Raw genomic sequence first — 72089 nt, forward strand, 5'->3', positions numbered from 1 at the left:
CTCAGTTGGAGGCTCAGATGGAAGCATTGACTGAGAGAGTTAGTTAGTAGGCAACACGGCGCAAGACTCCGTCTCCAGCACCACAGAACTTCCATGAGAAAGATAGGGATGAGGATTTTGATGAGCAGATCCCTACGAGACGTAGGACACAAGCTCCTGCTCCATATCGACGGCTTATGCCAGCGCCTAAGATTCCACCTGCCGTCGACATACACAATAGGATTCCGGCTTCAAACCGGAGATTCCAAAGTTCACAGGTGGACTTGATCCAAATGACTACTTGATTGGGAGGCCATGGTTGATGAGACCCATGGTTGGAAGAAAGTCCCAGAGGATAAAATTGCTTCCCTTATTGCCACTAGATCGAGGAGCCGAGCATTGGCTTGGTGGCAGCCAAAGAAGTACCAGTGGGGTCAGTTAGAGAAGCCTCTCAACTCTAATTGGAAGGAGATGAAGCAGATGTGAAGAGAATTTCTGCCCTTCAACCTCTATCAGACTTTATAACAACATCTCCATAGGCTTGGTACGGGGGACCCAATCAGTTGCAGATTATACACAGGATTTCCATCGCTTAGTTGCACTAAATAATCTTCGAGACACGAGAGCAGTCATTGGCTCGATATACTAGTGGTTTGTGAAATTCGATTCAAGATGCCTTTCTTGGGCTTACTCCATGGGACGTATCTGACGCCTTTGCAAGGCCCGTGCTATTGATGAGGCCCAACAGAGGGGTTGAGCATGCATTTCTAGTACGGCGCCATTCAGAGGCAGGAACATGTTCCAGATGTCACGCCCCCCACAAACGCATGCTGTTACTACTCCTACTATAGTGGCACATCGACCTTTTACAAGGTCACAAACAGTTGGACAGACCACATAGGCAGCAATCGAACAAGGCATTCGTTAAGTGCTTTAAGTGTCAGAATATGGGACACTATTCCAATGAATGTCCAAAGGATCGGCAACAGCTACTCACTCAGGTTGATATAGAAAATCCCTGTCCTCAAAAGGATCCATCTGATAAGGAAAACATGGAATATATCGCGGCTCATAATGTTGTTGGTGAGTGTCTTCTTAACAAGAGGATATGTTTGACTCCCAGACCAAAAGGAGGATGACGTGAGGCATAGCATCTTCACCTTGTCTGTACTCTAGTCTTTGACTTTGATGTGGATCCGGTTCAACGAATCAAATGTCGTTCACTGACTCTTCTGATTATTATTCACGAGTAGTGGTCGTACGAGGCATACTAGACCAGGTTGCTAATGCGTATGTAGACTAGATCGATGGACGGATGGATGGGGGGAAGGTACTGATACAACTAGTGGTAGCGCCATCTTTCATCATAGTGCTTAGTGGTCCGGAATTGAACCTTTTCCATTTCGGGTGCAGGGTGCACCAACCAGCATGAACGGCGGGTCTCGTGGTTTTATCCAAGGCCCCCATAGAGGTCGAGGCAAGACTCTTTCCAAGTTACTTCCACTTTTAGTTTTCACTACCGAGAGACTACAATTCTGATCCATACAGTTCGACTGGAAGGGAAGCGCACCTTGACTCTGAAAACTCAAAGGGCAGCAGTAGTACTTGTTAAAGTATATAAGATTAAATAACGCCATCTCAGACAGCTTAAGCTTTTGGAGTAATCAGCTTTTTCACATGGTATCAGAGCAAAGGGCCTCGGTTCAAAACCTCTTGATATTAAAATCCACATGTAATGGACAACCCAAAAGAGGGGCCATGTGTGGCATGTGTAGGCCAACCCTAAAAAGAGGGTCCACACGTGAGGGGGAGTGTTAAAGTATAAAAGATTAAATAACGCCATCTCTGACAGCTTAAGCGTTCGGAGAAATTGGTTGTTTCACAGTACTAATTACATCTAAGATGAAGCTGTTAGAAAGCTTGCTTTGATACATGAGCCCGACCCTGAGCTGTATCGGCTGGCTTAACAGAATCAGAATGATGATATGTGGATGACAGAGCAATCCTTAGTGCCATTTGCCATGGGGAACAAGTGCAATGATTATGTGGAGTTAGGCATCATGCCAATGGACGTCTGTAATGTCCTATTAGGAAGGCCATGGCAGTTGACATAGATGCTCCTGATGATGGAAGGAATAACACATATACCTTCTATCTTGATCAGTGGAAGATAGTTTTGTTGCCTCTAAAGGGGGAAAGTAGTGCAGCCACTTCAGACTCAAAGGTCATAGGTCTTGGAAGAGCTAAGCTAGAGAAAGCTATATAAGTGCAAGAAGAGTCATTTTCCACCTATTCAATGCCTAGTAGTTCGATTACAGTATCTTCCAACTTGTGCAGGGGACCACAATCTCAGGTAATAAGTTAATCCACCAGCGAGTTGTCAAGGGATATTGTGCGGAAGATCAACATTGTCAAAACAAGCATTTTCATGAACATAAGGGTGAACCTTTGAAGAAGCCTTCACCAGACCTAGGTGAAACAAGTGGGGATCAAGCACCATAAGGTATTAAATGGCTGCAAAAGGTTCGGATGAGAGGGAACCAAGCAAGTTCAGTTCATCCATGGACCCCTGGACTCCTTTGCGGGAGCTTTAGTATTGATCCAAGCATCGCCGATCATATCTACCTGGCCACTCAACCGATGGAGTAAATTGTCAGTCACATTAGATACCAGACCGACATTGAGAATTGAGTACACAATTCGTCCCAAAAACATTATCCAACAGTGTACTAATATTGTCCTGACTAAGTGGATGCCTTGGTATGCCTACTAGAAGAATAGTCGCCAGATAGAAACATCTATCGCAGAGCTTTCCTATGCAACATAAGATTGTTTGGTCAAGAAACTTGTCGTAAACCTCATCCAAGAAGGATGACATAAATATCTCCCTTTTGTAAACTTATTCTCTATCAAATGCAGCAACCCTCCATGGTCATTAGATAAATCGGTTTATCTTCCAAGCTATCTCTATCATGTTAGGAATAATTGGGAACTATTCTATCTTATCCAAGTTTTCGAGCATAAGAGATATGCAGTGGGCCTACACGTATGGGTCATGTGGAAAGTCCATATTTAGGAGTTTTACTTTGTGGTTCCTATAGTTTAGTAGTTGCTACTCTTTAGGATTTTTATTTAAAAAGGATTCTTTTATTAGTTGGATTTTCCAAACCTTATATAAAGAGGAGAAGTAGACATAACAAGGGCGATTTTTTTTATTTTTTTATTTTTTTTTTTGAAATTTAATGCAAAACTAAGTTATTATTTTCTCCTCTTCTTGGGGTAAGGGGTTTTTACTACTCTCTTCTCTTCTTGGCATGACATTTTTCCAAAAATAGTGATATGGGCTGGCTGAAGGTATTTTGAGTTTTGGATTTTGCTATCTTTTCTTCCTCCGCTGCACTACATCTCCACCAATCTACACTGTCATCTATTATTTTTTTTTATTCTTCCACTACAATGCCTGTCCATTCACACTGTTTGAATCAAACCAACTACAAAAACCAATGAAACTCAAAATCTATGAGATGAAAATGTGTAGTAAATAGCAGGGCGTAGGGACATACAAGAAATATGTCATCTACCATTCATTTATAAGAAACTTCATGATTTAGATGAACTAATGGCAGCAGCAAATCATTAAAGAAGATTTTTAGAACAGAGGCTTATGCGAGCATTAGAAAGATTACCTAACAGTGAATGAGTGGCGAGAATTGGATTGGGGGGCTCCAAATCTGGTCTGATGGTGCTCTTCAGTGACCTGTTAAAATCCAGAGAGGGGTGAGCAACAAAAATCAAGAAAAAAAAAGAAAAAGAGAGAGATGTTTTCTCTAATTTCCTTAGGCCGTGTTTGGATTGCAGAAATTTTCAAGAAAAGTTTGGAAAGGAAAAATATTTCTAAACTTAGCTATTTTTTTAAACACCGAAAAGAAAACTTGAAGCAACCCTATTCAGTGTTTATTTAGAGGGAGCTTCAATTTATGATGATATCCCTCTAAATTAACCAAAATCATATCATTTCCCTATAAATTGTGAAAAAAAAATATCAAAGCGAAAAAATTCCACTAGAAATGTTTTTCTTCCAATTCAAACAAGCATCCAAGATCTCCAGCATACGAGTGCAGGAAAACTAAGAAAACACAAACAAAAGACAAAATTGATCTAGGTTTGAGACTAGAGATATGTAAGCGAACCAAGATCTGTAAATCCAAGAACGATTCCAAATCTCTGAAGAATTCAAGTTCGAATACTGAAATAGAATTGGATTTTCAGTTGAAATACTGTCGAAATTTCCGATCTCATATCTTAATAATCGTGCCTGATCGCTCATTAGGTTAAAAATGCTCTCGAAACCCTAAAAACAGAGTCGGGACTTCAGAGAGAGAGATACCTTGTGGGTTTAGGAGAGGGATTAGGGTTTCCTGGTGCTAACGCGGTGTTTTTGCAGGGTGTTACCGTTGTACACAAAAATAAAGAAAGAGCCAAGGAGACGGAACGGTTTCAAATTTTGAAATGCGAAATGATAACGATGTGGAGAGTGGGGACAAATAAATTCGCCCCTCTTCAAGGATATATTCGCTCTGCTTCACAACCGGTACCTCTCTCCTAAGTCCATTGAGCAAGGTAGGCCCCACCATTCTTACAATCTTACGGTTACTCTCTCTTCTCTCTTTGAACACGAACCTTTAGTGGGACCCAACAATGAATGGTTTAGATTTGAAGAAGTTGTGGACACCATAAAAAAAAAAGTGTATTTTATTATATTTATATATAGAGGAAAGTGTTTCTAGTCAGGCCGACTAGAGATCATTCTCTAGTCCGCCACGCAAAAACACATGGGTCCCACATATTTGGGTGATGCAAAGCATTCATTTGATGGGCCCTGACATAGAGACGGTGTCCACAAGAAATTAGCTTCATAGGATCATCCCAACCCTATGATTTGTGGAGCTTAAAATTGACGGCTATAAACCGCCACAAATCTGTCCATTTTTTAACTCCACAAATCGAAGGGTTAAGAAGATCCTATTAAGCTGAATTTTTGTGGACATCCTATCTATGATGAGGCCTATCAAATGAATGCTTTAGATCACCCAAATATGTGGGACCCATGTGTTTTTGGGTGGCGGACTAGAGAATGATCTCTAGTCGGCCGAACTAGAAACACTTTTCTCATATATATATATATATATATATATATATATATATATATGAGAAAACGGTTTCTACACATGTGTGTAGGAAGTTCTCTACACATTAGTAACATGTTTTCAAGCTTTTAACGACAACCTTTAGATTAATGTGATCTCAGCCCTACGTTCATATAAACCTCTCCATCGAGCAAAGCCCAAAAACAGACGGAAAAAAAAACCCAAAAATGGCGTGCGTCTCCTCCTCTCTTTCTTTGAAACTCTAGCTAGCCTCAACCCAAAAATCTCGTCTCCTCGCCCTCATCTCCTCGCCTCTCCATCTCGGGTTTCCACCTCCTTCCCCAGGTAAGGGTGAAACCTCTCCATCTCGGGTTTCCACCTCTCCAAGAACGAGACAGAGAGAAGAAGAGGCGATGTAAGCCCAATGGTTTCCATCTTGGCATTCCCATCTTATTTTGATGATTCCAATACACAAGTGATTTATGATCACTAATGTGTTTAATTGTCTAAGTTGTAGATCACATTGGTACTAAGACAACATTGCTTGGATTGAGGCCAAGAAGCACTCATTGGACCACATCATGAAGGCCAAAGACAACGAAGTCTAAGACAAATGAAGACTTGAAGAATCCATTGAAAATCAAGTTATATTAGATTGTATTAAGATCTAATCCTAGTTTAGGATTTTGAAATGCATTATTAAGTAATTAAACACACACCCTAAATATATAAGTGATTGTATTTGTGGAGTTCCAACACCTTGGAACCCTCATAGCAATCCCAACTTGGTGTTAAGTTGGAAGCCAAAAAACAGAAATGAAAATCTGCTCAACATAGGCTTCTCGGAACTCCGAGAGTTTTTCTCGAAACTCCGAGAATTATACTCGGAACTCTGAGAAATGGTCCAGTAGACTTTTTTTCATCTTCTGTTAGTATTCCCGGAACTCCGAGATTTTTTCTCGGAACTCTGAGAACACTATAACGGTCATATTTTGAGCCGTTGGGAATTTTGCTGGAATTACCACAATGCCATTGAATGGTCATATTTTGGTTTTCCTATATATATGGGCATTCTAAACTTCCAAATGATTAATCCTAACACTCTAAAAACCTACTTGAACATCCTTAGAGTGAATCAAACTTGTTTATGCCTCTCATCATCTAAGATTAGGATTCGGATCTATAGGCTATATTTGTACATCTTCTACAATTTGTAAACCCTTGTGAGGGATTTTTTGTTCTTTCTTTCTTAGTCAAGAACTTGTATCGGGCGAGTGTTCGGAGAAGCGTAGCCCACTCTCCGTGGTGAAGATTGCCACCAAGGTTAAAGGTAATCGGAATTTGTAATCGGCATCGATCTTCGCCGAAGTTAAGAAGATCACATAGTGAAGCCATCAACGGGTCTTTGTTGGTGGAGTGGAGTAGGCCTCGCGTTTTGAGGACCGAACCACTTTAAATCTCGGGTGCACTCTCTCTTGAACTCTAGCTCTTTATTTTGCATTGCACCTCTAGATTTAACTTGTGTGCTTAAATTTCATTTTGATCTCTTAATTTCTAATTTAGGTTTGAGTTTTCAAAAGATCAAAACTTGTTAGAAACCTAATTAATTCTCACTCCTCATAGTTGCCGTACTAGGGACCACCCTTGGAATTTCACTTGGTATCAGAGCAAAGGCTCTTAAAAGATTTTCTTTTCTATAAATCTTTGGAAAATTTTTCTTTAAAAATTTCAACAAGGGAAAGATCATAAGATCTTTGGCAACTTTCTAATTGTGAAATGGCGGATAGAAATGGAACCGGACTTCCGGAAGGCCATTCCACAACTAGACCTCCCTTCTTTAATGGGTCCAACTATGGACATTGGAAGACAAGGATGCGCATCTATCTTCTTTCGATAGATGTGGAACTTTGGCACATTGTTGAAAATGGATACATGTTGCCTTCCAAACCATTTGAAGAATGGAATGTCGTAGAAAAAAGGCATGCAAATTTAAATTACAAAGCCATAAATTCTTTGTTTTGCGCCCTATCTACGGAGGAGTTTAATCGAGTTGCTCTTTTTGATTCCGCCAAGGTTATTTGGGATACACTTGCCGTTACCCATGAGGGAACATCTCAAGTTAAGGATTCCAAAATAAACTTGTTAAAGAGCAAATATGAAATGTTTAGAATGGATCAAAACGAAAACATTTCCGAAATGTATACCCGTTTTTCTAAAATTTCTAATGAATTAGCAAATCTTGGTAAATCTTATCCTACTGATGAGCTTGTGAGTAAGTTGCTTAGGTCTCTTCCTCCATATTGGGATCCAAAGGTAACCGCCATACAAGAATCAGAGAATCTCAAGACGCTAACCATGGAGGAGCTTGTAGGATCTCTCATCACCCATGAGATGCTCCTCACTAGCCGACAAGAGGAGAAGAAGCCGAAAGAGAAAGAGAAAGAGAAAGAGAGTCGATTTCTAGCTCTAAAAGCCTTCAAAGCAAACTCATCATCCTCTAGCGAGGCGGATAGCGATGAAGAAGAAGCTTTAAGGAAATTTAAAAGCTTATGGAGAAAGAAACATAAAAAGGATAAAACGAAGAAGAAAGAAGAAAGTGAAGTAGAAGGAGGAATAAGGTGCTATAATTGCAAGAAGGCCGGACACAAAAGACCGGATTGTCCACTTCCTCAAAATACAAGGGGAAGAAGGAATGGAAGAAACATAAAGCTCTTGCCGCCGGATGGGATGCTACTAGCACCTCGGGAAAGAGTTCAAGCGAAGGGGAAGAAAAGAAAGACGATCTTTGCTTCATGGCACTCACCCATGAAGACGAGGTAAACTCTAACCCTTCATGTTATTCATTTAGTAGTGATAGTGAAAATATATAATATGATGAATTGTGCTCAACCTTGCACTCTCAAATTTCCAAAAATAAAGTTAAAAAGAAATCCATTTCAAAATTAGAAAATGAACTTAATTTTTTGAAAAATGAATTTTCTTCCAAATCTCAAATACAACTTGAAAATTTTAAACTTGAGATTAAAACCCTTAAGGATTGTTTGGATGAGAAATCTTGCCAAATTGCAAAACTCCAAGATGTGGCAAGCTCTTCCAAATCTTATGAAGATGAATTTAATGATTTTCTAAATCAAATAACCCATCTTCATAATGAAAATGAAAGGTTAAGATTATGTCTCCATGGATTCTTAAATGGTGACAAAATTATTGACATAATCTTAGAGAAGATGAATTTAATGATTTTCTAAATCAAATAACCCATCTTCATAATGAAAATGAAAGGTTAAGATTATGTCTCCATGGATTCTTAAATGGTGACAAAATTATTGACATAATCTTAAAGAAGACTAGTCAAAAGCCTAAACATACATATGATAGGACTAGCGTATCTAACCCTCATGTTAGATGCCATTATTGTGGAATAAATGGTCATTACCAATTCCAATGTGCATCTAAGATTAGGGATAGTGTTGGAACCAAGAAATCTTGGGTTCCCAAAGCCCCCATATGATTTTCATCATATATGCTTAGATTAGGGGCTTGCTCTAAAATTGAATATCTTTCTATGGATAATTAAAATATCCCCTCTTATGTTGAATAAAAATTCTAAATAGGGGGAGTTCTAGGTTTGTCTTTTTTCTTGAAAAAGGGGGAGCCTTAAGTTGAATAATTCATCCATTTGTTTCTCTTTTACCCCAATCTTTTTTATTGATGCCAAAGGGGGAGAGAATTTAGTATTAGGAAAAATATATGTGCTTTTGATTGGAAAATCTCTTGTGCTTGTCATCATCAAAAAGGGGGAGATTGTAAGCCCAATGGTTTCCACCTTGGCATTCCCATCTTATTTTGATGATTCCAATACACAAGTGATTTATGATCACTAATGTGTTTGATTGTCTAAGTTGTAGATCACATTGGTGCTAAGACAACATTGCTTGGATTGAGGCCAAGAAGCACTCATTGGACCACATCATGAAGGCCAAAGACAACGAAGTCCAAGACAAATGAAGACTTGAAGAATCCATTGAAGATCAAGTTATATTAGATTGTATTAAGATCCAATCCTAGTTTAGGATTTTGAAAGGCATAATTAAGTAATTAAACACACATCCTAAATATATAAGTGATTGTATTTGTGGAGTTCCAACACCTTGGAACCCTCATAGCAATCCCAACTTCGTGTTAAGTTGGAAGCCAAAAAACAGAAATGAAAATCTGCTCAACATAGGCTTCTCGGAACTCCAAGAGTTTTTCTCGGAACTCCGAGAAATGGTCCATTAGACTTTTTTCATCTTCTGTTAGTATTCCCGGAACTCCGAGATTTTTTCTCGGAACTCCGAGAACACTATAACGGTCATATTTTGAGCCGTTGGAAATTTTGCTGGAATTACCACAATGCCATTGGACGGTCATATTTTGGTTTTCCTATATATATGGGCATTCTAAACTTCCAAATTATTAATCCTAACACTCTAAAAACCTAATTGAACATCCTTAGAGTGAATCAAACTTGTTTATGCCTCTCATCATCTAAGATTAGGATTCAGATCTATAGGCTATATTTGTACATCTTCTACAATTTGTAAACCCTTGTGAGGGATTTTTTGTTCTTTCTTTCTTAGTCAAGAACTTGTATCGGGCGAGTGTTCGGAGAAGCGTAGCCCACTCTCCGTGGTGAAGATTGCCACCAAGGTTAAAGGTAATCAGAATTTGTAATCAGCACCGATCTTCGCCGAAGTTAAGAAGATCACATAGAGAAAGCCATCAACGGGTCTTTGTTGGTGGAGTGGAGTAGGCCTCGCGTTTTGAGGACCGAACCACTTTAAATCTCGGGTGCACTCTCTCTTGAACTCTAGCTCTTTATTTTGCATTGCACCTCTAGATTTAACTTGTGTGCTTAAATTTCATTTTGATCTCTTAATTTCCAATTTAGGTTTGAGTTTTCAAAAGATTAAAACTTGTTAGAAACCTAATTAATTCTCACTCCTCATAGTTGCCGTACTAGGGACCACCCTTGGAATTTCAGGCGAGGATCTCTCTCTCTCTCTCTATTGCTTTTCTTATTTTTACCAACAGATTTCATGGTTTTTTGGGTTTTTTTTCTCTTCCCTTTCTGTGAATATTTGTGGGTTTTTTGCAGGGTTCGTTCTCTTCGTAAATCCCAGCTGAAACCGTCGCCCTCATCTCGTCGGGTGAGGATCTCCTTCACCAGGTAAGTCCTTCTCCACCCCTTTCTTTATTTTTCCATATTTTTTTTGCTAAAAGAGGAAGAATCGGGCGATGAGGGCGAAACGAGGAAAAATCGGGCATCCCAAATCTCACCCTCTACCCAAATCTCACCCTCCCACTTCTCACCCTCTACCCATTCGTGCCCTCCCAAATCTCTCCTCCCATCTGCCCTAACCCTTTCTCTCCACCCCTCACTTTCTTTTTCCATTTTTTAAAAAAAAAGAGGAGAATGGGGTGTAGATTTTGTGGTTGTGTGGGATAAAAAAAAACCTGATTTTGAGGACATGTTTTAAGCCTAAAAAAACCTAGTTTTTAAGCATGCAAAAAACCAGGTTTCCTTGTTTTCCCTTGTCTCATATTTGGATTTTCATGCTTTTCATTTGCAGACTTAAAACTTGGTTTTTTGGGTGCCTAAGCAAAGTCCCAAATTGAGAAGTATATAGAGTGTCTCATACATGTCTTCTGATTTGCTATTGTTTCTTACATACATATGTTCTATATTTTTTGTGAACATCATTTAATAGATGTTTAGTTTATGTTGTTTATTTTTTGTGGGTTTCAAACAGGATTTTTTGTGAACATCATTTAATGGATGTTCTGTTCATGTTGTTTATTTTTTGTGGGTTTCAAAGAAGATTTTTTGTGAACATTATTTAATTGATTTTCTGTGACATTTGAAGTGAAAATATGGGATATGTTCTAATTGTGTTTCCATGACCGCAATGAAACCTTATTTACATTCAAATCATTGTGGTTTTATTGATATTGTTAATCCCTGTTTTTTTTGTGCAGATAGTTAAGATTAATCGATGGCGTCATCTACTGAGAGTGATGGTAGTTCAACTGTGGTGAATTGTGAGTGTCAAAAGAAAGCCTGTATCAGAATAACTAAGTCAGATAAGAATGGAAACCGAGGACGGCTCTACTACACATGTGGATTCATTGTAAGTAAAAATTCAATACGTTTCAATACGTGTGATTTTATTTCTTGACCAAATTTCAAATTCCTAAAGCTCATACAACACACAGGAACTTGGCATCAAGAAGTGTGAGTATTTCCGTTGGTATCAAAATGATGTTGACGACAACGAATTTCGTTTGAGGAGGGACAACATGATTGCAAATCAACGTCTGCAAAGGTTGGAGAGCGAGGTTGCCGAATTGAAGGTGTTGGTGCAACAGGGACGTGAAGCCATTAAAGTGTTGGAAATGTTGGATAATGAGGTTGCTGAATTGAAGGTGTTGGTGCAACAGGGACATGAAGCCGTTAAAGTGGTTGAGAATGAAACTGGGTGGATTAAAGTTATGGGTGTTGTGGTTTTTTTCCTTGTTTATTTTTTTTATGAATGTAGCAGTAAGTGAGGTGGGAAGAATGAAAGAGTCTCAATCATATTGTAACAGACATCATCTCTTGTAATGCTTTGCTTGTATAGTTGTAAGCTTCATATGCTTTCGCCATTGTTGCACTTGTAAATGCTTTAACCACAATCCAATGCTTTGAGACCTCCAGCTTTGCCACTTTGTGAAGCTTTTTCCATATGTAAATCTACCTGGTCAGCGAGGAGAGTCACATTTGAACCACGTGCCAGTGCAACGATTCTGAATTTATCTGGGTTCTCAGCCACAATGTCCAATGTCTGAAATCACCAAATCCAGATGATTTTTAAGCAGTTAAAGAATAAAAGAACTTTGGCAACAGGTAATAGGATCCGTCAAAAATAAACAAAGACAAGCATACTTTCGAGGGATGAGAAGCTAATAAAGGGTGAAATTGTTTCAGGGAAGAGTTAGATGCGTGTATCTCCACCTATTACATTCTAGCCCAAATCTCTCTACATCCCTACCAAATGTCATAACTAGCAAACATGGACTATTGGCTTAAGAAGAAACAGTCTAAAACCTCAAAGAGAAGAACCATACGGCTGTCCCTTGGACCCGAAGACTAGTGAGATTCCATGTTGTAATGTATGGCATCAGCATGCCTTTCTCTGTATTGTTTTTCCATATTCAAAGATCTTCCAATGATATGACTAGGACAAGTTAGCTACAAAGAGTGTGGAAAGAGCTTTTGGCAATTGTAGATTCTTTTCCTCTGTAGCAGCTGCTGGTTTTCTAAGATCGGAGGGACATTTCGTAGGGTCTGATGCTGTTGTGTTCTTTTTGGTTTTTCTGTCAGGTTCTTTAGGCAGATAGTGCTGGCTTTTTTCTTATTGAGTCCTCATGTAGGGGTTTAAGGACAGATCGTCTTATCCTATTGTAAAGATTTGGTCATGAATATATTTCTGTTTTTGATAGAAAAAATGTTGCTTACTTCTAAATTAATAAATCTCTCGACTCACCTCGAGATTCTATTTAATAGAAATTGTATATGTAGCACATGAACTGTTTCTTTCCAGCCTATATTCAATTAAATACTATTTGTACTTGATTTTATATTGAAGCTGTTGATATGGGGAGTCTTTTATTTGCCTGGGACTTTTGAAAGAAATGAAAACTACTAGTTCCTGTTCGTCCATTATCTCTACAATTTACAATATATTTGGTCTCATGATGCACAAGTCGCTTAATTCTCGTCAAATGAATTTCATGCAGGTTCAACATTGTGGGTCAGGTAACTCAGAAATCTTGAATAAAATCAATGATCAATAAAATCAAACCATTGCAGGAATCACAATGGTTGTTTACCTTGAATGAGAAGACACCTAGAGGAAAGCAATTTTTTATGGGTTAAATAAGGATTAACCCATTCTTCACATCCAAAAAGAAAGAAGCTCCAATGAGACTCTATATAATTCCTCTTCTTTGTGGAGCTGTCATACGACAACAAAATTAAAGATAGGATCAACTGGTTTGCACAAAAAAATTTGATGACAATCCTCTTATTTACAATCAACATCTTTTGGAACCTTGGTGTGCGCATTTTCCCCCAGAAATACTAGAAGGCCCCAAAGCTTTTCCCTACAAAGACCTCACGCCACAGTTGAAGCTTTTATGTCCATAGCCAAAATCTATGTGGGTTTTTTTGCGCCATGAAGAAGTGCTGAGATCTTCTTATTGAATGTAGAATGTTGATGAAATATTTACCGCGCCACTCATTGACCCTCCCAAGTCGACTCTCTTTTACCTTGCTGAGTGAGTTCTTGTCCTGGTCCAAGTTTCGAAACACCGCCCAAAAAACTAATAACTTTGCCCTGAAATAGAGTTTCTCACGCTATCCATATATTCAAGGGGCAATGTCCCGAACTTGTGTCTGGTATTCATAGACCCGAACTCTGTACATGGAGGTAGGCTCATTGCATACAGTTGCCATTCTCATTACATGGTCACTGTCGAAAGGATTTTCTCTTAGAAAATACTAGGGGAGGAAAAAATAGATTTGGGTTATATATTTGATGATCCAAACCAATTATACGTGAGTGCCGCTCATTAATCTTCTATATAAAAGATAGATTTGGGTTATATATTTGATGATCCAAACCAATTATACGTGAGTGCCGCTCATTAATCTTCTATATAAAAGATGACTGTAAAAGAAGCAGAATTTTTTTCAAACAAAAAAAACCTATATAATGTTTGTACTTTGTATCCAGATTCTCAATCCCAAATTAAAAATATTTTGGTCACCAATACATAGACATGCTCATAGCCACAAAAAACAAATTTCAATAACCCAATGAGATATGTAGAAGTAGCTCAACTTTATGGGGCATGGTTTCAAAAAGATAACCATTCAGTTGAGCTAGAAACAAGTTACTTTCCCTTGTTTCTACCTGGAGAGACAGAATCACGAGCAAAATTAGTTAAGCCCAGCCTCAAAGCTCCAAGGTTCACACCATTACCAACCAAAATGCTTGTTACTCCCATGTTCGAGACCTGTAGAGAATGTTGACCAAAGTTACATGAATGGTATAAATGTAAGAAGGTGAAGAACTAAATACATAATGGATTTTCCAACTTGAAATATTCTATAACTATGGAAAGAATACAGAAAACTATGAAGATATAAATGAATTTGAAATGCTTCAGAAGAAAAATGCAAGAGTTTAGTTAAAAAGAATAGAGGCATTATGATTGTTTCAATAAATCTATTAAAAGTAGATTTCATTGTAAACACTTACTTACTGCACTCCAACGGTGGTCGCATTGAGATTTAAAAACATACCTCTTCCTCAAGTATGTATTTGCACGTAGTCGCATAATGGCCTTTTTCTCCACATTTTTTACACGTCCTTTGCTGCTTCGGTTGAGATTGAGAGGCCTCCACTGGAGATTTAAACCTTGTAGCATTTTTTGGCCGACCCTTGGTTCTCACAACTTGAGGGTCGTGAATACGAATCTCGAGAGGATAGTTGGATTGTACTTGACTGCCACTGCTTTCCAAGACACTCTCCTTGTCTTTCTTTGCTTGTTCGCATTCCGCCACCCACATATTTAAGTCTTCTTCCATCTTCTTCAAAATGCTCTTCTTTCTCGGGTGTTCATCTAGTACTTTATGAATCCTTGATGTAATGCACCATCTCTCAAATGAAGTTACTTCGTCACTATCTCCTATGCTTGTAGATGCGAAACTATTCACTTGATATCTCGCCCCAATGGTCCACCTATTTAAGAGATATCGCTCAAGAATAGAACCTAAACGCCTCATATCCATTATGCGAAGTATGTGTCTATATAGAATCCCTGCGGTCTCAAACATCGCACACTCACATGTAGCATTAACACCTTCCGATACATCATATATAACCTTGTAACTCTTCCATTCCTCCTCATTACGCATTCTTACCTTGTATTCAGTGACGTTCCCATTCTCACTCTCCTTGTCCTCCTAACAATCAATACTCGCTAGAAATTGAAGTTGGAACAAGTCAAAAAATTTCCTAGTATAACACTTTGCAGTATCTGCTTCCAATGTGCTCTTTGTCTTCAATACTGCATGTGATGATTTAGTCCTCCAATCTTCTTCAACTTCCTTTTTCCGCCGAGCCACAAGTGCCTTTTCATATTGTACCACGAATTCTTCTAAAGTGGTACTTTGCTTAACAAATCCATAGAAGAAAGCATTAATGCTTTCGCTTCGTACACTTGAAATCATTCCAGCTGTGAATGTGTCTCTAAAATAAGCAGGAACCCAGTGCATCCGTAAATCCCACATCTTACATAACCAATGTCTTTCATCTAAATTATATTTCTCCACCAACGCTCCCCATTCCTTCTCACTATCGGCTTTGTGTTTCTTATAAAGCCAATGGTTGTATTCCTTATAAAACTGACTAGTTGCATCTCGCATGTCTGGAACATGCTCAACTAGATGCCTGCTAATGCGCCAAGAGCAAAAGCGATGGCGTGTATTTGGAAAAACATGCCTAATCGCGTTTCTCATCGCCCCATCCATATCAGTTATTATACACCCTGGAGCTTTGTCAAACATGCATTTTAACCACTGTCGAAACAACCAAGTGAATGTCTCCTCCGTCTCATCTGCTAGGAGGGCACAACCAAAAAGTGTAGACTGTCTATGGTGGTTTACGCCGGTAAATGGTGCAAACGGCATCCTATACCTGTTCGTCTTATAAGTGACGTCAAAAACAATTACGTCGCTAAAGGTTAGGTATGCCTCTCTGGCCCTCGAATCCGCCCAAAATATCGATCTCAGGTTTCCATCAACATCTATCTCCATGGCAAACTGAAAATTCGGATCTTCCGCTCGTTTCTGTTGGAACTGATTAGCTACTGTGGCAGCTTCTCGTCCCATGTTGTTAGCCCTACGTGCTCTCAAATGAGACGACACCTGATCTGGTGTGAGAGCACTATATGAACCATCATTTGAAGCGTTAATTGCCCTTGCAATGCCAGAAGGACCAAACCCATCACTGTGCATTTTATCCATCAAGTTTTTACATGAGGCTATCTTATGTAATGTATTATGTGAATGATGCAATCGTGTCTTCAATGGAGATGTAAGATCATGGCAATGTTCTTCCACAAAAATTCTAACTTCCCACTTATCCTCTTTTGTCAAATTGATCTCCATCTTTGCCTCGCAACCCTCTCTTGTTTCACGACGCCGCTTCACATCCATCCCAATCTGTCTCTTATCATTAGGATTTTTCAATCCCTCTTTATCACATACATAACTCTTCCTTATAGGTTCACCTGTTTTGATCGACCTATTGGTCCTGCCTTTTCGAATTTCAAAATCTGTACTCAACGCATATGAGTTATAGAATGCATAGGCATCTTCACAATTATCAAAAAGCTGGCCTTCAAAAGGTTTGCTAGCTAAAACACTCGCCGCATCATCCTTATTAGGCGTTTCTGAGGTACAAGTACCGCCCTCGTCATTATCAACCCAACCTAGCGGTTCCTCTTCATCACCCATCTCTAATCTATTTCCCTCATCAACACATAACCTATCGGCTTGCGACATTGTATCATCAGCCATAATTAATCTATTTTCATCAACCTCCACAATAGACAGCCCAAACGGATCCATATACTCTAAAGGAGGATCAAAAAACCTGAAGATGCAAGTGATCGACCATACAAACCCAAAAAACATCAGATCGAGATAAACATGTAACTTCAAAATTTAGAAAATTGCAAATTGATGAGATAAGTAAGTAAATAGAAACCGTAAAGATGAATCTCACACCAAAAACCACCATCGTAAGAAACCAAAAACCAAGAAGTCTACATAGTAGCTACTTATAGAAAGCATTGGTTCATCTACAACTCCTATTACCACAGAGTATCATAGATTGGGTTAAAAGTTTTAGACAGAGATATAGGGTCCATAATACACCTCAAAATAAACCAATCATCAGTATAATACAGTTGTGAAACCCTAACCAAATCCCCCTAAAATAGAGAAAACACATTAAAAAACCAACATCACAACCCAAAAATCATTTATAAACAATATCAGTGGAGAACAATATTGATTGAAAAAAATTAGTTGAGAACAATATCAGTTTCAGAACAATATCAGTTGATGACAATATCAATATCAGGTTAGAACAAAATTCATAAACTCATATTGTTCTCAACTGAAAATAAAATACATCAACTCATATCATTTGTGAACAATTTCGGTTTAGAGAAAGTAAAGCGATTCTTCGCTTAAAAAACCCCATAGACCCACAACTCCAAACAGTAGATGGAAAAATCTTTGCTGGTTTCATTGCCTGTAAGGAAGTAATTTACTTTGCTTAAAACCCCATACCCCATACCCCTATAACAGAGCTTCTATTATGTCTATTCGATGAAGCCATGACAGATTTTTTTTATCCCACACAACCACAAAATCTACACCCCATTCTTCCTCTTTTTTTAAAAAAAATGGAAAAAGAAAGTGAGGGGTGGAGAGAAAGGGTTAGGGCAGATGAGAGGAGAGATTTGGAAGGGCACGAATGGCTAGAGGGTGAGAAGTGGGAGGGTGAGATTTTGGTAGAGGGTAGAGGGTGAGATTTGGGATGCCCGATTTTTCCTCGTTTCGCCCTCATCGCCCGATTCTTTCTCTTTTAGCAAAAAAAAAATGGAAAAAGAAAGGGGTGAAGGACTTACCTGGTGAAGGAGATCCTCACCCGACGAGATGAGGGCGACAGTTTCAGCTGGGATTTACGAAGAGAACGAGCCCTGCAAAAAACCCACAAATATTCACAGAAAGGGAAGAGAAAAAAACCCAAAAAACCATGAAATCTGTTGGTAAAAATAAGAAAAGCAATAAAGAGAGAGAGAGAGAGAGAGAGAGAGAGAGAGAGAGAGAGAGAGAGATCCTCGCCTCTTCTTCTCTCTGTCTCGTTCTTGGAGAGGTGGAAACCCGAGATGGAGAGGTTTCACCCTTACCTGGGGAAGGAGGTGGAAACCCGAGATGGAGAGGCGAGGAGATGAGGGCAAGGAGACGAGATTTTTGGGTTGAGGCTAGCTAGGGTTTCAGAGAAAGAGAGGAGGAGACGCACGCCATTTTTGGGTTTTTTTTTTCCGTCTGTTTTTGGGCTTTGCTCGATGGAGAGGTTTATATGAACGTAGGGCTGAGATCACATTAATCTAAGGGCTGTCGTTAAAAGCTTGAAAACACGTTACTAATGTGTAGAGAACTTCCTACACACATGTGTAGACTCAGATCCATAGGATCATCCTAACCATTAGAACTGTGGAGGCAAAAAATGGACTAATTTGTGAAGGTTTAAAGACATCCATTTTACCTCCACAAATCGTAGGGTTGGGATGATCCTATGGATCTGATTTTTTGTAGACACCCTATCTATGTGAGGGCCTTTAAAGTGGATGGCTTGGATCACCCAAACAATGTGGGCCTCCACTGTATTTTAAGCTAGTGTGTAGAGAACTCTCTACACATACGTGTAGGAACCGTTTTCTCATATATATATATATATATATATATATATATATATATATATATATATATATATATATCAATTAGGCCCACTTGGTTCGAAGATCCAAACCGTTCATTTATTTGGGTCCAATGTAATTAGGCCTTGCCCATAAAATCATCTCCATACGATGATACAAACCCTCCGATCAACCTCTGCAAATCGGAGTGTAAGGATCATTATAAGGAAATGATTTTTGGGGAAAGGTCTATCTACATTGGGCCTATGAAATGAACAGTTTGGGTATTGGAATAATGGGGTAAAACATGCGTTACATGGTGTCTGTACATTTGTGCAGGTAATTTTTTTAAGAAAATAGAGTGCTGCCTACCTTGTTCAAAGATCCAACCTATTCTGTTGTTAGGCTCGAACGTAAATCCGTTGTACCACAAAAATCATCTCCATCAGATGATCCTAACTCTTCGATTTATAGAGATTTATATATAGTGTAGTTTATCTACGTGCTTACATCATATAGCGTATTTTAAAAAAATTACAATGAACCCACTTTGCTCGAAGATCTAAAGCGTTCATTTGGTGAGCCTCAATGTAAATAAGTTATTCCATCCGATATAATACGACAGCACCATATATAAATATGTGCGGATCGAAGAGTTATTATCATCCTAGGGAGAAATGTTTTGGGGCAAGGCCTATTTTGATAGTTACGGGACAGATTAAAGGGATTCGCAGGTGGCGTGGTTAGAAAGGGAGGAACTTCAATTAAAAAGCATGCAATTCCTTCAATTCGTGTCCCAAAATCATAGTTACTAGATTTCATTGGTTATGAAAAGAAATATAGGAGAATAAGAAAAATATCACCAATTGATTACCCGACTGGTAATCTTTGCTTGATATGTTCCCTATTTGGCTTCGAATCTTCTCAAGATAGACGCCTCAGAAGTTGAATCAATGGCTTCTTTGGATTTGCCCGAACATGGAGGATTGGCAAAGAATTTTTCTTCATTTAGTGCAAAACCCAAGGAAATAGGATTTCTCATTCAAATCAAAGAGGAAGAGAGAGAGAGAGAGAGAGAGAGAGAGAGAGAGAGAGAGAGAGAGAGAGAGAGAGAGAGCACTTTGAAGATGAAGAGAGACGAGAAGAAAGACTGCTAAAACCATTCACTCCTTTCTCCCAGTAAATTCTCTTTATTTTTATTTCATAAAATCTTATTTCTTTATTTTCATGAGTCTCAAATATAGAAACTTCCCCCCTTTCTCTCTCTCTCTCTCTATCTATCTTCCCTTTTCCATTTTCATAAAATAATAACATCCAATTTTCTTTTCAATTAAATAATCAAATTAATTAATACGTGCAGTCCAAAAAATCGGACGTCCCTCAATGCACAACAACATAAGCAAAATAGATAAAATAACAAGAAAAGGCACCATTCGATCACCGTCATAAGGAATACAATACTTCGATCATTGTCGAAGGGGATGAGATTTATTTTGATCCCGTCCAAGTTTGGATGAGATTTATTTTGATCCCGTCCAAGTTTAGTTTCTCAGAGCGAAACTAGAAAATTCTCAAAAGTTCTCAAAGAACTCAAAAGCCTAAAGGCCTATTTTCATTAAATAATTCAAAGAAGTCCCTTACAATTCTTTTATAACATCTATTTATTTGCATTTCTTTATTATCAATGACACGTAGGAATTTGTATGCCAGCTAGATCTAATGGAGGAAGGGGAATGTCGCCACGTCACCGTGAACAGTAAAACAACCCTTCTTCTTTATATACAAATTCCACGTGGCAAGTAAGAAGCCAAGTAGACTCGAGGGAGGAAGGAGGGCCGTGGCACGTCACCATGAACAATGAAACAACCCTTCCTCCTTATAATATATAGATAAGAATAAAAAAAACTAAAAGCTAACTTAAGACCTAAGCAACTAATCTGAGCCGTTCATCTAAAGTAACTTAAATAAAAGCTAAAAACATGGCTAAAATAACCCTAAAATAGAAATCTCGTAATAGGCATGTACCACTTTATTAAATCATTCATAACTTCGTCAAATTGTATCAAATTCACGTGATCTTAGGCTTGTTAGATAGGTAATCGAAAAACATTTCTAATGATACCAAAATAAAGCCAAACGGACAAGATTTAATGCCTGAAAATAGACTGCAAATAAGATGATAAAAATAGAAATTGATTACTATGAGACGTGTTGCACGCTCTACTTTCTTGGTAGTTTTCGTCCCCATGATGAACACCACATAATACATATTTATTAGAAAATTCAATGTGGCCCACTTTGTTAAAAGATCAAAGTTGTTCATTTGTTAGGCCCGAACATAGATAAACCTTGTCCCAAAAATTATCTCCACAGGATGATCCTAACCCTTTGAACTCTCGATGAACGACACCATACTCTCGACAAACGACACCATATACAACAAACCTCTACATATTGGAATATTATTGACATCCTAGGGAGAGGGTTTTTGGGACAAGGCCTATTTACGATAAGGCCCAATAAAAGAACGGTTTGGATCTTCGTACAAAGTGAGCCCAAGCAATTTTGAAAAAAATATGTTCAACAACGTTAAGAACACCATATAATATTAACCCTTTGAACTATCGAGAAACGATGCCATATACAAACCTAGGGGTGGTTTCGGTTATAACCGAACCGAAATAACTGAAATTTGATAACCGAAATAATTTCGGTTATCAAATTTCGGTAACCGAAACCGAACCGAAATTTTTAAAAACGAACCGATAAAAAATTCGGTTATTTCGGTTAACCGAATAGTGTGAGAAAAAGAGGGAAAAAAAACAAAATCTCGGTTTCGATCGGAGGGCTAGGATCATCCCATCGAAATGAATTTTGGAGCACACCCTAATTAAGTTGTGATCAATCAAATGGACAGTTTTGATCATCCTACGGGGTACCCATATAGCACTTTTTTTTTAAATAATGGTTTTTATCAAAATTTCGGTTATTTCGGTTAACCGATTTTTTTTTTGAGATAACCGAAACCGAAACCGAATAATCGAATTTCCAAAAAAAAAAACCGAAACCGAACCGAAAAGGAAAAAACCAAACCGAACAGACCGAACCAATTCGGTTCGGTTCGGTTATTCAGTTATAACCAAATAATGAACACCTCTATCCATACGATGATACAAACCATCCAATCAACCTCTGCAGATCGGAGTGTAAGGATCATTATAAGGAAATGATTTTTGGGGAAAGGTCTATCTACATTGGGCCCATCAAATGAACAGTTTGGATATTGGAATAATGGGGTCAAACATGCGTTATATGGTGTCTGTACATTTGTGCAGGTAATTTTTTAAGAAAATAGAGTGCTGCCTACCTTGTTCAAAGATCCAAACTATTCTGTTGTTAGGTTCGAACGTAAATCAGTTGTACCACAAAAATCATCTCCATCAGATGATCCTATGTCTTCGATTTATAGAGATTTCTATATAGTGTAGTTTATCTACGTGCTTACATCTTATAGCGTATTTAAAAAAAAAATACAATGAAGCCCACTTTGTTCGAAGATCCAAAGCGTTCATTTGGTGAGCCTCAATGTAAATAAGTTATGCCATCCGATATAATACGACAGCACCATATATAAATATGTGCGGATCGAAGAGTTATTATCATCCGGCAAGGCCTATTTTGATAGTTACGGGAGGGATTAAAGGGATTCGCAGGTGGCGTCGTTAGAAAGGGAGAAACTTCAATAAAAAAGCATGCAATTCTTTCAATCCTTTTCTCAACATCATAGTTAATAGATTTCATTGGTTATGAAAAGAAATATAGGAGAATAAGAAAAATCTCACCCAATTGATTACCCGATTGGTAATCTTTGCTTGATATGTTCCCTATTTGGCTTCGAATCTTCTCAAGATGGACGCCTCCGAAGTTGAATCAATGGCTTCTTTGGATTTGCACGAACATGGAGGATTGGCAAAGAATTTTTCTTCATTTAGTGCCAAACCCAAGGAAATAGGATTTCTCATTCAAATCAAAGAGAGAGAGAGAGAGAGAGAGAGAGAGAGAGAGAGAGAGAGAGAGATAGAGAGAGAGAGAGCACTTTGAAGATGAAGAGAGACGAGAAGAAAGAGTGCTAAAACCGTTCACTCATTTCTCCCAAGAAATTCTCTTTATTTTTATTTCATAAAATCTTATTTCTTTATTTTCATGAGTCTCAAATATAGAAACTTCCCCCCTTTCCCTGTGTCTCTCTCTATCTATCTTCCCTTTTCCATTTTCATAAAATAATAACATCCAATTTTCTTTTCAATTAAATAATCACATTAATTAATTCGTGCAGTCCAAAAACTCGGAGGTCCCTTAATGCACAACAACATAAGCAAAATAGATAAAATAACAAGAAAAGGCACCCTTCGATCACCGTCGTAAGGAATACAATACTTCGATTATTGTCGAAGGGGATGAGATTTATTTTGATCCCGTCGAAGTTTAGTTTCTCAGAGCGAAACTAGAAAATTCTCAAAAGTTTTCAAAGAACTCAAAAGCCTAAAGGCCTATTTTCATTAAATAATTCAAAGAAGTCCCTTACAATTCTTTTATAACATCTACTTATTTGCATTTCTTTATTATCAATGACACGTAGGAATTTGTATGCCAGCTAGATCTAATGGAGGAAGGGGAATGTCGCCACGTCACCGTGAACAGTAAAACAACCCTTCCTCTTTAAATATAAGTTCCTCTTTATATATAAAGTCTGGTGTGAATAGGCAGTACTTGGAGTGGTTTGACGATCTTCCGCCTTGAGATATATTGTTATTCTATTTGTTTACTTTATTTTTATTTGCTTCTTTGTAATTGGTGGACCATCTCGGTTCCGTTCTTATCTAATATATTGTCCATTTCAAAGAAAAAAAAATTCCACATGGCAAGTAAGAAGCCACGTAGACTCGAGGGAGGAAGGAGGGCTGTGGCATGTCACCGTGATCAGTGAAACAACCCTTCCTCCTTATAATATATAGATAAGAATAAAAAAACTAAAAGCTAACTTAAGACCTACGCAACTAATCTGAACCGTTCATCCAAAGCAACTTAAATAAAAGCTAAAATAACCCTAAAATAGAAATCTCGTAATAGGCATGTACCACTTTATTAAATCATTCATAACTTCGTCAAATCATATCTAATTCACGTGGTCTTAGGCTTGTTAGATAGGTAATCGAAAAACCTTTCTAATGATACCAAAATAAAGCCAAACAGACAAGATTTAATGCCTGAAAAGTAAACTGCAAATAAGATGATAAAAATAGAAATTGATTACCATGAGACGTGTTGCACGCTCTACTTTCTTGGTAGTTTTCGTCCCCATGATGAACACCACATAATACATATTTATTAGAAAATTCAATGTGGCCCACTTTGTACAAAGATCAAAATTGTTCATTTGTTGGGCCCCAACATAGATAAACCTTGTCTCAAAAATTATCTCCACAGGATGATCCTAACCCTTTGAACTGTCGACGAACGACAATATACTCTCGACGAACGACACCATATACAACAAACCTCTACATATTGGAGGATTATTGACATCCTAGGGAGATGATTTTTGGGACAAGGCCTATTTACGATAAGGCCCAATAATTGAACGGTTTGGATCTTCGAACAAAGTGAGCCCAAGCAATTTTGAAAAATTTGTTCAACAACGTTAAGAACACCATATAATATTAACCCTTTGAACTATCGACGAACGATGCCATATACAAACCTAGGGGTGGTTATTCGGTTATAACCGAACCGAAATAATCGAAATTTGATAACCAAAATAATTTCGGTTATCAAATTTCGATAACTGAAACCGAACTGATAAAAAATTTTGTTATTTCGGTTAACCGAATAGTGTGAGAAAAAGAGGGAAAAAACAAAATCTCGGTTTCGATCGGAGGGCTAGGATCATCCAATCAAAATGATTTTTTGAGCACACCCTAATTAAGTTGTGATCAATCAAATGGACGGTTTTGATCATCCTACGGAATGCCCATATAGCACTTTTTTTTTTCTTAAATAATGGTTTTGATCAAAATTTCGGTTAACCGAATTTTTTTTTGTGATAACCGAAACCGAAATCAAATAACCGAATTTAAAAAAAAAATAAAACCAAAACCGAACCGACTGAACCAATTCGGTTCAGTTCCGTTATTCGGTTATAAGGGAATAATGAACACCCCTATACAAACCTCTACATATTGGAGGGCTAAGGACATCTTAGGGAGATGATTTTTGGACAAGGCCTATTTTTGGAACTCAGATCGGGCGTAAGGTGATTTGTGGAGCCGGAATCGGGGTACCATCCTTGATCAAGACCACCGTAGAAGCCTGCATACATAGCCGCAAGGTTGTTGAAGTTGCCACCAGAATTAGTATAGCGAGAGCAGGTGAGGGCACCATGGCTGTATCGACCACATAGCTGGAAAATGAGACGACCCCCTTGTTGATTTGGTGGATAACAAGGGGTGTTGTTGTTGTTATTGTTGCGGTTGAATGCCCCTCGACCATGGCCCCGCCCTCGAGGCTGATAAGATTTGGTATACAGCTTAGATCGTCCTATGGAGAAGATTTTCTGGGCACACCCTATCCACATCAGGCCCCAACAAATGAACCTTTTGGATCACCCAAACAATGTGGGCCCCACTGTATTTTTGGACTGCATGAGCATGCACGGCTCCCACATATAATATCTCCTCACTTTACATTCCACTTTCTATCACCTCACTTTCACTAGAATGTCATGTCACATCCAACAATCACCACCACAAGAAGAGAAAAACACCAAAGAAGGCCAGTTTATTTTATGAACTCGCATAGGCGGCATGTTTTCAACTTTATGCCCTGACACGCTCAAAGTACATGTGTCGGACCAAATTAAGACCATTTTGCCCTTCCTTGTTCTGCAAGTGGTACACATCACAATCAACCTTTTTCCTACTGATTGCGTCTCTTTTTCTACCTGCATTAAATATACCTAGAAATCCGCAAAATAAAATCATTTCATGTGATTTGAAAAAACCTACTTAAAATCAGGAATAATCTTTGCCATAGAGGCGGAGGTTGACGGCTACAAGGTAAGTTGCGACTGGAATGCAGCTGGGTGCGATCGGAAAATACATGGGTGCGAGTGTATTGAAGAAATCCGATTAATATTTTGTGATCTCGAGGCCCATACCTTCGAAGTTGGGAAAGGAAAGTTTTAATCTATGCTGTTGAACGATAGGGTTCGTTTCGAAATAAGTGTGGTTCGATATAGTTTCGAAATGTTCATTTCTCAACGCCGCCGTAGCCACTAGCTTCTCCCTCCCCCTTCTTGAGAAACCTCTTTTTTCTCTGCCTCTCCCTTGTTATGCTTTCATCTCCTGCATCTTCTCCCTTGCTTTTCCTTCGTCTTCTGCATCTTCAGCCACCGCCCAGTTTACAATCCTTGTACAACTGTAAACTTCGACATTAACGTCGCCGTTAACTTCGACATTAACAGTTGTACGAGGATCGTACAATTATTAACTTCGACATTAACGTCGACGTTAACTTCAACATTAATGTCGAAGTTAACGTCGACGTTAATGTCGAAGTTAACAGTTGTACGAGGATTGTAAACCGGGCGGTGGCTGAAGCTGCAGAAGATGAAGGAAAAGCAAGGGAGAAGATGCAGAAGACATAAGGACAACAAGGGAGAGGCGGAGAAAAAAGAGGTTTCTCAGAAAGATAGAGGAATAATCTAGTGGCTACGGCGGCGTTGAGAAATGAACCATTCGAAATTATATTGAATCACAGTTAATTCGAAATGAATTCTATCTTTCAACAGTGTAGATTAAAACTTTCCTTTCCCAACTTTGAAGGTGTGGGTCTCGAGATCACAGAATAGTAATCGGATTTCTTTAATGCACTCGCACCCTTGTATTTTCCGATCGTGCCCATCTGCATTTCAGTCGCACCTTACCTTGTAGCCATCAATTTCCACCTCTACGCTAAAGATTAGTCCTAATTTTAAATAGAGACGAAGGTAGAAAAAGTGATGGCGAGGTATATTTAATGCAAGTAGAAAAAGAGACGCAATCAGCAGGAAAAAGGTTGATTGTGATGTGTACAACTTGCAGAACAACGAAGGGCAAAATGGTCTTAATTTGGTATGACACATGTACTTTGGGCGTGTCAGGGCGTAAAGTTGAAAACTCGCCGCTTATGGGAGTTTAGAAAATAAACTAGCCTTCTTTGGTGTTTTCCTCCACCAAACAACATCTAACACAAGTACAACACCATACAAACAGGTCATGAAATTTATATTAGCCTGAAAGTGAGCTATTATCATCAAAATCTACATTTCCCGTCCTTTCATAAATCACACCCATATTCACCAAGAAAAAACAGAAATTATATGATTCTCTATAGACCACATGTCTCTACATGGGTTCTTCACTACCTACAAGTCAAACTCAAAGAACATCTAACGTTCAAGGGTCTATTCTCTTCTAGTCACCCATCTATTTAAAAGGACACTCAAGCCTCCTCTTTAACTTACCATTGAAGCCCTTTAACGCAGGCTAACAACAATTAAACAAACCCGTCGAAACCCAATTTGAATATATTTTCTACTTTGATGGTAAATCGTAGATCAAAATTTAAATGAAGTTCTTTTTGTATTATAGTTCGGAAGGTCACAATTTTTTAGGATATAAGACATGCTACCACACCAATTCGGTGAGATGAAGATGACTAGATACAAAATTTATACATCTTTCCCATTATATATTGGATTGATTTCTCATGGTTTAGGTGTGTAGGACATATCTACATAGAGAAGTATGGAGAGTAGGATGTATGATCAGCTTCTTCTTCCATCAGTAACGGTGGATGGAGAGGATTTGAAGGGAAGGATATTGGTAGAGTCAAAGAAGTTATGGAGGATTGCAGGGCCTGCAATTCTTACAAGGATTTCCTTGTTTGGGATGTTCGTTGTGACGCAAGCCTTCATCGGACACATCAGTGAAACTGAGCTCGCTGCCTATGCGCTTGTCCAGAGCATTCTCTGGCGATTTGCTAATGGAATACTGGTAAGTTCTTAGTTTCTAATTTCTTTTCCTATTTACAAATAGGGTGCACCATGTGGACCTGGTGAACCGATTTATAGTACGGTTCATGATAGTATGCTTAGGCCTTTTTTTATTTATTATTATTATTATTTTTTTCATTTTCGGTTTTGGATTTCAAAGAACTCGGGTTTCTTGGGTTTCGTATTCTCTCTCTCTCTCTTCTGTGAGAAGAGAGAGAGAGAGAGAGCATACACCCCCATTTTTGTTTCACGGGGTCCATAAAATTTACACCACATCACAGGTGAGTCTTACCATTTTACACCATATTTTTTTGGTTTTGAGCCCACCATTTTACTCCTCTTGGTTAGATGGGCTGAGGCCCTCCTCCTCTACACAAACCCATGCATATGGTAGGGGGCACCATTTTACACCTGGGGTTACATGGGGTGGGGCCCACATACTCTATCCAAACCCATGCATATGGCAGATGGCACCATTTTACTTCTGATTCATAGCTTGGGTCTTGGCTTGGGTGGGGCCATTATTTTACACCTCATGTTTTGATGTGTGTGTGTGTGGGGGGGGGGGGGGGGGGGGGGGGGCGCTCCATCTTACCCTTCATGTTTTAATTCCATTACCCTTCATGTTTTAATTCCATGGCCATGTTCTCACCATCTCCACTCAAACACATGCATAGGATGGGCCACCATTTTATATTTCATGGCGTAGGCTCACCATTTTACACCTTAGTATTTGATGGGATGGGGCCCACCATTTTACACCTATGCTTTGATGAGGTGGGACCCACCATTTTACACCAGTGGATAGCAAGGCCCAGTAATGCTAGTGTTAAGATATATGGTTAGATACAACTGTAGACAATGCAAGAGTATGCCAAATTAGCGAATAGAAGTCAATCAGAAAGCCTAGCCTAACGAAATGGGGATGTCAAGGAAAGGCTATTTCAAAAGCTTATGTTATTTTTACACACCCTTCCTTAGCGGTAAGTCCAGAAATGATTTTTTGGGTAATCCAAAGCCTGGATAAAAAAATGATTTCACCATTTATACTTTTGTTTTAGATGATCAAACGGTCAACGATACCCAATTTGCTTGGATCAAACCCAATTGAGAGCCTAGATAGATGGACCAGCATATCAATGACCTTGACCTTCATACACGAGAAGGCCACACAAAAAATTTGGACTTAAAGCAAAATACTTCGAAAATCCTCCTGTTTTTTAAATGACATACATACACCTGGCTCAAAAATTGTAATTACAGAATTGCCCTCATATGTCATACTTTCTTCCCATTTCCTTTGCACGTTGGGCATGGGAAGTGCCCTGGAAACTTTCTGTGGCCAAGCATTCGGAGCAAGACAATACCACATGATGGGCATCTATATGCAACGGTCATGGATAGTTATCCTCACCACAGCTTTCCTAATGCTTCCTCTCTATATCTTTGCAACTCCAATACTTAAGCTTCTTGGTGAGGAAGAAGAACTAGCAGAAGCCGCTGGCAAAATCGCCTTATGGTTCATCTCCATAAACTTTTACTTTGCCTTTAACATCACAATGCAAATGTTTCTACAAGCCCAACTCAAGAACTCTATCATTGCATGGCTAGCTGTTATCTCATTTTCACTTCATATACTCCTTCATGGACCTTTGTTGACAAGTTGAATTTGGGAGTTGGTGGGGCCACGGGTTCCTTTGTTATTTCGACTTGGCTGACAATCGCAGGAGAATTTGTGTATGTTTTTGGAGGATGGTGTCCACAAACATGGAGAGGGTTTTCTCAAAGTGCATTTTCGGAACTTTGGCCAGTGATAAAGCTCTCTGTACCCTCTGGTGTAATGATCTGGTAAGCTTCCTCTAGTCTCTCCTAAGCTCCCCTTTATTTTTTTCATCTCAGGCTTTTTTCTTAAGAGAAATTATGTGATGTTTAAACTATGTCGGTATGTCCACTGCATGGTTCAACTAAAGGAAGTGGACAACTAGATGCAAAGGAATTAGCATCGGCCAGAGCACTCTGAATCAGCTTGTTTGGAGCCAGAAACTCCATTTCCTTTTTCAAACATTTCTCATAGAAAATGACCAAAATACTCCTTGATCATAGAAAATTACCAAAATATCCCAACTAATGAAAAATGACCAAACTACCCCTATTGAAATGGCAAAACTGGCCTTCTCATGGAAAATGATCCAAATACCTCCTTGATCATAGAAAATTACCAAAACACCCCTATTCAAATCCTTCTCTAATATACCCTATTTCATAGAAAAAGACCGAAGTACCTCTAACACATAAAAATGACTGGAACACACTTACTACAAAGAGAATGACCAAAATGTCCTTGTCACCTAAAATTATAAAAATGCTCTAATTTCATGGGAAATGGGTATTTTGGTCATTTTTGAGGCATGCGTACTTTGGTTTTCTTTGAGACATGGTTAGTTTGGTCATTTTATGAAAGAGATATGTCTTGGTCATTTTTGGAAAGGTAGGGTTATTTTGGTCATATTCTATGAGATGATTGCATTTTGGCCATTTTCTTGTCGACACACTATTTTTCTTGGGTATTTGCTATTTTCTTGAGATTTTATTTTTTATCTTTTCCCTATTTCGATGAAAAAAATCATTCATTTCAGCCATAAATACTATTATGAAATGGACCGCATGGTGTCCACTTATTTTGTCGATTCAAACTATTCATTTGGTTGTCCTCATCGTAGATAGGTTGTGATAGAAAAAATCTCCTCGGGAAGATGATCCTAGTGTCTCGGGCCTAATGTTTGAGCAGCGGAATAATCTGTGTGGCGTCCCAACATGCACGAATGCTAAGGCAAGCCTTCAATCGTGCAAGGCTCTGAAGGCCCTACACACCAACACCCCTTGATGCTTCGGATGTGCACACAGTCTCTAAGCTGTTCAATAGGCTACTTTGCTCAGATCTTGACATGCACTTCTAGATATCCACTCTCATGATCAGCCTGCATCACGAGTACATCGAACATCAGGCGTTGGAGCCCAACGCAAAGTCCATCGAGTACGAGGCACGATGATGCCACGCACCAATCTGCCAAGCACTGGGCCGGGCTTGGTCATCCAAGAAGCAAGATGCCCCATAGACTGATCCGCGAGGTGTACACCTCACGAGGGCAGTCGAGGTCACCCGGTACGAACTCATGGAAGACCTAGAGATTGGCCTGCCCACAAGACGTACCGCGGTGCAAAAGGCAAACAGTATAGCTAGCTCCCTTCACCGGTCCGTAGGCGCAATGCATGTGGGAACCCAACTCAACATGTCTTTGGCCCTCATCCTCTACCAAAGAAACGGGAGCATCCTTACGGATAGCTCACAATCCGCACTCAAAGCTCCCTTAGGGCACGCTCATAAGTTATAGTATGATTTCCTGCTGTGTGTGTCACATGCACAAGCAACTCCTCTTACAACCCATAAGCAAACCATCAAGGTTCCGGCCTACTCCTGCTAGGCCTATTGTCACGCCCCGACCCCACTGTGTAGATATTTTCCGGTACTAGGTCATCTACCCTCCCCGATTTTTAAAATGCGTCTACACAGGGAATGGGGGTCTACAACTTATAGCCCATGAGCTTTTTCTCTCTGCTTCCGATGTGGGACTACAATCCACCCCCCTTAAAGGGCCCAGCGTCCTTGCTGGCACATCACACTAGAGGAGGTACGGCTCTGATACCATATTATGTCACGCCCCGACCCCACTATGTAGATATATTGTCCGGTTCTGGGTCATCTACCCTCCCCGATTTTTAAAATGTGTCTACACAGGGAATGGGGGTCTACAACCTATAGCCTAGGAACTTTTTCTCTCCGCTTTTGATGTGGGACTATTACAATCCTCCCCGGTTTTGTTTTTCTGCAGAAAACACGTCTACATAGGGAGAGGAGAAATCCACATATATAGCCCAGTAACTTTTCCTCCCTTTCCGATGTGGGATCTTTCAATCCACCCCCCTTAGGGCCCAGCGTCCATGCTGGCACACCGTACTGGATGGGAGGTCCCACTCTGATACCATTATGTCACGCCCCGACCCCACTGTGTATATATTGTCCGGTTCTAGGTCATCTACTCTCCCCGATTTTCTTTCCAGCAGCACTAACCGTGCCCGACTCACTCTGCGGGGACCGCCCCTTGGAGATGCTGAAAATGCGTCTACATAGGGAGAGGAGAAATCCACATATATAGCCCAGTAACTTTTCCTCCCTTTCCGATGTGGGATCTTTCACCTATAGGGGGAGGTGTCAGCATGTCACGGGGCCAACTCCCCTATAAAGTTTGGCCAACCAACCCTCTCAACCAGAAGTGCCCACCAAACATTCTATTGGAGACTACTTTTGAGAACGCAACGGGACAAGGTGTGTTCGGATTTTAATACCGGTTGCATCCCTGAACTTGTTTCTAGTGACACTCCCCCACCTGATAACGTCGACGCCCTCGTTGACACTAAGCGGTCTGTGAAGCTCAGTTTCACAATAGCAATGACTTCTCCATCTTAAAAACAGCTGCCACTAATACTTCGACAATCAGTCCACTCTGACTTCTACTACATACCACACTGCCTCAAATTCTGCCAACCACTGCTTTATAGATCTCCTGGAGTTATCTTCAACGTCGATGGTTTTCTCGGACTCCACCAAACCAGGCGAAGGTTTTCTGACAGTGCTTACAAACGTTGCGGAAGGTGCCATCACTGCTGGCACGACACTTGCCACTGGTTGGCCAAGCGTGAATGAGCTCCAGAAAGTAGCTTATGTTCCTGGGTGAGGAGCCGTCATAGGTTCCGCCTCCTGGTGAGGCAAAGGATCCCCTAGTGGGATCGACTGCTGCGGCAGCCACGCAAAGTGGGAACATTCGATGGGTAACAACTTATATCCCTGGGTGAAAGGAACCGCAATAGGTCCCGCCTCCTGGTGAGGCCAAGAATCCCCTGTTGAGATTAGTACATCACCACACCTGTTACTCTGGCCAGGTGTAAGATCATTAAAGGGAACGTACTACATCCCCAGTTGCGACGCTTAGTCTCGCTTGCTCCGGTCCAATGCCATAGTACTTGCTTGAACAATCTACCCTTATGTCACCAATGTCTCCTTGGGTACCTGCGGCGAGTACTCACAATGCTAATCACCCAAATCTTCCATCACTTTCACTTTCAACAAACACAGAAATTCCAAAGCATAAAGAAACACATAAACATACCATATCGTCTCATACCAACACAGCCTGCCCACATGCCGTCTGAGCTCACCACACTGTCCCATATCAGCATAGCAAACCCATTGTCGATCTAAGCGGCCTTGGCTTCCGTTCCAAGGTCTTTCGGAGGTGCTCCATAATGATTGTGAACTGCCATCCAAGTACTTCAATCATTGACCAGCCCTTCACCCTGAGCATGTCTGCTAGTTCGTTGAGGTCGTGAACACCTTCACCCTGTTGGCCCCCAGTAACGCCACCCTTCTCATGGGTTGTACCTTAACCTTGGTTCGCCGGTGCTTCCTCTTCACCCTGAGAGCATACTGCTAGTCTGTCAAACTGGTTATGCCATCACACTAAGTAAGCAAATTCACTTCGATGAGCGCTTTGGTGCCGACACGTTCAACACCTCATCGGTAGGGGAAGGCTTCTGCCAGCAAGCCAACCCTTGGTCAAGGAGAGCCCTTAAGGCCAAATGCAAACACATCGATGTTTAGCCAACACTGCAAAGGAGCATTTACAATTCTCCAACTGCCACTTCCGATCTCACGCATCGGTGGGTCACTGAAAGATGCCAACCTGTTCGTTGACAGATCCTGCTCTGACACTGTATCAAGCTTCGAGCAAATCCATTGAGCAATGCTTAGACAAACATAGATGGTACAAGTCTTTCCATGCCATCGCGCCTCTGTTGTGTGACTAAATTAGAATAGGGGACAGTTCAAACTTCCAAGTTGCCATACTTTGCCACTTTGTTAGCCAAGCTTACAAACTAACCCATGCCACCAACACGGCTCAATGATGCCACACACACGACACTGAGAAAGCTTTGCATCACTTTTCAGAAAGGAACGTACCCACACAGTTTCAGCTCTTTTCGGCTGATTAATGGACTTTAAAAGTGTTAGTTTCGAAGACATCTGCGACCTAGCATACCAAGCTGTCACCACTTGGTTAACATTCAAGCTCTTACATACACTGCCACAACTGAAAGCGTTTTCTGTTCTTTTGTGCACTGCAACATGCACTTGAGATGCACTAATAATAGCCACAAACACTGTAACTTGCTTCAACTATGCCAGGACAGACACCGACTGTATCATAGCTCCTTAACAAACTCTTGCATTCATAACCTGCTCTGATCTGACACTTGATACCATCTGATACCAACCATCAGAGCACACTCTGAATTCATAGGTTGGACATTTGGCTCTAGTACCAACTGTCACGGGCCTAATGTTTGAGCAGCGGAATAACCCGTGCGGCACCCCAACATGCATGAATGCTAGGGCAAGCCTTCAATCGTACAAGGCTCTAAAGGCCCTACACGCCAACACTCCTTGATGCTTCGGATGTGCACACAGTCTCTAAGCTGTTCAACAGGCTACTTGGCTCAGATCTTGACATGCACTTCTAGATACCCACTCTCATGATCAGCTTGCGTCACGAGTACATCGAACATCAGGCCTTGGAGCCCAACACAAAGTCCATCGAGTACGAGGCATGACGATGCTACGCACCAATCTGCCAAGCACTGGGGCTTGGTCATCCAAGAAGCAAGATGCCCCATAGACTGATCCGCGAGGTGTACACCTCGCGAGGGCAACTGAGGTCGCCCCGGCACGAACTCATCGAAGACCTAGAGATTGGATTGCCCACAAGACGTACCACGGTGCAGAAGGCAAACAGTATAGATAGCCCCCTGCACCAGTCCGTACAAGCAATGCATGTGGGAACCCAACTCAACATGCACTGTCTTTGGCCCCCATCCTCTACCAAAGAAACTTGAGCATCCTTGTGGATAACTCACAGTCCGCAACCAAATCTCCCTTAGGGTACGCTCATGAGTTATAGTATAATTTTCTGCTGTGTTCGTCACATGCACAAGCAAGTCCTCTTACAACCCATAAGCAAACCACCAAGGTTCTAGCCTACAGCTACTAGGCCTATCAGGGGAGGAGTCAGCATGTCACGGGGCCAACTCCCCTATAGAGTTTAGCCAACCAACCCTCTCAACCAGGAGTGTCCACCAAACGTTCTATTAGAGACTGTAGACCCCGATCCGAGAGAGGCGGGGGGACGTGCCCCCCAGAGGAGTCTTAGGATCATCCACGTGAAGGAGACTCCACCAAGGAACTCTCGAAAGAGTGCCCCTCACAGCATAAGCGGCGATGTAAAGTGAGATACCTCTCGATTCGGGGACTAGCCCGGATTCGAGGCGCACCTTAAACAAAGAAAGAGTCGCCATCCAAGGAAGTAGGCCCTGGATCCCATGTTGTGCTCTGTCGCAACAGATAACCAGAGATACAAAAGGTTCATGCCTGATGACGAATGGGGAAGGGGTTAGGCGCCTCCAATTCCTCCAAGTGCAAGCACCTGGCCTCTTATCCCATTTATTATTAACTTTGAAGAGTTTTGGGCGAAAATAATGCGAAATGGGAACGAATATCCCCGAGATAACGTCTAGCTAATCATGCATGTCTCGGAGATGAACAAGAAGCGCACACAAAAAAGAAATGAAAGACATGCCACCTAAGAATAGCTTGGTTATGAGTGTCATGCCTAATTGGTGTCTATGTTCTGGTGGACAAACACATGCATGCTACAGCTAAAGGTATAGGATCTGTACAGGAAAGTAAGAAAACACAGCAAAACATACAATATGACAAACCCTAGACTCTAATGCGATACTTGACTCGGACCAAGATGGCCATCCATCCTAGCTGCACTACGTATCCCGGCCTCGGGAAGAATCAGAGTCAACATAGTTCGACGACCTATGCTAAACTACAATGCTTAACCCTCTAGGACCGCTATCCTATACTCGATCAACTAGACCTGACTAGTTTTTAAAGCTTCTTGCGCCATTACTTAAGTTCAAGTGAATTGTGATTTTTAGGACTCCCTATATGCCCTAACTAATGCAAGTAGACCCTACACCCTATGTGTGACTAGGCTGTGCGTCCTAAGGAAAATCATGGGCTATCTAAACGCATTCTAGTCTAGCCATCGACTCGACTAAGTGTCTAACCGACCACGACTCGAGGCCTCCTAACTCTAGGGACACTCACACGACCAGACACACAAAGCAACACAATCAGGACAGACTCCTCACTCTAAGACACCCCAAACGTCTAGGATAGGCTCCTAACTCTATGGGAAGATCTTTTGAAAATGGTTTGCAAGGTTATTTTGAAATTTTTTTGTAGTTTTGGAAGGTTTGAAAGGTTTTGAAGTTTGTAGAAGTCTTTGAAGTTGTGAAAGTTGTTACTGAACTCAGGATGCCAGGTGCAAGCCTGAGCTGCCTACGTACCCCTCAGCTAGGGATCAAGCCATCGGTAGTTCGTACCAGATAGCGAGAAATATTTGTAAAAAATGGTGACTGGACTCAGGATGCCTGCTGCATACCTGAGCTGCCTATGTACCCCTCAGCTAGGGATCAAGTCATCCGTAGTTCAGATCAGATTTTCCTGACTACTCCTAATGACTCGAGATTTTTGATGTTTTGAAGTGTTTTTGTTATTTTTGACACAAGATGACAGAATCCTATCATCACAAGGGAAGGACAGATCCTGATATCCCGCAAAGGTTGGACAACATCCTATGCTTTGCGGGGGAATTGGATAGAATCACGACTTTGCAAGGGTTGGACAACATCCTATACCTTGCGAGGACGAGACATAATCTCATGACCTGATGAGAGGATGGACAGAATCCTAACCCCTATGATGATAAGACAGACTCCTGAAAGACTGAAGGACTGACTCCTATGCTGAAGACTGACTCTGAAAGATGGAAGGACGGACTCCTAAACTCTCTATGACAGACTCTAAAGAGGAAGAAATCCCTTAACCTGCGAAAACTCTAAGGTAGGAAGGGAAGGGGGTTGGCTCAAGAAGCATTCCGTCATAGCCGATGGAAAAGATCAAAAGCCAGTGAGAAATAATCTCTAGATCATGGCAAATAATGAACTTCTATGACACTTTTCATGGCAAATAATGAACTACCAAGTGATCAAAAACCACCCTCTAACTATGATTGTCAAAGAGGCAGATTATCATCGAGGCAGTAACTCAATCAGGCGGCCAAATTTCTTTTTGCTAAATTAATAATGTATACTTATAGGAGAAAAGAACCTAATAAAGAATAGCACTGCCAATATGGATTTAACTCGCAGCAGGGAGCAAATCAGGGACATATGTAATAGTTGAAACATCAAACGATGATAGACTACAAGATTGATAACTCAAAATATTCAAATCAAAATAACAGTATCAAGACATGTCTATGACAAAGGATTCAAACTTCATAATTCTCTAATCCTGGTATTTACGAAAACCAAAACCAAAATTTAGAGTTTAAAACCCAACTCTGCCATTCATTGAATACATTTCACCAGTATTAGACTAATACTGAAATTATCCCTATTTTTCTTTTGAAATGGGAACCTTCAATCAACCAGAATTAAACGCGACCCATTTAAAAGAGAATCTGCTCATCCCTGCTACATTTCTTCCGATACTGGCCGAATAAAGACCGGAATTAAAAACATGCAAATCAAACCCAACAATCAAAACCTCCTGGAATTAGTTCAAAGTAATTCAAAATACATGGGTTATTTTAGGAAATCAAGTAAACCAGGCAATCAATTCACTCCCAACTCAAAAGTGAAGCATTTCAAATCATAGTTGCATACAGGAAGTAAGAAAAGATAAATTCAAAGGGCACTTACAGAGGAAGAGGGAAAGCAATCTGAGTATTTCTTCCTTCAATCTTCTTCTTCTCCCCGCAAATCCTCGAACCAGCGGCGTGCTTTTCTTCTCGAAAGGAGATGGATTTGAAGAAATGGGTTAAATGGAAGATGGGTTTTGTGGAGGAAGTTGAAAATGGGAGGAGATTGCCGGAAGTAGTGGTGGATGGCCGGCACCGGCGAGATTGCCGGAGAAGGAGACCCAAATCCCCTCTACAATTTCTTCCCTCCTCTCTCTGCTTCTTTCTGTGTGTGTGTGTGTGTGTGTGTTAAAAACAGAAATGAAGAATCCAGAAGGGGGAGAAGTCGATGGAAATGGGTTTTGAAACAAAAATCGAAATGGTGGCGGTTCGGTGGAGGAGAGGGGGATGGTGGCTGAGAATGGGCCGGCCGGATTTTTGGGTTTTTTGTAGTGGGTTTGGAGAAGATGATGGGTTTTAATGGGGTTTTGAACGGTGTAGAAGATGGGTTTGAAGAAAATAGATGGAATCTAAGGCAAAAGTGATGGGAATAGGAAGAGTTGCAGATGGAGGAGATGGTGAGATGGGTTTGAATGGGGTAGCAGCAGAGGAGGTTGGAGACGATGGTTGGTGGTGATGGAGGTTTAGGATTCTAAAAAAAATAAAAAATGGTGGTGGTGCTGATGGTGGTGGAGGAGAAGAAATGGGGGGGTTGTGGATGGCGGCTGGTGGAGGCAAAGGGGGAGGCACGGTCGGAGAAGGAGGCCGGAGCTTCTTCTTCTTCTTCTTTTTTTCTTTTTCTCTCCTCTGCTTTCTCGATCTTTTTTTTTTGAAATGGGTTTTGTGTTGGGTTTGACGGGGATTAAGGGTTTAATGGAGGTGGATTTAGGTTTTTTTTCGAAGTGGGTTTGGTTTTAAAAATGGGTTGGTTTGGTTTTAAAAATGGGTTTTGGGTGACAGAGGAGGTGGCTGTGGAGAGGCTTGGTGGTTTTGATGGTGTTTTTTTTAAATGGGTTTAGGGAAGAAAATGGTGGCTAATAGAGAGGGGTCGGCTGGAGGAGGAGGCTTGGTGGTGGTGGAGGTTGAATAGGCTTGCCGGAGAAGAAGGTGGGTTTGGTGGATATGGGTTTGAGGAGAGGGTAGAGAAATGGGGAAGAAAATGGGTGGCTGTGGAGGTGGAGGCGATCGGTGAGGGTGGCCGGAGTTGGGAGAGGTGGTGGTGGAGGCAGTGGCTCGAGCTCTCTCTCTCTCTCTCTCTCTCTCTCTCTCTCTCTCTCTCTCTCTCTCTCTGTTTTCTCCTTGATTTTTCTCTAAAAAAAAATGAGGCTTCCCTTGCTTCGAGAAACCCTAGATCGATATATAGAGGGAAATGATAAAAATTTTCTCTCCCCCAATCCTCCATGGACAGCCCCTCCTAATGCATTTACGACTACTCTTTTAATGTATAAAGGGGTGGTCTAGGTAAAAAAAGGGGCAAACAAACTTCTTTTCTCCTCAAATGATCCTAACCCTCTAATATGATCCAATGGTTGCCAAGGGATGCTTACACCTTAAGTAATACCAGAATTCCAAGATCACCCCTCTAAAGATGACAAATGACCATTATATCCAACACAAATATCTTGCCTTTTATGAAAAAAGGAGGGCGATATCTACACAACTAAGCTTTGATAATTCACCCTATCCCAACCCAACTTTGATTATCGCACACACTTCGCCTGTCTTATTCTACATTTTTCGCCCGATTGCCATGAAATTCTGCAGGGGTATCCTTGAGAACACTAACAATCACTTGGGAAATTTGTACCCACAAATGTGCACAACAAGATGCCCAAAACCCGAGCCCTCTTCTCATTCTGAGCCCAGTCCCTCAGGAATTTCTTGAGATTAATTTCGGAATATTTTGGGACTCGGAATTTGGAAATTTTATTGGCTTTTTGAAGTTCTTATTCAATTTTGGGGACTTTAGGGTCTTGTCAAAATGGGGTGTCTACAGAGACTACTTTTGAGAACGCAATGAGACGAGATGGGTTCAAATTTTAATACCGGTTGCGTCCCTGAACTATTTCCCTGTGACGCTAGTCTTGTAGTATGACTGTAATCGTAGGATAACCATACCCCCAACCTGAAATTCCCTCTCAGGCCGATTAGGGGTGCAATTCTGGTCGATTTTTGGGAATTTGGGTTGAGCTTTTACCTTAAAATCGGGTCGGGTTCAGGTTAATTCCAATTCATTATTTACCAAAAGCTCAACTCAACCCGACCCAAGTTTCACGCTTAAGACCGAAGTTGGTTAGCTTGTTGCTTCATTCTGTGAGCTGCTCGCTGTAAGTTTTCTTTTACCAAGCGAATCAAACTATCAATTTCTCTCAATTATTGTTCTACAACAGCCACTATTGTTCCTCCTGAAGTATATAGTGTGAGAGAAGGTGATGGTTGTCCAGAAACGACCTTGGATGGGGAGTCAAGGTAATAGTATGAAATGATGTGTTATACCACCACTCTGCTAGACATAGCCATCGAGCCCACTTCTTAGGCCTGTCCCCTGTAGTGCATCTAAGGTAGGTCTATAGGAAACGGTTAACAACCTTTGTTTCCCCATCTGTTTGAGGGTGGTAAGCCGAGCTCATTTCCAGCCTGGTTCCTTGGAGTTTAAAAATTTCTTGCCAGAAGTGACTAATGAAAATCGGATTTCCATCACTAACGATTGATGAGGGAATGCAGAACACGGATGGCTTAAGGCTATGAAATGGGCATACTTACTAAGGCGATCGAACACGATTAACATGATATTTTCCCATAAGAGAGTGGCAGTCCTTCAATAAAGTCTAAAGAAATTTCTGTCCAAATTCGTGTGGGAATTCGTAGTGGCTGCATGAGGCCTAGTGTGGGTGTATTTTCCCCTTTATATCTTTGAATCTGCTCGCTTTCAGCAACACACCTTAGTGTGTCCTATTGTACACCTTTCCAATAGAGGGATCAATGAATCCTTTTTAACATCTTATGGTACCCTGCGTGTCCTCCCGTAGCTGAACTATGCATCTCATGTAACATTAGCTATCGCAATGGTGAGGTGTTGCTGATGACTAACCTTCCTTTGTGCCTTAGCTCACATGTTGTCCATGTGTATCTCTGTATTGATTCAGAACCTTCTCGAAGTTGGCTAATTAGTTGTTATAGCACCGGGACAGTTTCCCACTCAGCTCTAACTTGGTGAAACCATCCTGTGAGGGGGAGTTGTGATGGCATGGAATTCCCCATCATCTTCATATTGTCGGGAAAGAGCATCAGCTGCTTTATTCTCCATTCCCTTCTTATAAGAAATTTCATAATCATCTCCAAGTAACTTACTCAACCATTTTTGTTGGGCTGGATTAGTCACCCACTACTCTGACAACAACTTGAAACTGCAATGGTCGGTCTTGATCATAAAGTATCTCCCAATCAAATATGAAAGCCTTGCTGGTGAAAGCTATTGGGCGCCTGTTTTGCATTAGGACAACCCAATGCCTGCACCCGATGCATCACTTTCAATAATAAATTCTTGAGAAAAATCCGGTAACGCCAACACCGGTGCCGAACGCATGGCTTGTTTGAGTTGATTAAAAGCGTGCTCAGATTTAAGTGTCCAATGGAAGGATTCTTTTTTAAGCATACCAGTCAGTGGTTTGCTAATCTTGATATAGTCCTTCACAAGCCTCCAGTAATACCTAGTAAAGTCCCAAAAAAGCATGAAGGGCCTTCAAGGTTTGGGGCTTGGGCCAATGTAGCATACATACTCCCCACTTTTGACAGGTCGATAGCAACTCCCTCTGTAGATATTATATGACCTAGACATGCAAGTCTTGTCTGTCCAAATGAGCACTTGCTACACTTAACATACAGATGATGTTGTTGCGGTAATTGAAGGGTAAGTCGTAGTTATTGTATATGATCTTGCCAACAACGACTATACGAAAGTATGTCACCAAAGAAATGCAAAATGAATTTCGGCAAATAAGGTTTGAAATTGTCATTCATAATGATTTGAAAAGTAGAGAGAGAGCATTTGTTAAGCCAAATGGCATAACAAAAACAAGCAATGCCCCTCAGGAGTTCGGAACTGTTTTTTGGACATCAAGTGTATGAACCCAGATCTGGTGAAAACCCGATCAAAGATGTAATTTGGAAAAGAAATGTTCTCTATGTAACAGCCAATAACTCATCCATCGTAGGGATCAGAAACTTATCCTTGAAGGTTACTCGATGTATTGTGCGAAAGTCAATACAAAAATTTCCAAGTATTATCTTTTTCTTCTCACCAAAATAATCAGTGAAGAAAAGGGACTAACACTGGGTCTGACTATTCCCGTAAGTAGCATTTCCCTCACTAATTTCTCGATTTCATTCTTTTGCATACACGGACAGCGGTAAGGTCGAACATTAATTGGAAGGGTACTTGGTTGGATCCTACGATCCTAGGGCCGTTTTGGTGGAATACTGGTTGGCTCATTGAAGATGTCTTGGAACTCTTGTAATAGCTTGGTAAGTTCAGGCTCCATTGATGATTCTTCTTCCGTGGCTGTTATGACAAACGAGTGTGTGAATGCCCTTTGACTTTGTTTCTTCAACACTCGTTCCATCTCTTCACGTCATGCAGAACGAATTTCACTACTCTTGGCCCACACAAAACATGCTTTCATCCATCAACCCAAAATTCCATGTGTCAGTGAAATTCCATATGATCATGTCACGCAGTGTTTCAAGCCACTGGGTTCCCAGCACCACATCATAACCTCCCAAATGTAAGAGGTGGATGTCCGTGGAGAACTCTGAAACCATGCATGGCCCAACGGAAACCTCTACACATCACATCACTAATTATTTGGTTCCCATTGGCTACAATCACTTTCAGAGGTGATGTTGATTGGTTTTGACATCATGTACGTCTAGCCACTCATGGATCCACAAAATTGTGGGTACTACCTGAGTCAATCAAAATCATAATGGGTCGATGCTTGATGTACCCTCGCATTCTCATAATTATCGGAGCCAGAGTTCCGGTCAAGGCATGAATCGATATCTTCCTCCCATCACTGCCAATCTCAGGTTCATCTTCCGAATTGGATTCATCTTCGATGTCTGAGTAATCAGCTTCAACTAAATAGAGCTGCTTTCCTTTACACCTGTGGCTCAGTTGAATTTGTTAGATATTTTCAAAATGTTTTGGGTCAATTCAAAATATTTGAAAGTGTCTTTTCAAAATAAAAAGAGAAATAAAACAGATTTTCAAACAGGGCCAGTCAACTGCGGATTGGAATATCAAAATGTATATGATTTTCAGAAAGGTATGGCCGGTTGACCACGGGTAGGCCGGTCGACCGTGGTTCTTTGGATCAGAAAAAAAAAAATTCGAGTAGCATATCAGCTGGCCACCATGGGTAGGCCGGTCGACCGCGGCTGCGCGAATATCTATCCGTTGGGAGAAAAATGGACACATCTTTTCACTTACAAATTGGAATCTCTTCGTGTCCTTTTGCTTTCCAACAATCATGAATGATTTCAAACTTAAGGGACACTTTATGGATGATCCAAATTAGTTATATCACGACGAGGTGCGATCTAATGACCACTGTACAAACCAATCTAAATGGTACTTTTAATGGATGCTTTTAACATTCTAAAGGGTACTTTGAAGAGATGCTTTTCACATTGAAAAGACATCTATGGCTCTATAAAAATAGCAGAAAATCTGTCTTTTGAGAGTTAGTTATTGTTGGATCTTTTCTCTTATGAAATCCCCTACTATCTTGTTTTTAAAGGTAGAGTTTTACACAAAACAGTGCACTAAATACTGTTTTTCTGCAGAAACAGTTTTAGTAAATTTCTCTAAGGCTTGTAATTCTTAAAGGGCGTTTTGGGTTTGATTCCGCTTGTGCAAAGCGTCGTTAAACATTTGTAGGATATTCCTACAAGGCTTCATTGTATCTTGGAGGCAATTCGTGGATCCCCTTTGCACACTACTGGAGGGGGAGAAATTTGTCTTAAGGAAAGCGATTACGCGCCTTGAAGCATTACTACTTGTTGATCTTAGATCTCCATCATCACCAGATCCTACCAACAAAATTTGCTCGTCACAGTTGTAGAATAGCCCTTTGGCCAGGCGTGCATCCATTTCAGCCTGCGTCAATTGCTTGACGGTAGGTGTCTCGGTTGCGTCGGTTGACTTGGAATTGTCTTTGGTAGTCACCACCAATCTAACCATCTCCACCTTCGTTAGACCAGATCGGTTTCGTTTGGATTGCTCCTCGGCATTTTCTTCTTGCATGGATGCTATCCGTAGGGCTTGGCTTATGGTCTTGGGTTTGAACATATGCACAATTACTATTCGAATTTCTTCCTTCAGACCACTAACAAAACAACTAACGAAAACTCATCCCTCAAGCCGTTGGTACGGGTCGCCAGTTCCTTAAAACATTGCTGATAATCCTTTATAGTTGTGGTTTGGCGAAGTTTAGTGAGAGATCCCGTGAAGTCCTCGAGGGCATTGGGCCCAAATCGTGTGCATAAGGCATCAACAAGCTCCTTCCAACCAACACGTCCTTAAACCCTCTCAAACCATTGAAACCATTGCAATGCTTGTTGCTCTAGATGGATTGAGGCAAGGGGTAACTTTTGCTCTTATGGCATTTGGTTGTAGTCAAAGAATTGTTCTACCCCGTTAAACCCACCCGAGAGTAACATCCCCGTCGAATCATGGAAATTCAACCTTGCTAAATCTAGTGTGGACAGGCCCCTGGGATGTACAATTCTTTGTGGGGAGCTATCAATCAACCCTTGCTATTCTTGTTGAACCACAACTACCAATGCAGCCAGCTGCTCATATTTGAGATTCATGTAGAAATCATATCCTTGATCTCTCTGATACCTTCTTCTTGCTTTGTAGAATTGTCCCGGAGTTTATCAATCTCTGCTTCCATCTTCTTAGATTCCTGTCCTCTAGTTCCGCCAACCATTTCTTCAATATCAGGCTACCACAACGGTTGCTCTGATACCAAATCATATGAATATGGAAGAAAAACACAGAAGCAAGAATAGATTACGTTTCCCTCATCGGAGGGGGAGGCTCTGCACAGTTTTTGATATGAAAATAGTTTTATGATTAACCTCAAAGAAAAAAAACTTGGCTCATCATACTTGAACGACTCCAATAGATAGACTCTGACTCGAACAATTAAACTTATTGATAGCTCAAAATAAAATCGTACCTAAGAATTCAACATATCAAATAACAACCAATAAAAATAAACATTAACTAAATAATTATAACAAAAAAGATAGCAGATACATATCAGCATCACATACCGTAGATTTCTTTATGGTCAAAGACCTCTCTCTCAGCTATACATTAATAAGCAGGCCCCTAAAAATTTTAATCAACAGGCTTGGCTCATTAGAATTTTATGGACGATTATCCTCTTTGGAATATTCTCTATGGAGCTATTCCCTATCAAACTCCAACTTATATGCTTCATCTTTTTTTAAATTTGTGGATGACAATACCAATTCCATATGGCTATTAACCTATTGTTTGTAACAGCTTGGAGCTCTGGTACAATTCCGTGCTGATCTTAGTAGCGGGGTACTTGAAAAATGCCAAGACAGAAATATCTGCCTTATCTATCTGGTATGATAATCACAATTGACTGCATTTTTAATTTTCATAAATGCAAACTAAAATAATGATACTAATTAAATGTGGATTTACAGCGTTAATATCATTTCTTGGGACTTCAATCTCTGTATGGGTTTCCTGTCAGCTTCAAGGTATGGTTTTATCTACTTTCTCTTTGGATATGTGGTAATGGGTGAGCAAATTCATTTACTCAAATTTTCGGTGCCTATGCCAAAAAACCAGATTGTTCTTTAAAAGGATTTCTTTTTTTTTCTCCTCGCATTCATAGCGTACGAGTGGCAATTGAGTTGGGGCGTGGGGATGCAAAAGCTGTGAAATTCGCAATAAAAGTGGTCACAATCACATCGTTATGTATTGGTGTGGTGTTTTTTGTGTTGTTTTTATCACTGGGAAGCGCCATTTCTTACCCATTCAGCAGCAGCAAAGAGGTGGCGAAAATAGTGTCAAGCCTCAGAGTTTTTCTATCATTCGCCGTCTTGCTCAACAGTGTTCAAACCGTACTTACAGGCAAATTCTACATCTTTTTTAGTATATATATCATACAAGGAACCTACATTTACATCCCCTTGTTTTGATAGACACCCCCCATTTGAGCCTCTTTTTCATTGCCTATTGAAAATCCAACTTCCATGGAGTTGTAGTAAACTGAGGCGATCTGGGTGTGAGTGTTTATCAAACTAGGTAGTGTAAATATCACTTCCCATAATAAGTATAGTTGTTGATTTGGTGGCTGATGCTTCCAAGTTTATATGGGAGCTGAGTAACTTGGAACTTTTAAACAATTTATTTTACAGTAATCTCTCGATTCTTTTCTTTCATTGAGTTAATTTGGCATTTCTATTTCTTTTCATTTAACATTTGTGGTGTTGTGAGCAGGGGTAGCTTTTGGGGCTGGTTGGCAGAGTATTGTAGCATTCGCGAACAGTGGTTGCTACTATGTTTTAGGGATTCCTTTAGGAATTTTGCTCGGCTATCTTACCTCTCTCAATGTGAAAGTAAGACCCTCTCTATTCCTGTTGCAAATAATATTCAGATAATAAGGTGAACTGATCTTTTGGCTAACCCGGACCAATATTTGGTGCTAACCTGAACTAATATTTGGTACTGTTGAAAATTAGAATAAGAAATACAAATTAGAGAAGGTAAATTGCACTTGTCGTTTTGAAGATAAAACCCTTCTGCAAAATGCGATTGTTGAAGGAAGAACTGCGAGTCGTGGCACTTGGTTACTCTTCTTAAGAATCGTATTCGCCACTACAGTGCAATCGGGATCCATAAATCAACGCTCCAAGATACAACAGACCTGATAGGCTCCAGTAGATGTGCACTCGCTTACTGGTCCACTTGGAATCACCTTAGAGTTGTGTTCAGACACTGAACAGATATGGAGGAAAGAACATGAGCAAAAACTCAGGGTGAAAGACGGTCTTTAAAACTGTGTCGATTCTATCAAGGAAGAAGTAACTTCTCCCTTGACAAAGAAAGGTCTATACCAACAGTTACTCCAAAACGATAATAGAATTTAAAGAACCAATTAAGAAACTGTTTAGGAAATAAAAAGATGTTTAAAAATTTATAGAAAACAAAAAACCCTTTTTTGAAATATAAAGATATTTTTTATTTACCCGACTTGGACTTCAGACCATAGGCACGGCCCAACGAGCGCGTGTTTTAAGAACTTTGGTTCATGTAAAACTAGACCACCTAATAAATTCCAATGTCCACTGAAAAGCCCAAGCCTTTGTCTCCACACTACCTCTTATAAGGAGGTGAAAGTCTCTTCAACTTTCCAATGTAAAACTAAAAAATATGCATTGGATTTCAATCCCACTAACACAACACACTTGATTTGGGTTCAACTCTCAAGGCAATACAAGAACAAGTAGTTTGAAAAAGCAAAAAGGGAGATTCTTTATTTTGAATCTTCCCTCCAAATTGAGTTCAAAATTCTAACATTTTGGGTTCAAAATTCTAATAATTCCTCTTCTTGGTTGCTTTTCAGGGTGTTTGGATTGGCATGATGTGTGGAATGGCCGCACAAACAATTGTACTTATTTGCATTATTGGGAGAATGGATTGGAATATTCAGGTAATAAAGATATAGAAATCTCAATAAATCAACCTCCTTTGCTTCACCAATGCCACTCTAACATTCACTTTTGAATTAAGTAATTCATACCTTTTGCCCATTATGCAGGTAGAGAAAGCGTCGGCACAGCTAAATAGATGGTTATTACCTGATGCCAATGATTCATATGACAACCATGCCCATGCTTAACAAGCCAGTCGATATCTAGGTAGCAAAGGGAATGAGAGGTAATGATTTGCTTAGGAAGCCAAGTCGATATCCGAGAAGGAAAAGGCATCTAGGAAATGAAATCATTCTTTACAAAACTAATTTTTTTCTAAGGAACCAAGAGATGGGAAATGCAGAGAGAGAACAATATGAGGCTTTCCCCCAATCTATTTGCAGACCATCCTTGAAGCTCTCTCCTTATGCTTAGATTCCAGACACATTAGTAATAAGGATCCCATCTAGATTCTATCTACTTTCCATGAAAGCTCCTTGAAAAGGAGAAATAATAGAAGACCTGACTGAAAGCTCCTGGAAAAGGAGAAATAATAGAAGACATGACTGATTTAAGGTGATTAACAAGGATTTTGGCTAAAATCTTGTCTATGATGTTAATGAGGCAAATGGGCCCAAAGGTAAAAACAACCAACAATGTCTGCTTTGATAAATCGATCTATTCTCCCCCAGCTTTCAACATGGGCGAAGAAAGTAAGAGGTCCTCTGCCCTTCCTAAAGCCATGAGAATTGGTTAGAAGTCTTTCTCTCCCGCCTCCTTTGCAATGAGAGAGATAAAGGTAGCCTTAAGATACTGATATAATTTGCCCTATGGAATTCTTCCAGCATCTCTTTCTCTCTCTCTGAAAAACACATCTTTATGGTCTCTTCTTTTATTTTTTCTTACATTTCTTGAAAAAATGTCATAGTAAAACCATCCAAACCCTGACACTTTGTCACCATTCATAGCAAAAAAAAAAAAGAAGAAAAAAATTTCACCTGAATTCTGCTTCAAAATATTTTCTAAGCTGAAGTGTTCTTGAGAGTGTTCTAAAAGAGATGTCAAGTTTAGGGCACCACACCTCACGACAATGAAACCATTTCTAAAAAAAAAAGCAATCAATCCCTTCATTCTTGCTTCATCTTTGACCCAAAGGCCATTGAATAAAACTCCTTTTACTGTCTTCCTCTGTAACGCCGTAGAAATTATTTTGTGGGTCACCTTCTCTGAGTCATAGTGCTTTTGACCACTGCCTCTAATGGATCTCTTCCCCTAGGACATGGTCAAGTTTATAACAAAGCTATGCTCTTTCTGCAACTAACCCTTCACTAAAATATTTCCTTTTCATCTCCTCATCAAGTGTTTTGAGTCCATTTGTAATCATAGTCACAAGTCGTCTGCCGATCAAACTAGTCAAGCACTTCAAATTCAAACCTTTGGTTAAAATTCCTTGGCCCAAACAATTGGGCCCTCAACTAAGTAACCAATCAAATCCGGCAACCAGGCCATTCGAATCCTTCGACTGACCTGTCCAAAACTCACCAATCAAAATCCCCAGCTAAATCAATCAACTCCCGCCAGTCAAACCAATCAAATTAAATCAACTCAATCAATCCTGAGGTGGGGGGTACAAATAAGTCTTTCCGATTCAATCAATTCTTGCAGGATAGGGTTAGCCGTACCACTCTCCAAACCTCCCAGGACGGGGTACAAACTACTTCTGGTCGTATTCCGACCATGCCCCTAAGATAGGGTTAAATACCATTCAAGTCCACATTTTCTTATATAGAGTAGAAATTACCCATGTACAAGTCACTCCACCTACACTAGGTGCTAGAAAAGCATCCCTCACCTTTTCCTTGGCTAGAGTACCAAAATTATCCTTTCCAAGCTCACTCTAGCTGCATTGGAAGATACCAGAAAGACATCCCAGGATAGGGTTAAACACCACCTCCCAACCTTCTAGATAGGGTATAAATTACTCCTGGTCTAATTCTGAACAGGGTACAAATATTATTCCTTCCAGACCCCTGGGATTGGGTTAATTAACCATACTGGTGGGCATAAAACGCTGTATAAAGGGTGTTGTTCACCCATTGAACGTTGCTCTTTCTCATTTTATCAAAAGTTGGGGATCGATAAAAGAATCTATATAACGCCGTAGAACAATACCCTTCATGTGATACCTCTCACCAAGTGATAAAAGAAAAGATGCAGTTCTTCATTTAAATGCCACTTTTAACATAAACAAAGAAAGCTAGAATCATATATATGCTACTCATCAACAAGTCCACTAAAGCTTCAATAAAAGATTCTTCCCACGAAAAAAATGCACAACGCAAACATGAAAAGAAAAAAAGGAAAAACAGAAAGAACTAAGACAACACTAAAACTATAACAATCAAAGGTGTTCAGGCAGTTGTAGAAGATAGATCTCCACGATTAATTACCATTTACCAGATTCTGCTCAACTGTGATGAAATGTTCAAGCCTGAACAGAGTTCAAGAAATTCATGTCATTGTGGGGCCTGATCCCGCGAGAGGGGCGCGGCGCGTGACCTGCCTCCCTCTCTCTTGGTCTTTCGACCCACGCGAATGGCGTGTGCCCTTTTTTTATTTATTATTGATTTAATTCATCTTTTCCGTGAACTTGTGATCACTAAAGCAATCTGAATTTCACGCAAACGAGAATGACAGAGTCACCACCTAGATAAGAGATCTAGGACCCATAATTGACCAGAAATCTAGATAGGTTACCTGATTACGAGAATGGAAGGTATGTGGAGTCACCACCACATGCACAATTTTTGCCCGATAATCCGGTCTTCAATTCCAAAAGTTAACTCTTTTGAATTTCTTTTAAATGGTTCATTTAACTCTATATTAATGTGCGAACTATATGACATGCATCCCAAGATCTAATTTCAATGTATTTCCTAATGTGTATCTGTAAGCCCACTGGTTCCCATCTTATTTTGATGATTCCAATACACAAGAAATTTAAGATCACTAATGTGTTTGAATGTCTAAGTTGTAAATCATATTGGTGTTAAGACAAGATTGCTTGGACTGAGGCCAAGAAGCTCTCATTGAACAACATTCGGAAGGCCAAAAATATTGGAGATCCAAGACGAATGAAGACATGAAGCATCGCATTGAAGATCAAAGTCTTGTTAGAATGTATAAGATCCAATCATAGTTTAGGATTTTAAGAGGCATAAATTAAGTAAATAATCACACACCCTAAATATTTATGTGATTGTCCTTGTGGTGTTCCAACACTTTGGAACCCTCATTTACAATCCCAACTTGGTGTAAAGTTGGAAGCCCAATCAAATAAAAAACAGAATTGAAAATCTGCTGTTGATAGGCTTCTCGGAACTCCGAGAGAATTTTCGGAGCTCCGAGCTCCGAACTCCAAGAAATCCTCGGAGCTCCGAGATTTGGTCAAGTAGAAATTTTCCAACTTCTGTTTGTATTCCCGGAACTCCGAGATCAATTCTCGGAACTCCGAGACAACTATAACGGGAAGAAATTTGACCGTTGGAAACTTTGCCAGATTTACGACAATGCCCCTCAAACGGTCATATTGGGTTTTCATATATATATATATGGGTATTCTAATCTTCCCAATCATCAAATCCTAACACTCTAAAACTTCATTTGAATATCCAAAGAGTGACAAAAGCTTGTTTATGCCTCTCATCCTCTTGAATTAAAATTTGGATCAGTAGGCTCAAATTTGTACATCTTCTACATTTTGTAAACCCTTGTGAGGGATTTTTTGTTTCCTTCTTTCTTATTCCAAACATTGTATTGGGCCAGTGTTCGGATAAGCAGAGCCCACTCTTCGTGGTGAAGATTGCCACCAAGGTTAAAGGCGATCGGAATTGTAATCGGCATTGATCTTCGCCGAAGTTAAGAAGATCAAATAGTGAAGCCATCAACGGGTTTGGTTGGTGGAGTGGAGTAGGCCTCGCGTTTGGAAGACCGAACCACTTTAAATCTCGAGTGCACTCTCTCTTAATCTCTTGCTTTACATTTGCATTGCACCTTTAGATTTAACTTGTGTGCTTGAATCTCATTCTTGATCTCTTAATCTTCAAAATTGGGTTAGAAGTTTTCAAAAGGTTAAAACTCGTTAGCAATCTAATTTTTTATCTCCTCATAAGTTGCCAATTCGGGACCACCCTTGGATTTTCACTTGGTATCAGAGTCTTGGCTCTTAAAAGATTTTCTTTTCTTAAAATCTTTGGTAAATTTTTCATTAAAAATTCAAACAAGGGAAAGATCATAAGATCTTTGGCAACTTTCTATTTGTGAAATGGTAACAAATATAAATGAAACCGAACTTCCGGAAGGCCATTCCACAACTAGACCTCATTTCTTTAATGGGTCCAACTATGGACATTGGAAGACAAGGATGCGCATCTATCTTCTTTCGATAGATGTGGAACTTTGGCATATTGTTTAAAATGGATACATTTTGCCTTCCAAGCCATTTCAAGAATGGAATGTTAAAGATAAAAGGCATGCAAATTTAAATTACAAAGCTATAAACTCTTTGTTTTGCGCCTTATCTACGGAGGAGTTCAATAGAGTAGCTATTTTTTATTCCTCCAAGCTTATTTGGGATACACTTGCCGTTACCCATGAGGGAACATCACAAGTTAAGGATTCCAAAATAAACTTGTTAAAGAGCAAATATGAAATGTTTAGAATGGGTCAAAATGAAAGTATTTCCGATATGTATACCCAATTTTCTAAAATTTCCAATGAATTAGCTAATCTTGGTAAATCTTATCATACTGATGAGCTTGTTAGTAAGTTGCTTAGGTCGCTTCCTCCTTATTGGGATCCAAAGGTCACCGCCATACAAGAATCAAAGAATCTCAAGACGCTAACCATGGAGGAGCTTGTAGGATCTCTTATCACTCATGAGATGCTCCTCACTAGCCGACAAGAGGAGAAGAAGCCAAAAGAGAAAGAAAAAGAGAGTAGATCCTTAGCACTTAAAGTGAAAGCGGACTCATCATCCTCAAGCGAGGCAGATAGTGATGAAGAAGAAGCTTTCAGGAAATTAAAAGCTTATGGAGAAAGAAGCATAAAAAGGATAAAAATAAGAAGAAAGAAGAAATTGTAGTAGAAGGAGGATTAATATGTTATAATTGCAAGAAGACGGGACACAAGAGACCGGATTGTCCACTTCTCAAGTCATCCTCCTCAAAGTACAAGGGAAAGAAGGAGTGGAAGAAGAACAAAGCTCTTGCAGCCGGTTGGGATGCTTCTAGCATCTCGGGAAAGAGCTCAAGTGAAGGGGAAGATAAAAAAGATGACCTTTGCCTCATGGCACTCTCCCATGAAGTTGAGGTAAACTCTAACTCCTCTTGTAATTCATCAAGTAGTGATAGTGAAAAAATATCTTATGATGAATTGTGCATTACCCGCATTCTCAAATTTCAAAAAATAAAGTTCAAAAGAAATCTATTTCAAAATTAGAAAATGAACTTAATATTTTGAGAAATGAATCTTCTTCTTCCAAATCTCAAGCACAACTTGAAAATTTTAAACTTGAGATTGAAACCCTTAAGGGTATTTTGGATGAGAAAACTTGCCAATTAGCACAATTTCAAAATGTGGCAAGCTCCTCCAAATCTTATGAAGATGAATTTAATAATTCTTTAAATCAATTAACACATCTTCATAATGAAAATTAAAGGTTAAGATTATGTCTCTATGGATTCCTAAATTGTGACAAAATTATTGACATAATCGTAAAGAAAGCTAGTCTTAGACCTAATCATGCAATTTATGATAGGACTAGTCTATCTAACCCTCATGTTAGATGCCATTATTGTGGAATTAATGTTCATTACCAATTCCAATGTGCATCTAGGATTAGGGATTGTGGTGGAACCAAGAAATCTTGGGTTCCCAAAGCCCCCATATGATTCTCTTCACATGTTCTTAGATTAAGGACTTTTGCTTAAAATTGAATATCTTTTAATAATTAATTAAGTATCCCCTCTTATGTTGAATAAAAATTCTAAATAGGGGGAGTTCTATGTTTGTCTTTTTCCTTGAAAAAAGGGGAGCTTAAAATTGTAAAGTTGATCCCTTTAATTTTTCTTTCACCCCATCTTTTTTATAGATGCCAAAGGGGGAGAGAAATCTAATGTAAGGAAATATATGCATGCTTTTATTAAAAATCTCTTGTGCTTGTCATCATAAAAAATGGGCAGATTGTAAGCCCAATGGTTCCCACCTTGGCATTCCCATCTTATTTTGATGATTCCAATACACAAGTGATTAATGTGTTTGAATGTGTAAGTTGTAGATCATATTGGTGTTAAGACAAGATTGCTTGGATTGAGGCCAAGAAGCTCTCATTGAACCACATTCGGAAGGCAAAAAACATTGGAGATCCAAGACGAATGAAGACATGAAGCATCGCATTGAAGATCGAAGTCTTGTTAGAATGTATAAGATCCAATCCTAGTTTAGGATTTTAAGAGGCATAAATTAAGTAAATAATCACACACCCTAAATATTTATGTGATTGTCCTTGTGGTGTTCCAACACTTTGGAACTCTCATTTACAATCCCAACTTGGTGTAAAGTTGGAAGCCCAATCAAATAAAAAACAGAATTGAAAATTTGCTGCTGATAGGCTTCTTGGAACTCCGAGCTCCGAACTCCGAGAAATCCTCGGAGCTCCGAGATTTGGTCCGGTAGAAATTTTCCAACTTCTGTTTGTATTCCCGGAACTCCGAGATCAATTCTTGGAACTCCGAGACAACTATAACGGGAAGAAATTTGACCGTTGGGAACTTTGCCAGATTTACGACAATGCCTCTCAAACGGTCATATTGGGTTTTCCTATATATATGGGTATTCTAATCTTTCCAATCATCAAATCCTAACACTTTAAAACTTCATTTGAATATCCAAAGAGTGACAAAAGCTTGTTTATGCCTCTCATCCTCTTGAATTAGGATTTGGATCATTAGGCTCAAATTTGTACATCTTCTACATTTTGTAAACCCTTGTGAGAGATTTTTTGTTTCCTTCTTTCTTATTCCAAACATTGTATTGGGCGAGTGTTCGGAGAAGCAGAGCCCACTCTTCGTGGTGAAGATTGCCACCAAGGTTAAAGGCGATCGGAATTGTAATCGGCATTGATCTTCGCCGAAGTTAAGAAGATCAAATAGTGAAGCCATCAACGGGTTTGGTTGGTGGAGTGGAGTAGGCCTCGCGTTTGGAGGACCGAACCACTTTAAATCTAGGGTGCACTCTCTCTTAATCTCTTGCTTTACATTTGCATTGCCCCTTTAGATTTAACTTGTGTGCTTGAATCTCATTCTTGATCTCTTAATCTTCAAAATTGGGTTAGAAGTTTTCAAAAGGTTAAAACTCGTTAGCAACCTAATTTTTTATCTCCTCATAAGTTGCCAATTCGGGACCACCCTTGGATTTTCAGGATCTTGATTTTCTTAATATTTTTAGATTCAATCTGTGTGAAAATTCTCCTAAAATTCTAATTTGGGAAAAAGTCTTAAGTGATTTAATCAATTTTAATTTAAAGTTTTAAATGATGAAAAAAATAAAAACTACCCTAAAAAAACTCCACTGATTGCGTGTGGGGCCGACTCGTGATTGGTATGCCATCAAGCATCCAAGATGCCTACGTACCCAAGCCTCACTAAGATCAGAGTCGACGTAGTTCGGTGGCCTAAACTAAGCTACATGCCTAAGACATCTAGGACACCGATCTAGACTAGACTGACTATTTTGACAGTTTAAGAGAGATTATTTAGTTCAAGTTGAGTAGATTTTATTTTATCCTAGGACTCCATCTAAGATGCTATATGGCCCTATCTAAGTACAGGACTCCATCTAAGATGCTATATGGCCCTATCTAATTACAGGACTCCATCTAAGATGCTATATGGCCCTATCTAAGTACAAGACGCTCTCTAAACTAATGCAGGTGGGTTCTACATCCTAGGTTAACTAGGCATGTCCTACAGGAAAAAGAGGGTTAACTAGTGAAACTAATCTAAAGTCAATTGCTAAAAATAGCAATCAGCCGTGATGAGGCTGGACTCCTAACTCTAGGACACCCTAAAACCTAGAACACAACGTGACGTAAATGTTCCTAAAGCGACTCTAAAGGTTCCTATGAGGTGCGACCGTGATCCAACGGTTCCAAGATTGACTTGAACATGGGTTTACCCAACCCAAATTATTAGGTTAATGATTTTCAATTCTTTTAAGGGCTCTTAGCACCTAAAATTTAGAAAAAATCTAAGGCTCTAAGGATTAGTTATTTCCCCACAAGGGTTGAATTCATGAAAGGGAATCGTGCTTTCTACCCTTACACAGTTCTACAAATAAATAATGATATACTGTTGCCTGGCATTTTCTCAGGATTTCGGTGGACAAATACTACGGAGCCAACAATATATTTAGATTTAGATGCTAAAAAGTCAATGGTTGATCGCAATGAAGAAACGATTATGAATACAACCCTCTAATCTAAAATGACCTAGATTAGCCAGTTATGAAGGAACTTAATGGTTTTTAAGGTTTCTATTCAAATGACTTAAGGATTACATGCATTCTGAAAAGTTATGATATTCTAAAATATTTCACGATTTTTAGAATTAAAGTGAATTTTTAATGATTTTAACAAAATCAGACTAGATTGATACTGTTACAAAGCAACATATATCAAACATGCTTCAAATCATTCCACATTATCACTATATTATTCTCACCGTAATATCAAACCACAATAGAAATTTCACACATTATCTCAGAAATTTAATATTTTAAATATATTTATTTATGTCCTGTCCTATTCAAAGATAAATCATAAAAATATCAAAACATGCACAACAAATCTGAAAAATCATAATATGATTTGTCTGGGCCAATTCATCTTACTACAAAATTTCAGCTTCCGATGAGTTCATTTGATGGTATCTCCTTCATACATGTGAAAATAAGTAATTTTCATTAAACAATTTCAGTAAATATAATAAATAAACTCAAAATCTTTTGAAAACTTTTTTATGATATTTAAATATTAAAAGACTACTAAAAATAAAATTTCGTCCAATATTGAATTGTTTTGATACATGAACGAATTTTTATTCGTCAAATATCATTTTTCTAGGTATTTTTTGGACGAATTTTAGAGCCATCAAAATAAATGAATTCTAGTGAAACCTTTAGATTTCTAGTGTTCTTTTATCCCAATTGAAACTCAGAAAATATAACTTTGCGAAATATCCTTGGTTTTGAAGCACTTGCTTTGTAGATCGACTTAAAAACTACTTAAAACCCTAATCGATTGATCGAATTTTAAAGCCATCAATATAAATGAATTCTATTGGAACTTTCATATTTTTAGTATTTTTTAGATCCAATTGAGACTCAGAAAATATAACTTTAAGAAAAATCCTTAGATTTGAAACTCTTGCTTTGTAAATCGATTCAAAGACTACTTAAAACCCTAATTGGTTAAACATCTAATTTTCCACATGTAACATAGTTCTTCTTCCACCAAAATCAGTAATAAAGTAAATTAACCCATCATAAATCATATTAGATCATGCAAGATAACCTCTCATGAAATTCTCTACAAAAATCCATGAAGAAAACAAAGAAAAGACACCTCTAACATGTTACTAGTTCTAGATTATATAGAATAAGATACTAACCGTTGATCACTTTTCATGTCTCTAAGGTGTTTAAATCCAAGATATATGCTTTGTCACACCTTGTATACACAAAAGAAAACCCCAAAGATCGCCCAATATAATCCGATTTTGACGTTTGTTGAAGAAGAGACGAAGAAATTCAAGTGTGCTTTGAAGAAAAACAAGTAATAGGAGATGATCAAGAACACCACAATGAGGGAAGGAATTTTCTAGACGGGGAAGACAAGGTGAGATGTTTTTCCAAGAGAAGAAAAGCCTTGGGTGGGTTTGCTTTTATAGGCATAAGACTAGGTTTGAGTGAATTTGGAAGTTTCCAATGTGAGCTCTCTCCTTTTGGCTTGTTTCCAATTTGTGCTTTGACTTTCTCATTCTTTGATTTTCATATTGAACTTATTTCTAAACCTTATTTCTTGCAAGTTAAGCGATGTTAAATTACACAATGGAGATCCTTTAAGATCAATCTAGAAGCCTTCTCACATAGGAAACTAGCTTTTATGAATGATTTTCGTCCAAACAGGGCTGCCCAACGTTTGAGCTCATTGTTAACCTATTTACACGTTGACTCAGGAAAATTTATAAACTAGAAAGTTGTAGATCTTTGCGAGACGTTCGAAACAAGTATAATTACCAATTTTTTGGATGAGAACATTAAAAGTTATGGATGTTTTACTAACCTGTCATACTAGCCCTTTCTAATTATAGCTCTTCCTTTCTTTATTATTTTTTCAAAACAAATATGATGTCACCAACCACCTCATCCCATGTTGAACTCCCCATGTGAGGCGCCCACTAATGTGGCCGACTCACATGGGTGGGTCCACATGGAGCCCTACCTTGTGGGCTTTAGCCCAATGAGCCTATGACATGTATTTTGGGTTTTTTTTTCAATGAAAATTCAATAAAATCATTTAAATTGAAATTTTTTATTGATGAACCCAACCCATATGACATTTATGGTGCACCCTCGACATATGGTCGAACCATTCCCTTTAGAAAAAATAATTTTTCGGACCAAAATGCCCCTGTTTGATCATTATGTACCCAAAGGCGACTAAAATGACCTTAAATTGGATTGCCTCCAAAGGGGAAAGTCTTCATGGTCAAACCTGAAAAATAGAAATTTTTTAAGTTTGCTTCTTTTGGTGGGTGATATCAAACATGATCACTTGGAATCCCCTGAAAATGCCCAAAATGCCCTCGACACACAAAATTTTTAAATCAAGCGAAACCCCTTAGAAATTTCAAATTTAGCAGGTTTTCCAAAATTCACGAAATGACTCGTGACTCCTTAGACACACTCTAGAGATCAAATGAAACATATTGAAAATTACCAAATTACCCCCGAGATGCAAAAATAGGCAAAAATTAGCGAAACCCTGAGAAACCCAAAAATAGCAGTTTTTCTTACTTGATTGGAAACTTGATTATTCATCTTCCGGAGGCCAATGGAACCCCCTAGAGACTTTCAGGATTGCGAGTCAACTTCAAAACTCCTAAAATGAGGTGAAATTCACCAGAAAATCCAAGAATACCTAATATAATATGGAAGACTGACTCAAGACTCGATGAAACTACCGAATCTTTTACTTTTTAAAGCGTAGCAAAATGAGGGTGTCTACAGACATTACAAACTTTCCTAGCTAAAAGTAATACAAGATCCAGCTTAGATTTTGGAAGTAAGCTAAAAACCAATGGGAGTGAAGAAGAAAATATATAGCAAATTTAAAATTATATATTCCTGCTAGTTAGACCTCATTTTGATAATGTTACACCCCAGCTGTTCTAATTAACAACGGGTCAGCCATAAATGGTTGCCCTTTGAATACTGACACAACTTTAGGGTTTGGGACCGAATGTTTTGTTCCCTTATAACAAGGCATCTTGGCTTATGACAACACAAGGCGGGATGTAATTGGAACTTTGGTTACTACCTCAGAATAGGTGGAGAGGATTTTGAAGTAGACTTTCAAATTCTAGACATCGAGTCTTCCTGTAACCTGTTGTTGGGACGCCCTTGGCTTCAAAAAGTAGGGGCATTACGTTCTACTCTTCATTAGAAACTCAAATTCTGAAAATATAACAAAGTGAGTACAGTTTGTGGAGACCCTGGTCTGGAAATTGGAAATATTTCGCAAGATTGAAAAGAGAAACAACTGGAAATAGATATTAGTCTCACAGGATTCTCAATGGAGATCACATTCATTAACTGAGATGAAACTCCTAAGGAACAGCTTCCTCTTTGGCATCTCGACAGTTTCAGAGTTCCGAAAATGTTACGGAAAATGGGATTTTTCCCTGGTGTAGGATTAGGGAAGAGAGGTCAAGGAGTTGTTGAATGGTCTCCTCCACCATCAGTTTCCGAAACATTTGGTCTTGGTTATCACCCTACTGCTCAAGAGATAAATGAAATGCATAAGAAGGCTGCTGATTGAATGTACTTGCGCAAGTTCGGTAAGGTCGTCTTTATGAAGCCAATTCGTCATACTCTGAATGGGTATTTGTTGAAGGAAGAACAAGATTTTTCGTACTATGGGTTTCCGGAATGGACCTTCAATCAAAAGACAAAAGAAAGAATTCCGGGTTTCTAGATATTCTTCTATTCTTTTTGGCCAAAAGAGCAGCCAGTTCCGAGAGAAAGGATTGTAGAAGAACCAAAAGACTAGATCGAGAACCTTGAGCCAAACCTCCTGAGGTCCTTATTCCTTGAAGGTCCCATGGTCATTGCTACAATGGACATGAGCTTGTCATCAATTGTCCCCGAGAACATGATCACCGAAGACTTACCAATTGGTCTTTTGTTAACCTACGTATTATCACTTGAATGCTTGACCCTAAGTCTCAGTTATCATTAGGAGATGATTATGAATCCGAATCGAATTTTTCATCCTCTTTGCTTTTATCTCATGATGTAAGTGAGCCTGGCATAAGCGCGTCAAAAGCTGAATTCTCTGATGTAACTACTTTTTTGAATCAATGAAAACTCTTTTCCGGTATTCTTCTGGGTCTTCTTCTGGAATTAATGCATTAAAGGGAAATCTCATCGGACGAGGATGATGACGAAACTACTTTTGAGGTTAAACAGATAGTCAAACAATAGGAGGAATGTTATGCACAACCTCTTGAAGAAGAAATTGACATTGTAAACATTGGGAACGAAACTGTACTTCATGAAATAAGGATTGACAAAACTTTATTTTCTGAAGAGCATGAAGAATTAATAAACCTGCTAAAAGAATATAAAGAAGTCTGTGCTTAGTCATATGAAGATTGCCTGGTCTAAGTGAAGAAATTATGCAACACTATCTCACTCTGGTACCAGGGTAAAACCTAAAAAGCAAAAGCTTCGCAGGATGAAAATCAAAGAACAAATAACCAAACAGCTAAGCGTTGGATTTCTTGAGGTTGTTAAATATCCAGAATGGCTATCAAACATTGAAAGATGGGAAAGTACGAATGTGTGTTGATTTCAGAGATCTGAACAAAGTTAGCCCAAAGGATGACTTCCCTGTTCCGGATATAGACATCCTGGTTGATAACACAATAAGAATGCACTCTTATCTTCCATGGATGGTTTTTCCGGATATAATCAAATCAAGATGGCCTGAAGATATGGCAAAAATAATATTCACACCCAGTAGGGACGTACAGAGTAATGCCTTTTGGATTGAAAAAAGCTGGAGCAACATATCAAAGAGCAGCTACTACGCTTCTCCATGACATGATTCACAAAGAAGTAGAGGTCTATGTTGATAATATGATCGTCAAAGCAAGAAAAAGGAATGAACATTGTTCCGGTACAAATTGGTGATATACTTAGGTGGCTTAGTAGGAACTGAGGTGCGCCTATGCTGTAGGCAGAGCTGAAGTGGTCCTGCGCATGGTAACGAACGGTCAGACGACCAACCTGGAGTGGTTACTCCAGGAAGTCCCTCTGATGCTTAAGTCAGTAGGTGCAACAGATAAGGAAAGTCTACTATGAATAGTAAATTTTGGGATTCAGACATTTAAGCTTTGAGCCTTAGGAGGCCTTTTATAGTGGGAGCTTGGGTATCAGATTACCCTTTTACCCTTGGGGACATGTGTCAGCCTATTGACTGGTTAAACTTTTACATTTTCCTTTATGCCCTTGGACAGGTGTAAGGTCGTGGTTGGGCAAAGTTTGTACATGGGCTTTCCTTTTTAGGTTGTGAATACCTTATTACCCTTTGCTAGGTGATGAGTCTGTGGATTTGTTTTGATGCCACGTGTTGATCTGTGAGTGGAGGATCTTTTTGGTCTCCATCAGTTGCCTCCCGGTTCCTTAAGTCGATGTGTTCGACTTGGGGAAGAATGTTAGATAGTCTTCTTGGTTTTTGTTTTGTTTTACAAGTAAGCGGGGTTTTGGATATCGACCGAACTGAACTTTTAGCAGGCCATTTTTATCTTTAGCGCGATCTTGGCGCCTAGCTCGTCTTCAGGACGAACTGGGTAGGCCGAACTAGAGTTTGGCCGAACTGCTTCACTTTAGCCGTTTTTGTCTTTTTCGCAAACTGGGTGCCCAATTCGTCATATGGACGAACTGGATGTTGGCTGAACTGGAATTTGAACGAACTGCTTCACTTTAGCAGTTTTTGTCTTTTTCGCAAACTTGGCGGAAGAACTGGATGTTGGCCGAACTGGAACTTGGATGAACTGCTTCACTTTAGTAGTTTTTTTTATCTTTTTTGCAAACTTGGCACCCAGGACGAACTGGATGTTGCCCGTACTGGGGTTTAGATGAACTACTTCAGCTTAGCAATTTTTTGTCTTTTGCGCAAACTTGGCATGCAGTTCGGCTTAAGGACGAACTGGACTAGCCGAACTGAAGAAAGGGCAAATTGCTTCTATTAAGTGGTTTTTTGACTTTTTTGCAAACTTAGCACTGGATGAACTGGATGTTGGCCGAACTGGAGTTTAGACTATCTGCTTTAACTTAGCAGTTTTTTGTCTTTTGCACAATCTTGGCGTCCAGTTCGGCTTAAGGACAAACTAGAGTAGCCAAATCGAAGAAAGGACGAACTGCTTCTATTAAGCAGTTATTTTTATTTTCTCCAAACTTGGCACCTAGTTCATCCTATGGACGAACTGGATGTTGGCAGAACTGGAATTTGGACAAATTGCTTCCCTTTAGCAGTTTTTTGTCTTTTGCGCAAACTTGGCATCCAGTTCGGCTTAAGGACGAACTGGAGTAGCTGACCTGGAGAAAGGGCGAACTGCATCTATTAAGCAGGTTTTTGTCTTTTCTAGACGAACTGGATGTTGGCCGAACTGGAATTTGGTCGAACTGCTTAACTTTAGCAGTTTTTTGTCCTTTTGTGAAAGATGGCACCTAGCTCGTCTTAAGTACGAACTGGACGCCTGCTTTTCAGGCGAACTGTGATACTTTGGCAGTTTTTTGTCCTTTTGTGAAAGATGGCACCCAGTTCATCTTAAGTACGAATAGATGCTTACTTTTCAGGACGAACTGCCATACTTTGGCAGTTTTTTGTCCTTTTGTGAAAGATGACACCCAGTTCGTCTGAAGTACGAATTGGACGCTTGCTTTTCTGGACGAACTGCCATACTTTGGCAGTTTTTTGTCCTTTTGTGAAAGATGGCACCATGTTTGTCTTAAGTACGAATTGGATGCTTGCTTTTCAGGACAAACTGCCATGTTTTGGCAATTTTTTGTCCTTTTGTGAAAGATGGCACCCACTTCGTCTTAAGTACGAACTGGACGCCTATTTTTCAGGACGACCTGTCATACTTCATCAATTTTGTCCTTTTGTGAAAGATTGCACCCAGTTCGTCTTAAATACGAACTGGATGCTTGCTTTTCAGGATGAACTATCATACTTTGGCAGTTTTTTTGTCCTTTTGTGAAAGATGGCACCTAGTTCGTCTTAAGTACGAACTGGGCGCCTGCTTTTCAGGAATAACTATCATACTTTATCAGTTTTTTGTCCTTTTGTGAAAGATGACACCCAGTTCGTCTTAAATACGAACTGGACGCTTGCTTTTCAGGATGAACTGTCATACTTTGGCAGTTTTTTTGTCCTTTTGTGAAAAGGCGGGGTGCGGGTGAAAGATGATAAGGCGAGCCATTTGTTTTGGGACTTGTGACGTAATTAATGGTGTCAGTAGGATGGTGACACGTGGCATGATCTTGACCACGGAGATGAACCGTCGTAATTTGGACGGGGATCCTCTTGTCAGAGGGGGGTATAAAACCGGGTGAGGGGTCCCCTTTTCTTTCATTCGAATTTTTCTCTCCTCTCGCAGCAGAGCTCAGGTCGTCCTCGTTTTTGTAGTTCGTCGCATTTTGAGATCGGGGCTTTATAGAACGGTAATATCTTCTTTCCCATGCCTTTTTTAGATTTATATCTTTCTTCATTATGTCTGGTTCTAAGTCTAAGTCTGAGTCTGGAGATTCTTCCTCTTCTGGCTCTTCATCGAGTAGTTCCTCTGAAGAGGTGGAGGTCGTAGAGGTGTCGGAGGAAATCTTAGATTTGGGAGTTTGGCCTGATTCTCTTGAAGTGGCCAAACTGGATGAAGAAGGCGGCAGTGATGATGATGAGGTGGAAAAGCCTTTTGAAGGAGGGTCTTTCGAAGTCCGGACAAGAGCTCGTATGGAGACGAGTTCTACTTATAATATCGTCGCTCTCCACAAGAAGAACCTTCTTCGTGAGAATAGGTTAGAGTACATTAGGGTCAAGTAATGTATCCCTGATCAGTTGGGCCTTATGATAGCCATAGAAGGAGATCGTCCTTACACCAATGTCTGTGTGTATGAGGAAACCTTAAAGGGGGGCCTTCAGAGTCCCCCTTTACTCTTTTGTGGCCGAGGTCCTCCTGTATTATGGTTTGGCACAGGCTCAAGTTACCCAAACTCATGGCGGATCCTAATCGGCTTTATGTATATAGTCAAAGTGAGGCTTTAGAAGGTTCCTTCACTGAGATTGTTTAGGAGATGTGCTTCTCCAAAGAGGCATCGAGGTGGCGGTTGGATCTACATACCTCAGCTCGCCAATGTAAAAATGGTTAAGGCATAACCTACTTCCATCCATGGGTGGAAGAACAAGTTTTTCTTTATTTCCCAAGGAGAAGGTTGGTTGGTGCCTACGAACTGGTCACGTCCTAACACCAAGGCTCTTACCCGACCTCCAAACTTAGAAGGTGAGAACTTAGAGGTCTTTAGTGCCATTCGTAATCATGGAGCTGTCCATTGGAGAGATCTCGTCAATGAACAGACCTTAGTGGAGATCGGTGTTAGCTCCACCACAGATGCACGTAGGTGTCTTCGGGCTATTTGTCGTCGATCTCTATTCTTTTTTGTTCTTATGGACTAGACGATCTCTCATACTTGTCTTTTTTGTTGGTAGAGATGGCGAGCTCGGCGGCTATGGATAAGGTGAAGGCGCTCGCCCGAGGTAGCAGTGTCTCTTTAGGGGGAGTTGTTCCCCAAGGGGGTGTGAGACGAGGAAACCAAAAGAAGAGGTCTTCTGATACGGCTCCTGTTGGGGAGCCACCCACGCCCGGGTAAGACAGGTCGTAACAACTCTGCCGGTAAGTCCCCCTCGTCTCTCCGGGCTATGTTCAAGGAAACACATGGGGGTCAAGAGCCCTTTTCCAGTGAGCAGGTTGAGAAAGCGCGCATCATCCTTAGTGACAATGATCCAATTTCTCATCCGAACTAGGCTGTCTTGAAGAAGGATAAGGGTCTGGACGAGCCCCGTGTTGTGAAGGAGATCATTTTGAAGAGCATAAGGACGAGGCTGAGGTTTATGACCAACCCTTAGAGTTAAGTATTGAAGGGTTGTGCTCCTCTCTATATTCCGTGTAGATTTGGGCAGGAGACATCGCCACAAAGTCAAGGAAGACATTAGGGACGATCACCAGCCTTAACACTGAGATTGGCGACCTGAAGAAGGAGGGTCTTAAGCTCGCACAGGATGTTTGTGCTCAGGACATAGAGATCGAGAGACTGAAGAAGGCTTTGGATGATTCAGAAGTGAAATATTAAACTGACTTTGAGAAGTACAGGGCGAGGTTGAAGGAGCTTGGGAATACGAAGGCGGCCGCAGTGAAGGCCAAGGACGATGAGCTTTATCTCCTTGTGGCTGAGTCATACACCGAGGGGTTCGATGACTGCAAGGCCCTTGTTGCCGAGAAGCATCCTGGCATCTCTTTGGAAGAGATCGTCCTTCACCCAATCAACACCCGCACTGGGGATGCCGATGATGTTGCTCCCACTTCTTCTCAACCCCTTGAGCAGGAGAAGACCCCGGAGGCATGAACTTTTGTTTTTTGCTTTCTCTCTCTTTTTTTGTGTTATCTGGCATAGAAGCCCCCCAAATGTTTTTAGAAAGGATGAAAAACCTCGAGCAAAATCGCTACACGTAGTAGAAGAACAAACTGTGGAGAACAAAAACTTTGCTCTAACCCAGGATTCCTTTGGACTAATTGGTTTAATTGTGATTTAATAAACACAAATATAAATACCTTTATGTAGAAAAGAACTTGTCCTCTTGATCTACTCCTTGAAAATTCGCCGGCGATCAAATCGACGCGAAACCGCAAGTTGAATCGATGGATTCCTTTTGTTGCGCAAAGGATCTTGTGTACAACTCTTTGTTCACTTTATAATCTAATCTACATCAGATTATAATGTGGGATTATGTATTTAGATCAATGGAGCTTAGTTGGATGTTTGTCTTTGAGCTAGAAAAGACAAAATTAGTTGATGGGATTGAAGAAGAAGAATAAGAGAGAGACTTTGGGGTGTCGCTACCAATTTCTAGCACATAGAATTATGGAAGAGCTGTAGAAAACTCCAGCAATATGTCTTGTATTTATAGAGTTTTCAATTTCCATATGCACAATCTAAAGTTTCTAGAGAAATCTAAAAAAACTATGGAAACTAGCCACAATTGGAAGCTCCAATTGGGAAGCAAGCAACCCCATATATGGAAACCCACAAGGGACATCCCCCAATGGGATTGCTTTCTGCCCAACCAACCCTTGGGTTGCCCCATTTGTTTCCCAAGTTTCCAATTTTGTTTGTTCCATCTTTCTTTCTCCCTCTCTCTTTCCAACTTCATCACATGTGTTACTTTAATTTGGAAAAACAAATCACGCAATAATATTCTAAATATTATTTGAATTCCAAATTGATAATGGCACACCACATGGGGTGTGTGGACCGGTCCCACCCAAATTATTCTCATGTGGGCCTACTTATCCAATTCAACTTCCCATTGCATTTCACATTTAATATGTGGAATCTAGACATGGACAGGACTTTGCTAGCTGCATGATAACTCAATGACGTGGCATTTAACAATGCTGTCATCCATGTCAAGATTGCACATAATTTGCACCTTAGCATATCCCAAATGAAGAAGAGGTTGAGAACATTAAAAAAGAACTACAAACAACTTAAGGCATTGTTGGAACACGGTGGGTTTGTTTGGGATTCAACGAGTAAGATGATTTTCATATGCAATGAACTGGGCACAACACATATTACGGTACGTATGTCGACGTAGTATGTTTATGTTTTGTTCTCCTATAAAATTATGATTCCTACATCTCTTATTTTATATTTTCCATACAGTCTCACCCTAAAGATTTGAGAATGTTAGCAGAATGACATGATTTTTTTGACGAATCCCTTGTCGTCTTTAGGGACGATTATGCAACTAGGCAGTGGGCCCATTCACGAGGATCGCGCAACTAGGTTACTGATTATATAACTGGGCAGTGGCATCTGTAGTCCAGTGGTGTTTCTGTTTATTTAGACTTTATGGACCCAGTGTTGCTTTCCGTACTGCCTCTTAACCATGTAAACTTAATGGTTCTTATTCTGTTTATGTAGATTATATGGAAGCAATAGTGTTGCTTTCCATACTGTTGTTGTTAAGCCTTTTTCAGTTATGTGGTTATTTTAATTGCATTTCTGCAGGTTAATGGCGAAAAACAAATTCTATGTGATTTTTAAGGGAAGGCAGGTGCAGTATATGACAGTTGGCAACACCGTCATGTTCAAGTTAACGGGTTTAGTGTAGCGTGCTTTCGTTCGTATAGGAGTAGGGAGGAGGCAGAAGCTGACCTTAATACATTTTTACATGGCATTAGTGGGCCCAACAAAGATGGGAAAGAAGAGACCAACATTCCTGGGGATTCCCAAGCCTCAACAAGTTCTGCTGTGACCAGTTTCTCTTCCAGTTAGGTTTTATTGTGGTGTTTGTTACTATGCTTTCCATTTTGTAGGCCTGTAACTATGTCAGACTATGAAATATGGTTCAATGTGACTTTTATGTTTAACTTTCTCAGTACAGTTTAATTGGCCAGTGAACAAGCGCAGGAAACCTTTTCTCTGGATTTCTCAGGTTTTCCTACGCAAGTAAACAGCCGCATGATTCCTTTTCCAGCACAGTTTCTTTTCCTTTCCTTTCTCGAGAAAACAAGTAAACGAACCCTATGGGATATTACCGTAGATGTTATCCAATAAAATACATGGAGAATTCCATGTCGGGTATCACTATTGACCTCGAAGTTTTGTCCAACACTCAAGTACTACCCTCTGGTGAATCCAAGAGAATCACGGTTAGAAAGACAAAAAATGAGAGACTGCCAACACACCAATATGACCCCTCAGGTCAAAGGACATGTAAAGGGTCATGTCTAGTCAAATAGCTCAACGTTCTCATGTCCATAAGCTATTCTAATGTGATCATGTTCAGTACTCAATCTCATTGTTGTACCCATTCTATCTTGCTTAGGGTCCACTACCCAAGTGATTGAGATAAGTCACTCCACATCTCGTGCATGTAGGCAAGATAGATGCTAGTTGTATACAGAAGGAGGTGTCCAACCTCAACCCCAACTAGGAACTACTGAGGTTTGCAAAGAACCGGAATCCCATATCTCCTTGCTCCCTAGGATCTGTGCATCCATGTGCATGGGTTTCCTACTTTGGTACTTAAGGACAAATACGGGTCAATAACAAGTAACATATCACACATATTTAACTTTTAGTACCCATAAATGTCATGAAAAAGTAACTTTTATTGATTAACATGTGAAATATACTGGGTTTTGGGGCACCAACTCTAACAGTCTCCCACTTGCCCTCAAAGCCAGTTATGCATATATCTTAGATCCATGCCCTGAAGATGCTCGTCAAACACCTTTTGAATAAGAGGTTTGGTAAAAGGGTCTGTCACGTTATCCGCTGAAGCAACCTTTGCAATAGCAACATCCCCTCTGTCAATGATCTCCCGTATCACATGATACTTTCGAAGTACATGCTTGGACTTCTGATGAGACTTCAGTTCTTTTACTTGAGCAATCGCTCCACTGTTATCGTAATACATCACAATGGGTCTCTCGACAGAGAAAACGACTCCAAGGTCGTCCAAAAACTTTCCCAGTCATACTGCGTCCTTTGCTAAGGTGAACACAAAACCTGATGATAATTTCATATCATCAACGTCAAACTAAAAGTCTGCGTCGGTAAAACCAGAAACAACTAACTCTTCTGCACCGTAAACTAAACAATAATATTTAGTTCTCCTAAGATACTTGAAAATATGTTTAACTGTTGTCCAATGCTTTAGACCTATGTCCGACTGATATTTGATAACCACACTTACAGAGTGACAGATATCTGGTCTTGTACATAACATAGCATACATAAGACTTTCCACAGACGAAGCATAGAGAATGTTATTCATAACCCGCTTATCCTCAGGTGTCTTGGGAGACATCTTCTTGGATAGCTTGATTCTATGCCTGAAAGGAAGTAATCCCTTCTTGGAATTTGCCATGTTGTACTCGCCAATATCTTATCTATGTAAGTTTCTTGTAATAGCCCAAGCTTCCTATTTTTACTGTTTCTAAACAATTTAAGTCCTGGAATGTATGAAGCTTCTCCCAAATCTTTCATAGCAAACGTGCTTGAAAGCCATAACTTTGTAGTTGATAACATTCCTACATCATTCCCAATGAGTACGATGTCATCTACACAAAGAACCAAGAATGTTACCGCGCTCTCACTGACCTTCTTGTAAACACAAGCCTCATCCACGTTTTGACAAAAGCCAAACTCTTTGACTGCTTGATCAAAATGAAGGTTCCATCTACGGGAAGCTTGCTTTAATCCATAAATGGACCTTTGCAACTTGCATACTCTTTGACTACCCTCTCCAGCAGCCTCAGAACCCTCCGGCTGGACCATATAAATATCTTCCTAAATATTTCCATTCAAGAAGGCGATTTTGACGTCCATTTGCCAGATCTCGTAATCATAGTGTGCAGATATGGCTAGTAAAATGCTAATGGACTTTAGCATGGCTACTAGTGAGAAGGTTTCCTCATAGTCAATATAGCCTTTTGACTATAACCCTTCGCCAGTAGCCTAGCCTTATACGTCTCCACCTTTCCATCAGGGCCCTTCTTCCTCTTAAAGATCCATTTCCATCCAATGGGTTTAATACCCTCAGGTGGATTAATGAGAGTTCAAACCTTGTTGGAATATATATGTGGGACACGATCCCGCGAGAGGGGCGTGGGGCGCGAGCCGCCATGCACTCTCTTGGTCTCTCGTATCCACGCGATTGGCGTGTGTTTTTTAATTGTTGATTTGAATCCATCTTTCCTGTGAACTTGGGATCACTAAGGCAATCCGAATTCCACACGAAAGAGACTGACAGAGTCGCCACCTAGATGTGGGATCTAGGACCCATAATTAACCAGAAATCTAGACTCGCTACCTGGTTACGAGAATGGAAGGTATGGGGAGTTATCCGCCACATGCACCATTCCTGCCCGATAATCGGTCTTCGATTCCAAAAGCTAACTCCTTTAAATTTATTTTAAATGGCTCATTCAACTCTATGTTAATGTGCGAACTAAGTGACATGCATCCTATGATCTAATTTCAATGTGAATCCTAGATGTGTATCTTGATTTATTAATTTGTCTGGATTCATTCTAAGTGAAAGTTCTCCTAGAATTCTAATTTCATGGAAAGTCCTAAGTGATTTGATTAAGCATTTACAAGAAAATTAATATACAAAACACCACAATTTGTTGTGGTGCCGACTCGCGGGTGGTATGCCGTCAGACATCCAAGCTGCCTACGTACCCAAGCCTCACTGGGATCAGAGTCGACGTAGTTCGGTGCACCTAAGCTAAGCTACTTATGCCTAACTCAACTAGGACACCGACTTAGACGGATTTGACTGTTTCAACAGTTTTAAGAGGAATTATTTAATTCAAGTTGAGGATTTTATTATCTTAGGATTTCATCTAAGATGCTATATGATTCTTATCTGAATGCAAGTTGTCCCTTAGACTAATGCAGGTTTTGCCTACATCCTAGTTTACTAGGCTTGTCCTAGGAAAAGATCGGGTGACTAGTGTAACTAGACCTATGGTACGGTTGCTATACATAGCAAGCGTCCGTGATGAGGCTGGACTCCTAACTCTAGGACTCCCTAAAACTTAGGACACGACACAACACTAGTGTTCCTAAATTGGGCTCTAATGGTTCTTAGATTGGAAACCATAATCCAATGGTTCCGGAAGACTCGAGACAAATCAATTCAAATTCTTGAAGTTAATTAATTTCAGATTTCATGGATTTTCGATTTATGGACACTTGAGGATTACCAATGGTTCTAGGGTTTACCAATTTCGGCCCAGAATAGCATCCAAGGAAGGGAATCGTGCGTTCTTTCCTTGCGCAATTTAATACTTAGGTTATAACATCTTATTGCCTGGCAGATCTCAGGATTTCCGTGGACAATAACCTCGGAGCCAACAACATGCTATAACTTAAATATTCAAATTGTCAAAGATTGGTTGCAATTGGGATACGATTATGGATGCACTGGCCATTTTTCCAGGAAAATCTAAAGATCCTAAAATTTCTGTTTCAATGGATTAAGGGATTGATATGTGACAGAGATTTAAGGTTTTTTAGAGATTTTGATAATGATTTTTTTTTATTAATTTCGAATTTTCAATGGAATTTATCAATTTTAAACATGTGAGTGATTTTACAAGTGAAATTGTTGCAAACAAATTCGAAATGAGTTGAAATTTCTACAGCAGCAAGATGGGAATGTATTTAGCTTACTGGATGAGTTTTGCAGATTTTTACATTAAATTCACATTTAATCTTGATTAAACAATTTTCAGCCCAGATTATGAATTAACACTACACCACACATGGAACAAGATCCAAATCACTTGAAACTTTTACAGCAGCAATAAATGTGAAATATAAGACTTCTGTAAAAATTGTATGAATTTTAATGATGATCTGATGTTAGTAAAAATTCTCCTAAAATCTGGTATTTTTCAAAGAAAGCATAAAATAATAACCAAACACAAATCCAAAAATTGCGAAAACTTCATGGTAGAACATATCAGTAACATATTATTTTCCCACAAAATTTCATTAATTTTGGAATCCGTTTAGTATATATTTTATTTTTCTTGGTCGAAAAGATATTTTTGAAGAGTTTTCTATTTTTAAAACACACTTTTTGAGAAAATTACGATTCCGGAAAACATCCTCCAACCTTGTTCTGATGTGATGAACACAAGAAAAATTTAAAATTCCAAAAAATAGATCATCCTGAGATGGCTATTTTTTCGAATTTCATAATTTCTCAGCCCATATTTTAAATAAAATACCACTCTTCACTCAAATTCGAAAGAACCGTTGATCCAATGCCCGATCTGATCCGATAGTTATTGTACTCTATTTAAGTAGAATATCGTATTAAATTTCGGGACGAAACGGATTTGAAACACTTATACAGATCGTGATTTTAAGCACACGCAATTAATATTCAATTAAATTCAATTAAAT

At 39.7% G+C, this 72089-nt stretch overlaps 1 protein-coding gene, 1 long non-coding RNA gene and 1 pseudogene across 4 annotated transcripts in view; 1 reads left to right on the forward strand and 2 right to left on the reverse strand.

The window, feature by feature from the left end:
• The window catches only part of LOC143888387 (65-kDa microtubule-associated protein 3-like), a 14210-nt gene extending 9712 nt beyond the window's left edge, over positions 1-4498 (reverse strand). The window contains exons 1-2 of one of the 2 annotated variants that reach the window (XM_077392780.1): positions 4367-4498; positions 3666-3736 (exon numbers count right to left, since the gene is read on the reverse strand). The gene's annotated coding sequence lies outside the window, so the exon portion shown is untranslated. Of the gene's footprint in view, positions 1-3665; positions 3737-4169; positions 4295-4366 lie in introns of those variants that run through there. The other variant, XM_077392781.1, reaches the window with a different exon arrangement.
• A 9338-nt stretch (positions 4499-13836) lies between these two features.
• On the reverse strand, positions 13837-19766 carry LOC143887428 (uncharacterized). The gene is made up of 3 exons (XR_013254174.1): positions 19585-19766; positions 17919-17990; positions 13837-14228 (listed from the first exon to the last, which is right to left on the reverse strand). It is a non-coding gene; the product is annotated as an uncharacterized LOC143887428 (long non-coding RNA).
• Positions 19767-27270: 7504 nt separating this feature from the next.
• Positions 27271-48057, forward strand: LOC143888388 (protein DETOXIFICATION 20-like; annotated as a pseudogene). Its single transcript, XR_013254572.1, has 8 exons — positions 27271-27804; positions 29111-29652; positions 45313-45399; positions 45483-45539; positions 45677-45915; positions 46285-46403; positions 47411-47497; positions 47606-48057. The product of XR_013254572.1 is annotated as a protein DETOXIFICATION 20-like (transcript).
• Positions 48058-72089: the final 24032 nt, after the last annotated feature.

Source organism: Tasmannia lanceolata, unplaced genomic scaffold (genome assembly GCF_043159265.1).
Source record: "Tasmannia lanceolata isolate RefF3 unplaced genomic scaffold, GAP_Taslan_0.1 ptg000012l, whole genome shotgun sequence".
Classification (NCBI taxonomy): Eukaryota; Viridiplantae; Streptophyta; class Magnoliopsida; order Canellales; family Winteraceae; genus Tasmannia; species Tasmannia lanceolata.